This window comes from Nicotiana tomentosiformis, chromosome 2, assembly GCF_000390325.3.
Source record: "Nicotiana tomentosiformis chromosome 2, ASM39032v3, whole genome shotgun sequence".
Classification (NCBI taxonomy): Eukaryota; Viridiplantae; Streptophyta; class Magnoliopsida; order Solanales; family Solanaceae; genus Nicotiana; species Nicotiana tomentosiformis.
The window spans coordinates 79,967,495-80,038,845 of NC_090813.1; the positions used below are offsets into that span (position 1 = coordinate 79,967,495).

General features: G+C 38.9%; 7 protein-coding genes across 8 annotated transcripts; 3 read left to right on the forward strand and 4 right to left on the reverse strand.

Moving 5' to 3' along the window:
• Positions 1-11,157: 11,157 nt before the first annotated feature.
• LOC104115203 (putative G-type lectin S-receptor-like serine/threonine-protein kinase At1g61610) lies at positions 11,158-14,727 on the reverse strand. The gene is made up of 7 exons (XM_070193639.1): positions 14,655-14,727; positions 14,048-14,137; positions 12,782-13,930; positions 12,576-12,683; positions 12,055-12,263; positions 11,660-11,870; positions 11,158-11,572 (listed from the first exon to the last, which is right to left on the reverse strand). Exons 1-7 carry the CDS (start codon positions 14,725-14,727, stop codon positions 11,334-11,336), a joined length of 2,079 nt encoding a protein of 692 aa, XP_070049740.1. The 3' UTR covers positions 11,158-11,333.
• A 1,368-nt stretch (positions 14,728-16,095) lies between these two features.
• Positions 16,096-16,449, forward strand: LOC104115200 (calcium-binding protein PBP1-like). Its single transcript, XM_009625781.4, has one exon. It carries the CDS (start codon positions 16,096-16,098, stop codon positions 16,447-16,449), a length of 354 nt encoding a protein of 117 aa, XP_009624076.1.
• A 7,456-nt stretch (positions 16,450-23,905) lies between these two features.
• LOC138905134 (uncharacterized) lies at positions 23,906-26,910 on the reverse strand. Its single transcript, XM_070193640.1, has 6 exons — positions 26,742-26,910; positions 25,949-26,247; positions 25,726-25,852; positions 25,394-25,411; positions 24,913-25,290; positions 23,906-24,675 (listed from the first exon to the last, which is right to left on the reverse strand). Exons 1-6 carry the CDS (start codon positions 26,908-26,910, stop codon positions 23,906-23,908), a joined length of 1,761 nt encoding a protein of 586 aa, XP_070049741.1.
• A 945-nt stretch (positions 26,911-27,855) lies between these two features.
• LOC104115199 (thioredoxin-like fold domain-containing protein MRL7, chloroplastic) lies at positions 27,856-40,272 on the forward strand. 2 transcript variants are annotated; one of them, XM_070195641.1, is made up of 6 exons: positions 27,856-28,009; positions 28,742-29,556; positions 29,658-29,742; positions 29,826-29,937; positions 30,064-30,176; positions 39,920-40,272. In XM_070195641.1, exons 2-5 carry the CDS (start codon positions 28,811-28,813, stop codon positions 30,165-30,167), a joined length of 1,047 nt encoding a protein of 348 aa, XP_070051742.1. In that variant the 5' UTR covers positions 27,856-28,009; positions 28,742-28,810; the 3' UTR covers positions 30,168-30,176; positions 39,920-40,272. The 2 variants fall into 2 exon arrangements, with proteins under 2 accessions (XP_070051742.1, XP_009624075.1); XM_009625780.4 differs by lacking the exon at positions 39,920-40,272 and adding an exon at positions 35,296-35,588.
• Positions 31,130-35,300, reverse strand: LOC117281183 (uncharacterized). The gene has a single exon (XM_070195642.1). It carries the CDS (start codon positions 34,838-34,840, stop codon positions 33,950-33,952), a length of 891 nt encoding a protein of 296 aa, XP_070051743.1. The 5' UTR covers positions 34,841-35,300; the 3' UTR covers positions 31,130-33,949.
• On the reverse strand, positions 32,308-33,701 carry LOC104115201 (uncharacterized). Its single transcript, XM_009625782.1, has 2 exons — positions 33,053-33,701; positions 32,308-32,939 (listed from the first exon to the last, which is right to left on the reverse strand). Exons 1-2 carry the CDS (start codon positions 33,699-33,701, stop codon positions 32,308-32,310), a joined length of 1,281 nt encoding a protein of 426 aa, XP_009624077.1.
• Positions 40,273-44,764: 4,492 nt separating the features above from the next.
• Positions 44,765-47,200, forward strand: LOC104098591 (U-box domain-containing protein 8). The gene is made up of 2 exons (XM_070195643.1): positions 44,765-46,073; positions 46,962-47,200. Exon 1 carries the CDS (start codon positions 44,883-44,885, stop codon positions 45,999-46,001), a length of 1,119 nt encoding a protein of 372 aa, XP_070051744.1. The 5' UTR covers positions 44,765-44,882; the 3' UTR covers positions 46,002-46,073; positions 46,962-47,200.
• Positions 47,201-71,351: the final 24,151 nt, after the last annotated feature.

Here is a 71,351-nt window from a genome sequence, read left to right on the forward strand (position 1 = left end):
ATAGGATTTGGTACTGTTGTGATATGTGGGGTGACGAGTGCGTACAGGGGCTATTTGTTGTAAAATCCGATTTTTACTGAGTAGTAACATGTTTTCATCTTAATTGAGTTATACCAGCATGTGTAGTTATCCTGCTTAGTCTAATATCACATGTCTATGTGCTTTAATTGTTTATTTGAACTATGTGCAGCATGTCTAGTTGATTTTCCTGCTTTTCCTTGATCGTTATCAGCTTAGACTATAGAATTCTCGCTGTTAACTGTTTTATTTATCGGTTAAGCTGTGTGTTTACTTTTGATACTATGAGGAGGTACCTTGGGTGTTCTCCCTGCATATTTACTTTTGGGACTATAAGGCGGTACCTCGGGAGATCCTCTTGCACATTTACTTTTGAGACTACGAGGCGGTACCTCGTGAGTTCTCCTTGCATATTTACTTTTGGGATTACGAGGTGATACCTCGGGAGATCCCCCTGCACATTTACTTTTGAGACTACGAGGCAGTACCTCAAGAGATCTCCTCACATATTTATTTTTGGGACTACGAGACGGTATCTCGGGAGATCCCCTGTTGAGTATTTACTTTTTGGACTACGAGATTGTATCTCGGGAGCGCCCCTGTTGTCATCTCATTGTATTGTATTGTTATTTCTCTATGAATTCTTTCTGTTAATTTCTCCATTTTACTTCATTCGATTATATCATCTGTCTTATTATTATACCCTAGTAGGGCTCGGACCTGACCTCATCACTACTCTACCGAGGTTAGACTTGGCACTTACTGGGTACCATTTTGGTGCACTCATACTACTCTTCTGCAAATGTTTTGTGTGCAGCTCCAGATGCTTCTTATCAGCCCCACTATTAGCTGAGAGTGCTTGCTACTGTACTGAGACTTCAAGGTACATCTGCCACGTCTGCAGACCTCGGAGTCCCCCTCTATTCTCTCCTATGTCATTTACCTTCCGTGCTTCTTTAATTAGACTCTGGTGTATAGAGATACTAGTTTCCTTCTGTAGCTTGTAGCTTATGTGTTTCGGGTTTTAGGTATACTGTGTGGTACTAGAGTGCTGGTTATTGTACAAGCCAAACGGCATTGTTACCAGTTATTTAGTTATATGTTGCAGTTAGTTGTTAAGTTTTACTTCCATTTTGTTATTTCTGCATTTTGTTAGGCTTACCTAGTCGTACAGACTAGGCGCCATCACAACGTCTTACGGAGGGAGAGTTGGGTCGTGACTAGTTGGTATTAGAGCACTAGGTTCATAGGTGTCGTTAGTCACAAGCACGTTTAGTAGAGTCTCGCGGATTGGTATAGAGACGTGTGTATTTATCTTCGGGAGGCTATGGAACTGTTAGGAACAAAAATTACACTTCTTTGATTCCTTGTCGTGCAAAATTGTTGACTTCGAAATTCTAAACTTATGTATTTTATTCTCTCACAGATGGTAAGGACACGTACAGGAGGATCTGATGACCAGGCACTCGCGCCCCCTGCTAGAGCCGCGAGAGGTCGGGGCAGGGGTAGAGGCCAAGGACGTTTATGTAGTGCAACCAGAGCAACCGTACGAGCTACTACAGAGGAGCCCCCAGTAGCTCCAGCTGGAGGGCAGACACCTGAGGTACCTGTTGCTGCACCAACCCTCCAGCAGACTCTAGCCCAGTTTTTGAGCATGTTCAGCACCTTGGCTCAGGCTGGATTGATTCCACTTGCTCCTGCCACATCTCAGGTTGGGGAAGGAGCATAGACTCCCATTGGCGGTACTCCAGAGCAGCGGGTTCAAGTCGACTAGGTTCTAGAGATTTTACTAATGCAGCTAGTAGCTCCAGCTCAGGCCGAGGCTAGGGTAACAGTTTCTGAGGCGGAGCAGCTCATACTTGAAAGGTACAAGAAGTACCACCCCTACCTTCAGTAGATTGCTCGTCAGAGGATGACCAGGGTTTTCTGGAGGAGTGTCCCCGTATTCTCCATACTATGGGCATAGCGGAGTCGAGTGGGGTTTCTTTTACTACATTCTAGATTATAGGAGCAGCTTATCAGTGGTGTCGTACTTATGATTTGGGTAGTCCGGCTGAGGCAACTTCACTTACATGGACTCAGTTCTCGGACATGTTCTTGAGGGAGAGTCTCAGAGACGCATGGCACGCAAAGTTAGAGCAGTTGCGTCAGGGTGATATGACTGTATCAGAGTATGCAGTTTGCTTCAGTGATTTGGCCTGACATACACCAGCCTTGGTTGCCACAGTTCGAGAGAGGGTTCGTTGGTTTATTAAGGGACTTCACCCTAGTATCAAGCTTAGCATGGATCGGGAGATTAAGATGGATATTTCTTACCAACAGTTTGTGAGTATTGCTAGGAGATTGGAGGGTATGCTTTCTCGGGAGAGAGAGGAGAGGGAGGCCAAGAGGTCTCGAGAGTTTGGCACTTATAGTGTTACTCGTGCCCCAACTGCAGTTCGTCATGGAAGGGGTTATGTGGGTTGCCCCGTTCACTCATCTCTTCCAGCCGCCAGTAATATTTCGGCCCCTTCTAGGCTCCAGGAGCCTTATTATGCACCGCCAGTATCTAGTGCACCTCCTGCACGGGGTGCTTTTAGCGGTCAGTCCGACAGACCTGGCCCGAGCCAGTCACAACAGCCACACCCTCCGAGAGCTTGCTTTGAGTATAGCGACACTCACCGTATGGTGAGGGATTTCCCCAAACTTAAGAGGGGTGTACCTCTACAGACTTCTCAGCCACCGCGTGCTCCACCGGGTCCTCAGGCTATTATTTCAACACCAGCTACCTCCCCATCTGCTCAGCCAGCTCAAGGTGGAGGTCGGGGAGGTAGAGGTCGCCCTAGAGTGGGAGGCCAGGCCAGATATTATGCTTTTCCTGCTCGTACAAAGGCAGTTGTTTCTGACTCTGTCATTACAAGTATTGTTTCGGTCTATCATAGAGATGCGTCAGTTTTATTTGATCCAGGCTCCACTTATTCCTATGTGTTTTCTTATTTTGCTCTGTACTTGGGCGTAGCCCGTGATTCTTCGAGTTCTCCTGTTTATGTGTCTACACCTGTGAGAGATTCTCTTGTTGTGGATCGTGTGTATCGGTCGTGTTTAGTTGTTCTTAGTAGTTTTGAAACCAGAGGCGATTTATTATTGCTCCGCATGGTAGACTTAGATATTATTTTGGGCATGGACTGGTTGTCTCCCCATTATGTTATTCTTGATTATCACGCTAAGACCGTGATGATAGCTATGCCAGGATTACCACGATATGAGTGGAGAGGTACCTTAGAATATACTCCCGACAGAGTTATTTCATTTCTTAAAACTCAACGAATGGTTGAGAAGGGGTGTGATGCGTATCTAGCTTATGTGAGAGATGTCAGTATTTATACCCCTACAGTTGAGTCAGTCCAGTAGTGAGAGATTTTCCAGATGTATTTCCAGCTGATCTTCAGGGCATGCCGCCCGACAGAGATATTAATTTTGGCATTGATTTGTTACCGGGCACTCAGCCCATCTCTATTCCTCCATATCATATGGCTTCTCTTGAGTTGAAGGAGTAGTTATAAGAGTTGCTTGATAAGGTCTTCATTCGGCCCAAAGTGTCACCTTGGGGTGCTCCGGTCTTGTTTGTGAAGAAGAAGGATGGTTCTATGCGTATGTGCATTGATTATCGCTAGCTGAACATAGTTACAGTGAAGAACATGTATCCATTGCCTCGTATTTATGATTTATTTGATCAGTTATAGGGTGCCAGTATGTTTTTCAAGATTGAATTACGTTCAGGCTATCATCAATTGAAGATTCGGGAACCAGATATCCCGAAGACTGCTTTCAGTACTCTGTATGGTCACTACGAGTTCCTTGTGATATTTTTTGGGTTGACCAATGCCCCAGAAGCTTTTATGCATTTGATGCATAGTGTGTTCTGGCCTTATCTTGACTCATTCGTTATTGTGTTTATTGACGACATTCTGGTGTGCTCCCGGACTCGGGAGGATCATGAGCAGCACCTAAGGACTGTGCTTCAGACCTTGAGAGAAAAGAAGTTATATGCAAAAAATTTGAAGTGCGAGTTTTGGCTAGACTCAGTGACATTCTTGGGTCGTGTAGTATCGAGTGATGGGATCAAGGTGGATCCGAAGAAGGTGGAAGCAGTACAAAGTTGGCCAAGATCGTCCTCAGCTACGGAGATCCGGAGTTTTCTTGGTTTGGCGGGGTATTACCGTCGATTTGTAGAGGGTTTCTCATTTATTGCAACACCTATGACCAGGCTGACCCACAAGGCTGCTCCATTAAGATGGACAGAGGAGTGTGATGAGAGCTTTCAGAAGCTCAAGATAGCTTTGACTACAACCCAATATTGGTATTGCCTACAGGTTCAGGATTTTATATGGTATATTATGATACGTCACGGATTGTTCTCGGCACAGTGTTGATGCAGGACGGTAAGGTGATTGATATGCGTCCAGACAACTGAAGGTGCATGAAAAGAACTATCTCGTCCGCGACCTTGAGTTAGCAGCTATTGTTCAAGCCTTGAAGATTTGGCAGCACTATTTATACGGTGTCCCTTGTGAGATCTACACCGATCACCGGAGTTTGCAGTATCTGTTCAAACAGAAGGATCTTAACTTGCGTCAGCGGAGGTGGTTGGAGCTGCTTAAGGATTATGATATCACCATTTTGTACTATCCTGGGAAGGCCAATGTGGTGGCCGATGCTTTGAGTCGTCGGGCGGAGAGTTTGGGGAGCTTAGCATATCTATCGGCAGCATAGAGGCCATTGGCGTTGGATGTTCAGGCCTTAGCCAGCCAGTTTGTTAGATTGGATATTTCTGAGCTGAGTCGTGTGTTGGCTTGTGTTGTCTCTGGGCCTTCTCTTTATGATCGTATCAGGGAGCCTTAGTATGATGACCCCCATCTGTTTGTCCTTAAGGACACGGTTCAGCACGGTGATGCTAAGGAGGTCACTATTGGAGATGATGGTGCACTGAGGATGCAAGGCAGGCTATGTGTGCCCAATGTAGATGGTTTGCGTGAGTTGATTCTCTAGGAGGCTCACAGTTCGTGGTATTCCATTCATTCGGGTGCCGTGAAGATGTATCAGGACTTGAGGCAGCATTACTGGTGGAGGAGAATGAAGAAGTACATAGTGGAATATGTGGCTCGGTGTCTAAATTGCCAGCAGGTAAATTATGAGTATTGTGACCGGGTGGATTGCTTCAGAAGTTAGAGATTTCAGAGTGGAAATGGGAGAAGATCACTATGGATTTCGTTGTTGGGCTTTCACGGACTCAACAGAAGTTTGATGCAGTTTGGGTGATAGTGGATAAGTTGACCAAGTTAGCTCATTTCATTCCTGTGATGACTACCTATTCTTCCGAGCAGTTGGCTCGAGTTTATATCTGTGAGTTTGTCAGGCTTCATGGCGTGCCGGTATCTATTATCTCTGACCGGGGTACGTAGTTTACATCACAGTTCTGGAGGTCTGTAGAGTATGAGTTGGGTACTCGAGTAGAGTTGAGCACATCATTTCACCCTCAGATGGACGGACAGTCCGAGCGCACTATTAAGATATTAGATGATATGTTGTGTGCGTGTGTGATAGAGTTTGGAGGTTCGTGGGTTCAGTTCTTGCCACTTGCAGAGTTTGCCAACAATAATAGTTATCAGTCGAGCATCCAGATGGCACCGTATGAGGCTCTGTATGGTCGGCGGTGTCGGTCTCCAGTGGGTTGGTTCGAGTCGGGCGAGGCTAGGCTATTGGGCACAGACTTGGTCCAGGATGCTCTGGAGAAGGTTAAGGTGATTCAGGATCGACTTCGCACAGCCCAGTCCAGATAGAAGAGTTATGCAAATCGGAAGGTTCGCGATGTTGCATTCATGGTTGGAGAGCGGGTCCTGCTCCGGGTGTCACCCACAATGGGTGTTATGAGGTTCGGAAAGAAGGGCAAGTTGAGCCCAAGGTTTATTGTCCCATTCGAGGTGTTACGTCGTGTTGGGGAGGTTGCTTATGAGCGTGCCTTGCCTCCCAACCTAGCAGGAATTCATCTGGTATTTCATGTTTCTATGCTTCGAAAGTATCACGGCGATCCATCTCATGTGTTGGATTTCAGCTCAGTCCAATTGGACAAGGGTTTATCTTTTGTCGAGGAGCCAATGGCTATTTTGGACATGCAGGTTCAAAAGCTGAGGTCAAAGAACATTGCTTCCGTGAAGGTTCAGTAGAGGGGTCAGTCGGGCGAGGAGGCTACTTGGGAGACCAATAATGATATGCGCAACCGTTATCCTCATCTTTTCACCACTTCAGATATGTCTCTATGCTCGTTCGAGGACGAACGATTGTTTTAAGAGGGAGAGGATGTAACGACCCGGCCGATCAATTTGAGAGTAATAGCCCTGATCCCCTATTTACTGCTTTCCCTGTATCTTTTTCTGCTTATGTGACTTGCCGGGAGGTTTTATTTGTGGTTTCAGAGTAATTTGGGACACTTAATCCCTAAAGCTGAAGCTTAAGTTCTAGGATTTTGCCCGTAGTCAGAACTATGGGAAGACGACTCTGAAATGGAGTTTCGTCAGTTCCATTAGCTTCGTTGGGTAATTTTGGACTTATAAACGTATCTGGATTGTGAATTGGAGGTATATGGTTGAAATAGGCTTGAAATGGCGAAAGTTGAATTTTTGGGAAGTTTGACCGGAAGTGGACTTTTTGATATCGGGGTCGAATTTCGATTCCGAAAGTTGGAGTAGGTCCGTAATGTCAAATATGACTTGTGTGCAAAATTTGAGGTGCGAAATCGCTTGGCAGAAAGGGCCAAGTTCGAGGGTTTTATCCCATTTTCAATTTTGGGACTTTGAGAGCTTGGATTAAGGCGATAATTCAAGGGTTTTCCAGAAAGAACTTTGGGGTAATGATTCTTAACTTGTTTATGGTTATATTATACTAATCTATAGTTGATTTCATCATCTAATTAAGTAATTTGGTACGAGTGAACTCGTGGTTGATTGGGTGTTCGTATTTTGTGACTTTTACCCGATTCTGAGACGTGGGCTCGGGTCGACTTTTTAGAACAATTTTCAATTTTTTTGTTAAAGTCTTGATTTCATTAATTAGATTAGTCTATTATAGTTGTATTTATGGTATGTAATTGTGTCTGGCTAGATTTGGGCTATTCGGAGTCGGATAATCGAGGAAAGGGAATTCTTACTGATTTATTGAGCTTGGTTCGAGGTAAGTGGTTTTTCTAACCTTGTGTAGGAGAATTACCCTTAGGATTTGGTACTGTTGTGATATGTGAGTGCTATATACATGAGGTTACGAGTACGTGCACGGGCTATTTGTTGTAAAACCCGATTCTTACTGAGTAGTAACCTATTTTCATCTTAATTGAGTTATACCAGCATGTGTAGTTATCCTGCTTAGTCTAATATCGCATGTCTACGTGCTTTAACTTTTTATTTGAACTATGTGCAGCATGTCTAGTTGATTTTCATGCTTTTCCTTGATCGTTATCATCTTAGACTATAGAATTCTCGCTGTTAACTTTGTATTTATCGGTTGAGCTGCGTGTTTAATTTTGAGACTACGAGGAGGTACCTTAGGAGTTCTCCCTGCATATTTACTTTTGGGACTACGAGGCGGTACCTCGAGATATCCTCCTACACATTTACTTTTGAGTCTACGAGGCGCTACCTCGGGAAATCTCCTCGCATATTTACTTTTGGGACTACAAGGCGGTACCTCGGGAGATCCTCCTGCACATTTACTTTGGAGACTACAAGGCGGTACCTTGGGATATCTTCTCGCATATTTACTTTTGGGACTACGAGACGGTATCTCGGGAGATCCTCTGTTGAGTATTTACTTTTTGGACTACGAGACGGTATCTCGGGAGCGCCCCTGTTGTCATCTCATTGTACTATGTTGTTATTTCTCTGTGAATTCTTTCTGTTAATTTCTCTGTTTTACTTCATTCTATTATATCATCTGTCTTATTATTATATCCCAGTAGGGCCCGGACCTAATCCCATCACTACTCTACCGAGGTTAGGCTTGGCACTTACTGGGTACCATTGTGGTGTACTTATGCTACTCTTCTGCACATGTTTTGTGTGCAGATCCAGATGCTTCTTATCAGCCCCGCTATTAGCTGAGAGTGCTTGTTGTTGTACGGAGACTTCAAGGTACATCTGCAGCTTTCGCAGACCTCGAAGTCCCCCTCTATTCTATCCTATGTCATTTACCTTCTGTACTTCTTTTATTAGACTCTAGTGTATAGAGATACTAGTTTCCTTCTGTAGCTTGTGACTTATGATGTTCCGGGTTTTGGGAATATTGTGTGCTACTAGAGTGTTGGTTATTGTACAAGCCAATCGACATTGTTACCAGTTATTTAGTTATCTGTTACAGTTAGTTATTAAGTTTTACTTCCATATTTTATTTCCGTATTTTGTTAGGCTTACCTAGTCGTAGAGACTAGGTGCCGTCACGATGTCTTACGGAGGGAGAATTGGGTCGTGATAACTATATTGTTGATTGAGTTCATAGATTCTTCTAAGTAATCGAAAGAGGCTAGTTGAATCATTGATTAAATCTAGTTAGGATAATAATCGAAAGAGGTTTTCCTAAAGACCGATCCACTAATCATTCTTGCATATCTTCACAGAACTTAAATTGGTTCATATTGTGAGGTTGAAACTTAATCGAGAGAGGAGTTTCTACTAAACATTTGTACTGATAATTAAGTGAATTCGAGAGACTCGCTTGAATATTAGAAGTGAATTATCTAGAGTTAAATCCGAGACAATTATCTTGCACTTATTCCGTCAAAATCCTATTTTCTCTCATTGATAACTTCATTGCTTACCTTTGTTGTGATTGTTATTAGTCAAATAGCTGTAGATTTTAGATTATTAATTATATAAATCCCAACTGTTAATCCTCTTGGATAGCAATCTAGCTACAAACTACGATAATACTGTTTAAATTCAATCCATGTGGATACGATAATTATACTATACTATCTTTGACTAGCGAGCACAATTTAAATGCGTGTTTTGCGCTCGTCAATGGTAGTTGGAGCATTTTTGTTTGTTTTAGATGCATTTTTAAGTGAATTCTATTCTAAAATTATTTATATGAACATGTTTTGCAGTGTTGGGATTTCCTTGTGCCGATAGATATAGATTACAGACCAAAGATAGATTGGATACCAACTGTAACATCATTCGTGAGTTGAAAGAGAAGTTAACAAAGAAGCAATTTCAGATGTTTAGGAAAATATGCTTTGGATATTTTATGGATCTGCCACAAGTCATTGTGCAGATTCGAGTTATGCACCATTTACTTACTATAAGAAAGTACATCATGAGGTGAAAGATGAGATGCGGTGTGTAGTGAGCGGTTCTAGGTTGCGTTTTGATTTGGGTGAACACTTCGTATAGACGGTGCTGCTGTTGAATCCCTTTTCTGTCCTTTTGTATCCGTAGTGGAATAAGTATAGAAAGCCCATCAGAGAATAGGATGATTTCAAAATATTTTGGGACTTCATCTATGACATGGACCCAACCTGAAGACTGTTTTATGAAAAGAAAATGGGAGTCCGATGATGATGCAGTGAAGATAGTAGTTCTTTATTTTGTGAACACCTTTTTAATTTCTATGATCAAAATAACGATTATTTCACGGTCTTACATTGACTTGGTTGAGTGCGATGATTTTAATAATTATCCTTGGAGTATAGATATTTATAACGCTACAATTGAGTCATGTTCCAACAAGTTTCAATATAAGCTTTCTTTTATAGGCGCGGTAGCTCCCGTTGGCTTTGCAAATTTGGTTGTATGAATGTTGCCCAAGTTTGGATGGTTGCTTTGCTGATCACATTGGAAACAAACTTCCACTAATTCTGAATTGAGTAGTCAAAGATCATATACGGAATGAGCAAGTTGCTTTGCGAATATTTAGCTTGCAATGCGAGCATGTAATTTTCTCCTATTTTATTGCATCATTTAATATTTTGGTACAGTAGTATAGTCACAGATAGTTGTAGCAATATCCTAGAGCAATCATATACTATGTGGGTATACATGTATACCATATTGGTATCATATGGTACTAGAAATCTTTTTTGTTATTTATACTTTTATTGCATTTTTAATATTTTATTATCATTTCTATTCTAACTAGTATATATGGGGATTTAGTGGCTGAAGATTGTGTTTTTTTGTTCCATACCTGGTTGTGTTATTGCTTATGGTAGAGTGTATACTGATATTCATAGGGAAGGAGGCAAGGTTTGTATGGCAATCACGTGTTGATTCTTAGAATCTGATTATGTAATTTATGGTGCTTAGCAGCAGTCAGTGTGATATTCATATTCAGTAAATTAGATCAAGTGACAACTTATATTATTTCAGTTTAATAATTGAATTTAAAAAATGAGAAAAAAGACAAAAGGTAAATTATACTAGTTATATTAAAAACAAAGGTGAACAAATATTTACTATATCAGTTATCTTTTCTTATTGTATAAAAAAGAAGAAGAATAAAAAATAGTGAAAACAGTAAATGAAATTAGATTATGAAGAGAAAAAGAATATAAAAAGGGGAGTTAAATGAAATTGGAAAAGGAATAAGAAATAAAAAAACAAACAAAAGAAAGAAAAAAAAGAGCCAAAATTGAGTGTGAAGTTAAATTATGATGAAAATAATAATAATATGATTTGGACCAAAATAATATACAGAAAAAAAGGAGAAGAAAACGAGAAAAAAGAAAAGGAGAAAGGAAGAAAAAAGACAAGAAGCTGAGAAATAAAAAAGAAAAGGAAAAAAAAGAGGAAGTTACCCCAAAAAGCTACAATACGTAGGAAAGGTAATTAGTTTGACGGGTAGAAAAGTAAATTGGTAGGTAAGGGTAAATAGTTCTATTTTTGTGAGTAGAAGAGAAACATAACTGCATAAGGTTTCTACTTTATCTGTGAATTAAATGTCGCTCTTTGTACTTTGACCCCGATAGACGAAAAAATGTGAGACGAGATACAATTTGATTCCAGAAACCAGAACCAAAAATAGGGTAAATTTGAAGAAAATAGTATACCTTATCTAGAAAATCATTCATTTACTTATTTACAACTTGAGAATAAAAAAGAAATTCACAATTTACAAGCATGTCGAAGAGTATGCAATAGACCAGTTAGAGCATATTCAGGTGACATGGTAAGGAATTTCTTAGACCAATACTAGGCACTGCACAGAAAAAGGGGTTATAATGAGTATGCAAAGTATTGGTAAATGGTAAGGATGTGATGGAAAAATCCCTTGTAGTATTTGTTTGCTTACTATGTTCCAACAACTCGAAGAGTCTTAGCTTCATTTTGGTTTCCACTAAATATTCTAGCAGTACCAAAATCTGATATCTTGGGGTTCATATCTTCATCCAAAAGAATGTTGCTGGCTTTCAGATCACGGTGTATTATTTTCAGTCTTGAGTCCTGATGAAGATAGAGTATCCCTCTAGCTATTCCAATAATGATTTCATGCCGCTTTTTCCAATCAAGCAACGACTTCTTGCTCTCGTCTAAGTTGTTCATATCAAATTTATCCAGTAAGCACTATTTGACAGGAGGAAAGGGTTAACACAAAATCAGGTGATAAGTAATCATACCGAATATGAAATAGTCTAAACTTTTGTTTGGCATGTATTCATATATCAATATTTTCTCCTCGTCTTCTACACAGCAGCCAAGGAACCTAACAAGATTTCTGTGTTGGAGTTTTGCAATGAGAAGGGCCTCAGTTTTGAATTCACTTATACCTTGCCTTGATTGAGTTGATAGCCTTTTCACAGCTATTTGCTGCCCATCTGGTAATTGACCCTAGAAATCGCAAACTACTAATTTATCACACCTTGAAAACTCAATATGAAAAAGACGTAAATTTAAACCAGTATGCCATCTGGTCATTTCAAGAGGGGCTTTTTCCATTTTCCTTAAGCGTGAGCAGATTTTGGTGTTGCAGATATTCAGGTTGTTAATATATTCTCTCATGTAGTAGCAATACCTTAAAAACAGCCCCAAAACCTCCTTCTCCAAGCTTATTGTCGAGGGAAAAATTGTCTGTCGCAACTTTCAGGTCATGTAATTCAAAGAACTTCAGTTCAATGTCACTTTTCTTTTCTTGTCCCTTATTACTGGAATGTCCAGGTTTTGCCAGGTTAGTTGCTAACTCAGCAAGTAACATTTCCCTGAACTTTTTCTTTCTCAAAATCCCTGAAACAATCAAGGGTATAGATTAGTTTAAAAGAAGCTGAACTCGCAGTTTAAACTTTTTATCTAGTCCATTATTCTCATTGACAATGAGAATACAGTTTCCTTTCCATGATCAACTAAACCAAAGCTAAATTTTGATAGATCCCCTGCAGTTATGTCAGGTAGAATTGACTTAAGTCATTCAACCTGCAATCATTAAGAATTAGAATGTCACACGAAAATTAACCACATTCAAGAAAGATTAGGATTTGTTAATGAGCATGGAGTATGTTCATAAAGCACAGAGATGGATGCTAAAAGAAAGAGATGTACCGTTTTCCCTGAGATGTCTTCTCCATAGAAAGTAACAGCATGTACCACAGACAAATATTGCTGAAGTGATGGATGCTGCTAGTGCTACCAACAGTGGTTTCTTCTTTCCTAAACAATAAGACATATCAAGAAAGGAGGAAAATACCATTTTGTCCGGTTGAAAGGAAGCACACATTAGAACAAGATACAGCTTGGAAGCAGCTAACCTTTGTTGGAGCTCTCAAAAAGCTTAAGGTTGAACTCTACTTGACTTGAATTGTTAGGTAATCTTTTCAGATCGAACACATTGCCATTCCATAATAAGCACTGTCCACCACTGCTGTAGGCATACGCATTACATGAGCAATTGGACAAACATATATATTCACAGATCTGATCATTCCCCACTAGCATTGATTCAGATGACGCAGGAAGTTTTACATTTTGTATACGGACAAAACCTACGTTTTTGCTGCCACACTGCATTGGAGTTTTTCTCACACACCCACCAGAATAGTCATTAATATCCCAGTCTAATTTATACTTCGGCTCATAACCTTGTAAACATTCACAGGGTGGAGCAGAATTTATGTCACAAATTCCAAAAGAACCACAGATGTTTATTCGGTCACAAGAATCAGCAGGTCCAAGCAACACTAACAGCCACTTCTGATCGTCTTTGGACCAGAACCATACACGTATCAGCCCTTGAGAGTCTAGGACAATTCGAGAAATGTCAGATTCACCAAAGACATTGTAAGTAATATATTTACTATCTTTAGTTGGATCATAGCTGAAGTTGAATACACCCTTTATTTCAGCAAGAGAAGCAAACCCTCCTTCGTCCCAAGGCCCACTCCTCCAGTTTTCCACCCGGTTATCTAGTAGTACTAACTCACCATTTTGATTCTTGTCTAATTGCAAAGAGTACTTTCCTGTAACCGGATCATTCAGATTCCTCCAAGAAGTAAGTTTCTGGAGTGTGTTCTTGCTCTTATCGAATCCAATCCTTGCACCAGGAAGCCATGTATCTGTTGGATAATCAAAACTCTGCCACTTTATCTCAATGCCATTTGTCAAAACTAAATTTCCAGAGTCAAGAAGTACTGCCCTATTGCCATCTTCTTTTGAAGCTATAGATACATTAGTACTCCAAACTCTTATTTTAAGTGTATCCAATAGTTGTAGGTTTCCATCAGTCAGCTCTAGATGAGAATTATTGAATGGAGGGCGAATTGGGTTGTCCCTATTTGCTATCCAAACCACAGTTTTGGTTTTTATGTTTGAATACCATATACCAATAAAGAGCTTATCGCAATTACCTGGACAGAAGAAACCAAGTTCAAACTTCCCTAGTTTGGATACTAATGTATCTCCTGCAGAAAAGGAAAGGAAACTGCCAGGCAACAAGGCATCTGAACGAGTATTATTGCAGCTAACTAAATAAAAATAAGAGAAGTAAATCAGCCAACAATATCTTCATTCCCGAGTACCTGTTGTGAAAGAGTATTGACAAGTAAAGGGAAGAGATGAACACTCAAACAAACATTCAAGTGTCCATAAATTGACATCAATGTGCTTATCTCGTCATCTCAGAAAAAGAAAAAGAAAAGACTTTGAAAATTCTACCAAACCAGTAATACAGCCAAACATTCCCAACTAATCAACCACCATAGTCCAAATATTTGAAAATTCCACAAACGAAAATATGCAATTGATGAAAAAGTCATCAAACTGGTATTATTGCAATCCTTCCCCTGGAATATAATAATTTTGACAAACTAATAATTCCAGTCACTCGCCCCTTCCTGACACTGCTTCAGAAACATCCAAAAATGGCTGGAAATCTTGGTAATGAATTTCCTGCACAGAGTAATTTGTTAAACTACTTCTGCTTTATTCTACTATATGATCCCAAAGGAGTTCCTGTTTACAAATCTTGTCTATTGCTTTTTCCAGCAACTGCTAATCGTCAAAAGAGCAATTCTCCCATCGAATGAAATTCATATATGATAACAACAACAACAACAACAACAAACCCAGTGTAATCCCACAAGTGGGGTACGAGGAGGGTAATGTGTACGCAAACCTTACCCCTACCTTTGTGAAGCTGGAGAGGCTGTCTTTGATAGACTCTATGCTCAAGGAACAGTGAAAAGGAAGCAACCAACATTAACAACAACAGCAAAAAAAAAAAAAAACGTGTAAAAATGTTCTACTAATTTTACATGTTCTACTAATTCTTAAATTGAAAAATCTCCACTTCAACATTTAGTTCGTTGGAGATGGAGTAAAAACGAATAGTAAAGATCTAAAACCACATAGCTAAAAAGTGTGAATGCTATATGCTACTACTAGCCAATTAAGTTAGATGGTGGAATAACACAATTCTTAGGTTAATTAAACATGTTACCTGACAAGAAAATGTTGGATCTCAAATTCCATTCCCCTGATTATTTCAATGTGATCAATCAATTTAATCAAGTATGTTTAATCTCAAATTAGTTGGTATTGGTTATATCAATTCTCTGTAATATTCAAAAGATTCATCTTGGTTAGATTATTTTTACTTGGCTATCAATCTATTGCAACCATCTTCCTTTTCACGGACAACAAGCCAATTATGCCTTGCGAATTACTATTTCAGTGTGATAAAATTAAAAGTTAAAGGAAGAAAAAAACAAAATATAAGAATTCAAAAAAGAAAGACAGAGATCCAATGTGGGTAAGTGATTTTGTGGGAGTAGAAGATAATTGGAGCTGACTTTCCAAATTCATCGATTAATGGACGCCGGGAAAAGGAGACTTGATCAAATTGACGGTCCTGCTTGGCCATCGAATTGACTTTAAAAAATCATCATAATAATAATAATAATAATAATAATAATAATAATAAAAAAAATATATATATATATATAATGAAATCTGGTCATGCCTACTTTTGTTCTTCTCCAAAAAAATATTTTCTATTGAAAAAGTTATTTTCCGGTGCTAAAAGATGTTTCCCAAGGAAAATATTTTACATCAAAAAATGGGAAATAAGTCACTTTCCTTATCAATAAAACTTTTTTCTTCATAATATTTGCTTCGTGTAACATTTGGACATTATTATAATCTTTACAAATTTCATCAGAACACTCTCCAATTTGGTAATAATATTAATCTTTAATATATATTTTTTTTTTTTTTGAATTTTTCACTTACCTACCTACATTATAAACATTTTCTAATTGAAAAATTCATTAAAAAATGACTTCCATCGTCGTGCCAAACACACATCATTGGTTTCCTTGAAAATTCATTTGTAAGGCATTTTGACGAATGAAAAGACTGACCAAGTCTGAAATAGAATTTCCAAACAAGCAAAGATCCTGAAAGGCTTGAACGCAAGTTCTAAGAAATAGTTAGAGAAATTCCTCATCTGACTTAGTCTTTAAATTCACCGGAAAACTTCCTTAAGAAGATATTGCATCCATGCTATAAATATCCACTCATTAACTCTGCAACAAGCACAACGGCTAGCTTTTGTCATTGAGCTGAAATGGAAGCAGGAAAAGCAAAGATGGTGCATTTAGAATTTCAAGATTTGCTACCAATTATGGCCAGAAAGTTAGGAAGAGATGGACTGATCAACGAGCTATGCAAAGGTTTCCAAATTTTAATGGATGGTGACAAGGGAGTGATCACACTTGAGAGCCTAAAGAAGAACTCTGTGCTACTGGGGTTGCAAGATTTTAGTGAAGCTGAGTTAAAGAACATGCTTATGGAAGGAGATATGGATGGTGATGGAGCTCTTGATCAGATTGAATTTTGTATTTTGATGTTTAGATTAAGTCCTGACTTGTTAGATGTGGCTCAACAATTGTTACATAAAGCTCCTCAAAAGCATAAGTGATGTTGCAGTCTGTATCCTTTTTTTTTTCTTCTTATTTTCTGATCTTGATATGCTGATTCACATGTAATGTTTCATTTGATTTTAAAATGTGACACTTGATCTGCAACTTGAACTCGAACAAGTCCCTTTGTCTGATAGCTCATAAGCAATCAATTCGACTCCAAATTTCGAATAATGTGAAGCTATTGCATATTTACACCAAAAATTTAACCTGTGTTAGATTTTGTGTTAAGCGTCTGCCATGAATGCTTCTGTGGAAAGCTTTACACGACTGAGAGGAACAGAGAGGAAAAGAGAGGAAATGAATTTTCACTGTTATATTAAACAATGCACTGTACACAGAGTATAACCGACCTAACTACCTTCCTAATTACTTAATTAATAACTACTCAACTAACTCTTCTCCAGCTAGGATCCAGCTGTCACTCCACTCACGTGACACCTTCAACACTCCCCCTCAAGCTGTGTAATGTAAACAGATTGAACATTCCCAGCTTGGATAATAAAATTTCATGTTGTGCCGTCCCTAGTCCTTTAGTTAAGATATCAACCACCTGCAAGTTTGTGGGCACATGTTCTATGCATATAAGGCCTTCTTGAATCTTCTCTCTAATGAAATGACAATCAATCTCTATGTGTTTCGTTCGCTCATGGTATATAGGATTAGCAACAATTTGAAGTGCTGCCTTGCTATTACAAAATAGTTTCACTGGCAACTTTAGTTGCATTCCCAATTCTTCCTATAACCCAGTAAGCCATACTATTTCTGCAATTGCATTTGCCATGCTCCCATATCCAGTCTCTTCTGAGCTCCTTGGCACTGTGTTTTGCTTCTTTGATTTTCAGGAAATCAAATAGTCTCCCATCTTGACTATAAAACCACTCACTGATCTTCTTGTCATAGGGCAAGTTGCCTAATCCGCATCACAATAAACTGTAAGCTTTGATGATAGTTTGGATGAAAATAGTATTCCCAATCCAGGTGCATTCTTCATATATCTCACCACCCTTAGTGCCCCTTCCGTGTGTGATTTCTTTGGCCTATGCATGAATTGACTCAAGTTCTGTACTTTGTAGCTTATATCTGGTCGAGTCATAGTTAGATAAAGCAGCTTTCTCACTAGCCTTTGATAACCAGCAGGATCATGTAACACTTTATCAGTAGTGCATTCAGTCTCACAGCCTTGATCAAATTCTATGTTGGTAAGTCTCTAATTGAGCTCCATGGGTGTTGCAACAGGCTTGGAACCAGCCAATCCAAGATCTGCCTCTACATGTACTAACTGAACCCCCAAACAAGCCAACTGATGAATCTCTCTAGTTAGTTATCTTTTCTAGGCCTCTACATGTGCTAAGCTACCCATAGATCGGTGACTTAAGGCATCTGCTACAATATTAGCTTTCCCTGGATGGTAGAGAATGTAAACATCGTAATCTTTCAATAACTCAAGACATCGCCTCTATCGGAAATTCAACTCTTTTTGCTTGAAGATATATTGCAAGCTTTTATGATCTGTAAATACATCAACATGAACACCATATAAATAATGTCGCCATATCTTAAGTGCATAGACAACTGCAGCTAACTCGAGGTCGTGGATCGGATAATTCTTCTTGTGCTTCCTTAACTGCCTTGAAGCATACGCAATTACCTTCCCATATTGCATCAGGACACATCCTAACCCGACACTTGAGGCATCACAATACACGACATAACCCTCTGGACCCTCTGAAAGTGTTAGAACTAGCGTTGAGGTCAACCTGTTCTTAAGCTCTTAGAAACTCCGCTCACAAGCCTCCGTCCACTGAAACTTAGTTGATTTCTGCGTAAACTTCGTCAATGGTGCCAAAAGGGAAGAAAAACCCTCTATGAACCTCCGGTAGTATCCTGCTAAGCCTAGAAAGCTATGAACCTTTATCAGAGTGGTAGGTCTAGGCCAAGATTTCACGGCCTCAATCTTCTGAGTGTCTACCTTTATACCTTCATCGGATACAATATGCCCCAAGAATGCTACAGACTTCAACCAGAACTCACATTTAGAAAACTTAGCATACAACTTACAATCACGGAGGGTTTGGAGTACCGCTCATAGGTGGTTCACATGCTCATCCTCTGAACTTGAATAAACCAGAATATCATCAATAAATACTATCAAGAACAGATCTAAAAATAGCCGAAATAGGCTATTCATCAAGTCCGTAAATATTGTGGGTGCATTCGTCAACCCAAAGGACATGACAAGGAACTCGAAGTGGCCATATCGGGTCCTGAAGGTTGTCTTTGGAATATCTTCCTCCCGAACTCTGACCTGGTGGTATCCCGACCTCAAATCTATCTTTGAAAATAATCTAGCCCCATGCAACTGATCAAACATGTCATCGATCCTTGGAAGTGGATACTTATTCTTAATAGTTACCTTGTTCAACTGCCTATAATTGATATACATCCTCAGCGAGCCATCTTTCTTCCGCACAAACAGTACTGGTGCACCCCAAGGTGAGGTACTGGGCATGATGAAACCGTTCTCCAGCAAATCTTTTAACTGCTCCTTCAACTCCTTCAATTCGGCAGGTGCCATTCTATACGTAGGGATGGATATTGGTTGAGTTCCTGGAAGCAAATTGATGCTAAAATCAATCTCTAGTTCTGGAGGAATACCTGGAAGCTCATATGGAAATACATTTGCATACTCTTTGACTACGGGAATAGACTGAAGTGTAAGTATCTCAGCATCTGCATCTCTAACTCGCACAATATGATAAATGCACCCTTTTGCGATCATTTTCCTCGCCTTCAGATAGGAAATAAACCTACCTCTGGGTGTCATTGTATTACCTACCCATTCAAGGACTGTCTCATCTGGAAAATGAAATTTGGCTACCTTTGCTCGGCAATCAATTGTGGCATAGAAAGATACCAACCAGTCCATGCCCATGATAGCATCAAAATCCATCATCTCTAGCTCAACTAGGTCGGATGTGATCTGACGACTACAAACTATCACCGTACAACCTCGGTAAACCCGTCTAGCAATAATCGATTCTCTGACCAGTGTAGATACTGCAAAAGGATCACTTAGTATTTCAGGCACTATACCAAACTTACCCGCGACAAATGGGGTAATATATGATAATGTAGATCCTGGGTCTATCAAGGCATAATCATCGTGAGAGCAAATGGTCAATATACTTGTCACAACGTCTGGTGAAGACTCCTGGTCCTGTCGACCCGCTAAAGCATAGATACGATTCTGATTACCACCTGAACTGGAACCTCTACCTCTACCTCGACCTCTACTAGTCGAAGACTGAGACTCACGCCCTAAAGGATGCACAGACATAGATGATCCTTTTGCTGAACTCTCTGGTTGTGCCATACCCCCGGAATCTCTATTTGGGTAATCTCGCATCATATGTATCGGACTCCCACATGTATAACAAGCATCAGAACCTTCTCAACATTGACCCAAGTGTCCTCTACCACAGATGTCACACCGCGGCAGAAATGACCATGTCTGCCTTAAACTTCACTGTCGCTGCAAACCTGACGCCTGTGAGCTCTCACCTGGTCCTGGCTGGGTATAATGGTCATCCCTGTAACCTTGTAACTGAGGTGACGGAGGCCTAGGTGGTCATCCGAAGTACTAGGGCCTATAACTACCCTGAGACTGCTCTTGAGACCTAGGAAATCATCCTCTTACGTTGCCCTTGCTCAGTCCTCTCTGTACCCTACTACCGACGCCTACCCCTTTCTATATTTTGAGCAAATGCCTGAATCCGGGAGATATCCATACTATCATGCAATGCAGCGGTGGCACATGCCTCGATCAACTCTGGGGCTAATCCTGATATAAACCTGTGGATCCTATCTCGCATAATAGTAACTATGGATGGTGCATATCTGGCTAGTGAGTCAAAACGGAGACTATACTCTCGAACACTCATATTGCCCTACTTTAGGGCTAGAAACTGATCGACCCAAGCATGTAGGATCTCCCGCGGTAAGTACTGGTCAAGGAAGGCATCTGAAAAATTCTCCCAACTAGCTGGAGGTGCATCACGTGCCATGGACCTCTCCCATCCCTCGTACCAAAGGATGGCTATATCTTGGAGTTGAAAAGTTGCTAGCTCAACTACCTCTTTCTCTGTGGCATGCATAACCCGAAAGATCCTGTGAAGCTGATCTATGAAATCCTGCGGGTCCTCCCTCTGGTCTGTCCCCATGAACTCTAGGGGACTCAAAGCAATAAACTCTCGGACCCTTGAACTCCCAGACCCCTCTGCACTAGCTGATGCCCTAGCTTGTTGCTGGGTAGCTACCAACTGTGTCAACAAATGCACCACACTCCTCAAGTCCTGATCTGATGAAAGTGGAGGGGGAACTGGATGTGCGATATCCGTAGGAATCTCCTAAGATGGTGGAGGAGCCGGTAATGGTTGAGTAGGTGTCTCACCCTGGGCCTCAGACTGGGACCCATCTACTGAGGGTACCCTGTTGATCCCTTCACCTGTTGATGCATCTTCCTTTTGGCTAGCCATAGTCTTCCTAGTCACGGTCATCTGTGTATGTAACACCAACATGTAAGTTTAACTCAAATTTTCTATAACTCAGTTCTACATCACGATTTAGATTTGAAAGAAGGGTAACCAACTCCAAAATACCCTGTAGTTCCCTGTTTATGTAATGTAGTGCACAACACATCTATAAACAAGACCCTACTAGACACGGCTTGTAGACTCCATAGGACAGAACTGCTCTGATACCAAGTTTGTCATGCCCCGAACCTTGGAGCGAGACCGGCACTCGGTGCCTCACCTAACCTAGCATACCAAATTGCGACTAAGGGACTCTGAACATATAATGTCATAATTTGGCCATGGGGACACATTGCAAGACAATTTGAGAAGCAAAATATAAAACTGAATGGAAACTAGCGCTGACTAAACATCAATATAAAGCTGGGCCGACAAGGTCGTCATAACTACTACAGCTGACAAACCAACAAAATATACATACCACGCCTACAATACCAACATACTGTACTAACTGATAGGATATGTCTACAAGCCTCTACTGATGGATGTATTATGATCGGAATAGGGGCACGACCTACCCATAACATATATACATACATACAAAAGATGTACACAAAACCCTAGACTCGATAACTCCGAAGTTGATCTGGAGATATACTTACATGTTGATACTGACTCAACTCCTTCAATATAGTAAGTAAAATAAATGTTCGGCCCTAAAAGGCTCGGTACGTGTAACTGCTCGGCCGTAGTAGGCTCGCTCATAGGCGTTCGGCTATACTAGGCTCTGTATCTCGTCCATCCTGGGCTCGCTCATAGGCGCTCGACCATAGTAGGTTCGGTATATAACTTACCATCTGATCAGAGGTTGCCCAATAGGGGCATGCCCATCGATTATAGCTCGATGGTGGTGAAAATACTGTAATACTGTATATATATACCCTCTCCTCTCTTGACTAGAAGAAAACAATACTTAACTGAATATAAAGTCCCGATAAGGGAGAATACTGTAACTTCTGAGACTAGGATAATGTGAATAAATTCATGAATATGAACTTCTCTTTATGTCTCATTATCAAACACATGTAGCTACGAGATCATGCCAAAATGAAGGAAGGGCTTAGCCTTAACATACCTTATCACAATCTTTCCAATCACCAAGTTTAACTTGCCTCTTCGCACCTTAATATACAACAACAAATACTATCATTAAGTTACGAAAGGTACAACTATCGTACAACGAACGATAAGCTTATTTTGTATTAAAACGGGCAGCATCTCCTTTATAATCCTTACTTCCTCTAAATTCAAGATAACACCAACAACACCAAAAAATAACAATAAAAATATATATAGATTATTTTCCAACCTTATATACACCACAAAATATTACAAAACAGCCCAACACACCTCAATCTCTTCATACACAAAACGCCAACCGTAGTAGTGTCAAACAACCCGAAAATATTACGACGAACGACCAGACTACCAACCTGCATTTATGTGGTATTTATACACACCCTTCCTCCTCCAAAACTCCACAAAATAGTAGTAAAACATGCAGCCCAACAACAACACAAAACAGTCCGCTACAAGTGAATAACTCGAACTCACGGCTTCCGATTACCGTCCCATAAATTCTTACAAATATAGAACGACTTACTATGCATTTAAAGGAGAAAAAAATGGATGAAAGAGAGAAGTAAACTTACCTTATTTATTGGATAACTCAGCTCCTATCTTGGTTCTTCAAACTCTAAGTTTTTACCTCCAATTAGAACTTGAAAGGGAGAGAAAATCAATTGGGGTTTGTGGGAAATATTTGGGAGAATTTTGCAGAGCTTATGTCTGGTTATTATGCCCTATTATCAGTCAAATATACGAAGGAGATAGGACTTTAAAAAGGCCTCTTTGGACGACCCGAATTGGCCCATTTTTGGACGATCCGAACTGACCCATTTTTGGATTCTCGTTTAAGCAAGTAGGTGATAGTCTGTGCGGTCTCGCAAACACGCCCATATCTCTCTATTCCGATATCGTATTGATAAACGGTTTAATGAGTTAGAAAATAGACTCACAGATATTTAATTTGATGGGTGGAACACCCCATAACTCTACGTATATTGGGAGAAAATCATAGTTACATTTGACCCAAAGTTTTAGTAAAACTTGTGAACGTAACTTGTGATGACTTTCATCGACTTTTGTTCCACCACTCGCTTGGCTTCAAAACATAACACACGACTATCATACGACTAACATAACTCATAACGTAACCTTCTTATCATGTTAAACACCATGGTCCCACCCCAAAAGTACATGCTATAACATTTCCAACTTGTCGACTTTCGACGAAATATTATTTTTTTCAATTCCTTTAGCTCCTGAACCTTCCAACCCTCTTTGTACTTGTTATTCATGATCTTCAATATTTGTAACCTCCGAGGTAACATGATTAACTTACTTTATATATTTTCAAAGATGATCTTATTTTTTGTCCTACATTAGTTAGCTCGCGATGCAGTTTTACGTACGAAAATATATGGTGTAATAGTGGAACCATATAAGCATTTTCTATAAGGTAACCCTGAAGGAATGCATTGAAGACATACAACTGGTGCAATCTCCAACCAAACATAGCAGCTAGAGACAAGACATTTCTCACAGTAACCATCTTTACCACTGGAAAAAAAGTTTCCTGGTAATCTAATCCCTCCTGCTGGGTATAGCCCTTGGCCACTAGGTGAGTCTTGTACCTGTCTACCTCTCCTCTGGCATTGTACTAGACTTTGAACACCCATTTACACCCAATGGGCTTCTTGTCAGTAGGAAGTTCAACTAGTAACCAAGTATGGTTGTCTTGTAGGGCCTGCAGCTCTTGTTTCAAGGCTTCTACCCAGTGAGGATTGAGTAAAGCTTCCTAATAAGTATCAGGTTCTCCAATAGTGGACATGTTGCATAAAACTTTGCAGTATGAATTTGAGAGTGAAGCATAAGACGTATATGCTGACAAGGGATAAGTAGATCCTTCTGCTATATTAGATGTGGGCTTGGACACTGTATGTATGTAATCATTTAGCCAGCCAGGAGGCTTAGAAGTTCTGCAGGATTTTATTGGTCCCGTGGACACATTAGGACCAACAAGATCTGAAGCAGCACCATGAGTTGTGTCATCAAGCATAAAAGAACCAGTTCTAGTGGCAGGCACCACTATTTCATTAGCTAAGGAAATATGTAATGTGTGTCTGGTAGTATCATCGGTGTTACTAGTTGTTGAACCATCGAAAGACAAAGGACCAGGAGTACTGGAAGGACTATGGACAGTGTCAGTAGTAGATGGTGGCTCCAATAAACCTGTGACAACTTCTGCTCCAAGATCAAATGGATCATAGGAGTCATCCCAGTAGTCAACAACAACATGAGGCCTCAACTGATAATGAGAGGACTTTAAAGGAAAAACATCTTCCCTAAAAGACACATCTTTGCTCACAAAGAACAACTTTGTAGCCAGGTTATACAACTTGTAACCTTTCTGAGTACTAGAATATCCCATATGTACTGTAGGGATTGATCTACTTGCAAATTTGTCACTCTTGGCAGCTACATTTGTGGCATAGCATAAACACCCCAACACCCTTAGGTGTTGCAAGTTAGGAATCCTTCCATAGAATGCCTCAAAAGGAGATTTGGCTGCTAAAGTTATAGATGGAATCATGTTAATCAAATATGTTGCATTCTGAACACATACCCCCTAGAAGATTAGAGGTATAGATGCCTAAAATCTAAGAGCCCTTACTACTTCAAGAAGCTGTCTATACTTTCTTTCAACGACCCCATTCTGCTATGGAGTATGAACACAAGAGCTCTGGTGTACAATGCCTGCAATACTAAACAGATCTTTGCAATGTAAATTAAAGAATTATGTACCATTATCACTTCTGAAGACTTTGATTGAACCATTAAAATGGGTCTTTATTAGTTTCATAAAGTCCTTCATTACAATTGATACATCACTCTTCAACCTTAACAAGAAAATCCAAACCATTCTACTACAATCATCAACTAGTGTAAGAAAGAATCTATGACCATCATGAGTAGACACCCTGTAAGGCCCCCGGATATCTCCATGAACTAGTTCAAACACTTTACCAGCTCTACTAGTACTTTGAGGAAAGAGTAACCTAATTTGCTTGGCTAATGGACATATTGAACAGGTTCTGTCAGCAGCTGTATTGACAGTTTTACATATATCTATTTGTTGTAGTATTTTGTAAGGGACATGCCCTAGTCTCCTGTGCCATAGTCCTGTAGATAATGTCAACCTGGAAGCCAATGAGTGTGGTGCTTTATTTTGTATATTGTTTCTCTAGTAGTACAAGTCATTATGCATTTTACTAGTCCCCTTCACCTTCCCAGTGTGAAGGTCCTGCATCAGTAAGAAATCAGGATAGAAGGACATGAAGAACTGCAGCTCCCTAGTTAGTTTAGCCACTGGCAACAAGTTAAATTTAAACTCAGGTACACACATCACATCACTAATATCCCCTTGTTCTAACCTACATTTACCAACATGAGTAATTGGCAATTATTTTCCATATGGCAAATGTACTAGTGATCCCTGCTTAGGGTAATCATATAGATCAAATAACATTTCAGGAGTCGATACCATATAGTTTGTGGCTCATGTGTCCACTATCCAACTGTGACTTGTTTTACTTGCCATGAATGAACAAATAGTACCTGCCATATTAGCTGATATTTCTGGTACATTTTCTTTGTTGAGCATCTGTAGGATTTTATTGTATTGCTCAGGAGTAAAAGTGACAGTAACACCCCCTGTAGATCCTTGAGACTGTGCCTCTTGCATCTGCATAGAGTTGTGAGAACCTTACCTTTGCATATGCATATGATTGTTGCTTCCACTTGCTATACCTGCAAGAGAATTTCCAAAAACAACTCTAACCATACCTGTTTGTCCTGCATTACAATTTTCTCTAGCCTGAGCTGAGGAGCCTCCATGATGTGCAACATTTTCTCCTTGGTGTTGATGACCAGCAGTAACTCTTTGTACTGGTTTCCTTCTGCCTTTGAAGTCAGTTGGGTAACCAATGAGTTGATAATAATTTTCTTTGCTATGTCCTTTCATCTTGCAAAATTCACAATATATGCTGAAGTTCCTTTTGTTCTTATGCATTGAGCCTCCTTTAGCAGCTGAACTCCATAATGTTGTGATGTCGTACCCTTCTGCTATTGAGCTCAGTCCTGTATGTGATGTTCATGATGTACTCATTTGACTCTCATCTTCAACAATTAGAGCATAAGCCTGATTCAAGGTAGGTTCTACTGACTTCATTAAGATTTGTCTTCTAGCTTGAGCATAGGAATTATTCAGCCCACTTAAAAATTGTAGCAACCTTTGCCGTTGAAGATGATCTGTATATTCCTTCCAGTTTGTTAAAGGTACCATCGAATCATACTCAGCCTAGAGTTCCTTTAATTTCGTAAAATGCATGGATATTGAATCTGTTCCTTGAGAAATCGTAGCAATTTCTCGATGTAGCTGAAAAATCCTCATCCTATTCACCTTATCAAACCTCTTTTTTAGATATTCCCAGACTAAATGAGCATTAGAAGCATACACAATACTACTAAGTAAATCTGGTGACACCGTGTTTTGATCCACGAGAGCACTATCGCATTACATGTTTGCCAATCTTTATGTAATTCTGCCCTAAATTGATCCTTGTTACAGGTACCGGTGACGAACCCTAGCTTCCGTTTTGCCCGAAGTGCAATTCTCATCGACCTTCGCCATATCCCATAGTTCTCAGAACCTGTGAGCTGGACTGGAACTAACACGGAGCTTGGAGTATCTAAAGGATGCACAAACAAAGGATGAGTGTGATCAATTTTCTCCGCTGCCATTGTCGATACGATATTTCCAAGGGAAGGAGACGAAGGAGAAGAAGAAGGAAAAGCTTCGTTAATGTGAAATCAAAAGGAAATTCAGACGAGCGTGACTACCGTGTTAAGCTTTGATACCATGTTGAGCGTCGGCCATGAATGCTTCTGTAGAAAGCTTTACACGACTGAGAGGAACAAAGAGGGAAAGAGAGGAAATGAATTTTCACTGTTATATTGAATAATGCACTGTACACATACTTATACAGAGTATAACCGACCTAAATACCTTCCTAATTACTTAATTAATAACTACTCTAACTAACTCTTCTCCAGCTAGGATTCAGCTGTCACTCCACTCACGTGACACCTCTAGCATTTTGTAGGAACTGTTTATAAAATAAATTAACAAGAACTCACATCAGATGTAGTATTTTGCTACTGTTAAAAAAACAAATTAAACAAGAACTCACCCGTTTATTATTTCTCGTTTATTTCTGGAGCCTAGTGCAGCTTTTGGCGCAGTTTTTACTAAGTATTTATGCAATTCCTAGTATTTTTGGTTAAATCTTTTTTTTCCCCTCATACTTCACATAAAAGCTAGACGATATGCTAAAAATTGTTACTCCAATAAGTGACCATAAGTGTCTATTTACATAATCAAGAAGGAATTAATTTTATTTTTCTAAAATTTGTCCTTATTTACATATTCCAACGTGTCTAAGTAACAATTAATTAAGGTTAGTTTAGTGAATGCATCTTTTTTCTCTAGGAGTTCGTATTTCCTTAATGGGTGTGCCAAAGGTAAAATGATCACATATTGTGGACCGGAGGGAGCAATATTTAATTGGGACCAAAAGTGATCACTTTTATCAAATTTAGATGACCAATTTGAATCTACCCAAAGATAAGGGGCTAGTTTGTCATATTCTCTCCTGAATAGCTCCTTTTTTTTCTTTCAAAGAGAGCAAGTCGATAGTGGTTCTTCTTCTTCCTTTGCTCTCCCCTCTTCTCGAACTCATACGGTGCTATTTCGATGAAGTGACTAAACTTATTTCTTATAAGATTAAAGCAAGTAGGAACTGGACAATAGAATCCTCAGATTAAGATTATTCTTTCTCAGGTAGTCCCTTTGTCTTTCTAGACTTTTAGCAGTATTTTGGTAGGTAATATTGTAACAAGGTGCTTGGTATATACTATTACAAACTTTGGTTCTCTGATTGATTAAGCTCTAATTGCTGCTGGTTCTTGCCATTGTTGTCGTCATGAAGTTATATACTTAATTAAAGTACTCTGGATTACAATGCAATTTCGAGAATAGTCTGATGAATTGTGCACACCACATGTTTGATTCTTTGCTTGTTAGACTATCAATCTCTCGCGTACGCGTATTCTTTGCTTGTTAGACTTTCAATCTCTACGCGTACGCGTACAGGTACACCACTGGTTCAGGTAATAAATGTTCTTAAAGGTTCATTCAGCCCTTCTCCCGGTCATTCCCTTTCCCTTTTCTGTTTATAGCGTTTTGATGATCATGCTCTTAATTTCTTCTATGAATAAAGAGATTGAAACTTCAAAAGAGTTAGTACTATACTCAACATCAATACTATGACTTCTACACCTTGTTTTACTAGCTTCCCCGAATGTAGCTATAGCACAATAGTTGCCAATATTAACTTTGAATGTAATGCTAGTCTCCTTTCTTCTTTTTCCATCTATCTTTTAATTAGTATGTGCATAATACTATGTTGTGGATGTTCGAGTCTTTAGTCTTAAATGTTTTCAATATTGTGTTTTGTACACTAAAAGAGTTTAATAAATTTGTGTTCTTAATTTTGATTGGTGTTATCAACAGGTTTCTTATTTAGGAGTTATCCTTCATAGAGTTTTTAATCCTCCCAGCAGAGTATTTAAGTGAGAGAAAATGGTCATCCATTCTGCATTGAGTCTCAACTTTTGTGCACTTTCATCATTCTCTGTTCCCAAAGCGGGGCAACAGGGTAGTTCTTGCTCTTCTGCTAACTACCTATTACCGTCTCCTTTGAAACGTCTGACTTGCTTTGCCACTTCAAGAAAGTCCAAAGAGGAACATGTGCCTGATCCTAAGCATAACTCTGGTTCAAGGCCTAGGAAAGCTACAAGGTCCAGCGAAAGCAAAGTTTCTCTTAATGAAGACAAAGATCCCGTCGAGATCTTCCCTGCAACAATCCCTAAAAAGCCAAGACGTGGCCGCAGGAGCGAAGCAGCTGCAGTTGAGGATTTTGTTCGTGATTCATTAGAAAAGACATTTGCTTCTATCCGGGAGCAGAACTCTGAAATAATAAAAGATACCGAGAATATCCTCAAAGATAGGGTTGATGATGACACTGATTCTGATCAAAGTAGTGAAGATGAAGATGATAGTAGCAGGGATATGAAAGAAAAGAAAATGATCGTTGAGGAGGAGGATCCAGATTGGCCTCTAGATGCAGATGTTGGATGGGGAATAAGAGCATCAGAGTATTTTGACAAGCATCCAATAAAAAATGTAGTAGGAGAAAATGGAGTTGAGATCGATTGGGAGGGGGAGATTGATGATTGTTGGGTGAAGGAAATCAATTGCCTAGAGTGGGAGAGCTTTGCTTTTCATCCCAGCCCCCTCATTGTTCTTGTTTTCGAGAGATACAATCGGCAAGTGAATCTTGTTTTATTTACTAGTTGTAGTTCTTAGAGATACAATTGGCAATATGCAAATCTTCTGTGTTCTTTGAAACGTTTTCATAATGGCACAGGGCTAGTGACAATTGGAAAGCTCTTAAGGAGCTAGAGAAAGCAGCCAAGGTGTACTGGAGTAACAAAGAGCGCTTGCCTCCTCGGGTTTGTGAAACATAATCACTTATCCTGACATTGTCCATTAGTGAACACTCTTAACTTACCATCCTCCTAATTACTTGGTGTAGACTGTGAAGATTGACATAAATATTGAGAGGGATCTAGCCTATGCTCTTAAAGTTAAAGAATGTCCGCAAATATTGTTCTTACGAGGAAATAGGATACTCTACAGGGAAACAGGTACTTCTTATATATTCCCTCGCTAGTTTGATATAGTAATTGTAATCTTTTCAGCTGAAATTTCACCATGCGTCATTGTTCCGTGGAAAGATTGCTTTCTTTGACACTTTGGGTAAATCTGTGCAGACATTCGAATGGCTGATGACCTGGTTCAAATGATAGCATATTTTTACTACAATGCAAAAAAACCTTCCTGCATTAATGATGCAGCTTTATCTCAGCGGAAGTAGTCAGCAGAGGTACTCCTACTAACTTGTTTAGACTTTCATTATAATTTAATAGATCAATGTTATTTAAACATTCTTCTATGCGCAACTCAGATTAAGTTGGCAGAAGGATAGTCAAAGAGGCAGGAGAATTGGATCCCCGTGTAACTGGGATCAATTGTTTTTTTTTTTTTTTGGTAACCATTGTGAATTACCATTGACAAACCAAATCAATTACAAATAAAGAGCACCTAATTCCACATAGCAGAATTTAGGCCTCCAACAAAAAAAACAACCAGAACGCTAGTTACGCAGAAGCTTATATACTAATCCTCTACATCTCCTAGCTCTACGAGATGTTCTATATGATTCTAGTCTAACCACTACATCCTTTTTAATCTGTGACACTATCTCTGATCTATGTACATTTATTCCTTTGAACAATTTCCAATTCCTAGCTTTCCAAGTGTGGTGTAGTAGAGCCCCCCATATTGCTGTCATCAGCTCTTTTTTGAGTCGCGGCCATTGCTTCCGTTTGAAACTTTCTAAAACTTGCTTAAAATCACATGCCCGAACCTGTATTCCTGTCCATTGCACCAACTCTTGTTTGACATTCTGAAACCAATCACATTCACCAAACAAATGCGTATTTGTTTCCATCACCTGTGCATCACAGAGACAGCAGTACATATTTTCGACTGGTATCTGCAACTTAAGCAGTCTCTCCCTAGTAAGCAACCTTCCATGAATTGCTAACCACATTATGAATCTATGCCTTGGTTGTGCCATAGCAGTCCATACAAGTTCAGCTATTCTCATCCTAGAGTGACTGCCAATTATATCCAAATAGCTCCTTGTAATCGAATACTCACCGTTAACTGTAAGCACATATCTTCCTTGTACATACCATTCCTGCATTCTTTCTTTTAGGGAGTTGAGTTTCTTCCAATACCAATTACAATCCATCGGTGGTTTATGTTCCCAGAAATTAGTTTCTGTCTTCATATAAATGCTATATACCCATTTGACCCATAACGATTCCTTATTTACTTGCAATTGCCAGATTAGTTTGCCTACAGATGCAATGTTCCATTCCTTGCACCCCTTGATATTTAAACCTCCCAATTTCTTAGGTTGGCAGATCTTTTCCCACGATAACAAAGCCACCCTTTTTTTCTTGTCAACTGATCCTCCCCATAAGTATTCCCTACAGATCTTATCCACCTCCTTCAGTACACTTTGAGGTAGAATGAACACTGAACTCCAAAAACTTTGTATGGAAAATAGCACTGCTTCTATCACCTGAAGTCTCCCAGTATAGGATAGTTGTCTGGAATAGGTGACTTTAACTCATGTGTGTAATCTTCTCCACTAGTTGATGACAATCCATTTTATTCCATTTCTTGGATGAGAGTGGCAGCCCCAAGTATTTCATAGGCAAAGCACCCAATACAAATCCTGTTCTTTGAAGTAGCTGCTCCTTAGTGTTATCATCTATTCCAGCCAAGAAGATGCTGGATTTATCCATATTTGCAATCAATCCAGTAGTGGCACTAAAATGATTTAGTGCCTCCATGAGGCGATTTACTGAACTCACATTACCTTTGCAGAAAAGCATCAGATCATCTGCAAAACTAATATGTGTAAGTTTGGTTGGCTTGCACATAGGATGATATCCAAAATCAGGTAATCTGCTTGCTATCTTCAATATCCTTGAGAGATATTCCATCACAAGAACAAACAAAAGAGGAGACATAGGATCTCCTTGTCGCAGACCTCTCATTCCTTCAAAAAAAACCATGGCTTTCTCCATTTATTTTAACAGAGAACTTGTAGATGAAACACATGTCATGATTAAGTATCTGAACTTTCTTGGAAATCCAAATCCCTCCAAAGCTTCATTAAGAAACTCCCAATTAACCATGTCATATGCCTTTCGGAGATCAATCTTCAGCAAGCACCTTGGTGAAGTTTTCCTATTGTAATGTCTTAATAAATCGTGACATATCAAGACATTGTGCATCATTGATCTGCCTTCAACAAAAGCTGATTGATTCTCTGCTACCAAGTACTTAATTGCCTTCTTGAGTCTGATGCAGATCACTTTAGAAATACACTTATAGATTACATTGCAACAAGAAATTGGTCGAAAATGGCTTGCACATTAAGGAACCTCTATCTTGGGAATAAGGGCTATATTTGTACTATTAATCTGCTTCAAAAGTTGGCCATTCTGAAAAAATTCAAGTACTGCTTCTGTGACTTCTATTCCAATAATGTTCCACGCATCTCGAAAGAATCCACTACCATATCCATCAGGCCCGGGACTTTTATTCCTGTCAATATTAAATAAAGCCTTTTTCACATCCTTATCAGTATAAGGTTGCAACAACTCCATATGTTGATCAATAGTAAGTGTTGTTCCTTCCTGTAGTACTCTATTGTTTACTCGTGTTTTTGAATCATCTCTCCTCCCCAATAGATCTTCATAATACTCGACAAATATTCTAGCAATGTCGTCAGGCTTATTCTGCCATCCTCCTGCTCTATCCTTTAGCTGAGTAATGGAGTGCTTCAATTTCCTATGTTTGATCACAGAGTAGAAGTACTGTGTATTGTCATCACCCAACTTTATCCATACGGCTTTGCTTCTCTGTTGTAGATATATTTCTGCTAAGTATGAGGATTTCCTGAACCTATGATATATTCCGAGTTCATACTGTTGTAGAGCCCTGTTAGTAGGATCTCTCTGCAATTGTTGTTGAGCCTCCTTCAGTATCTTCCTATCCTCATTAGCTTCATTTACAATATTGCTAAAGCAGTCTGAATTAAGCAGCTGAGTTTCTTCTTTAAGGATTTCAATTCTTTCACCACTTTGAACATTTTACACCCTTCAAATGATGTATTACACCCCTCTCTTACTAGCTCCACAAACTGAGGGTGGTGTGACCATGTGTTGCAGTATTGGAAGGATCTTTTCCTCCTAGGATTCTCTTCTGCTAGTGAGACTTTTATAGAGCAGTGGTCACTTATGCCTTCCGGCAAAAGAATGGCTCTACAGGTAGGCATATTGTCCAGCCACATATCATTTATAAAAACCCAATCTATTTTGGAGAAGATTCTCTGATCAACACCTTTATCATTCCAGGAATACCTATTGCCTAGCATAGGCAATTCAATCAAGCCAGCATCAAACACACAGTTATTGAAATCCACATCCTCAGTCCAGGAAACAGGAAACCCTCCAATTCTATCCTCATCATGGAGCACAGCATTAAAATCTCCCGGTATCATCCAAGGTTGCATACTTCTTCTACTCTGATTCATCATAGTGTCCCATAAACCTCTCATTTCTTCTCTTGTGTTATGGGCATACACAAAAGAGACATCAAAAGTCAACTGGTGAGGTATATAGAGAGCCTCACATGTAACTATTTGATCAGTCATAGCAATAAGTTTGATTTTGTACAAATCATCTCTCCGTAGAACCACTATCCTTCCATTGTAGTGGCAGTCCAAATTTGAGATGAACTGCCATCCACCAAACAGCTTCCCCATTACTTGATCTATTCTATCCCTCTTTAATCTCCTTTTGCTTATTAGGGGCATTTAAGCCCCTTATATTCCAACTAAGTAAGTTAACCATCCCCTAAATGGGGCAATGGTTGGCCTCCCACATTCTTCTCCTTCTTCATACCTTCTACGTTCTCTGTCTCTCCCCTTTGCAAAACTTCATAAGCATTCGACCTCTCAATCTGTGTCTTGTCCTGTAGTGGATTAGCCCTACCAATTTTCATCGGAGTTACTCAACTGGAACTACTAGTAGTACTTGTGTGCCTTTCCTCGCCTTGAACAGTTTTTGTTTTACCTTTGTCCATCCTTTTATCTGATCTTATCTCTGCAAGCTGGTTATCCACCTTATCATCTTTGTTTGTTTGCTTCCCTTTCTGTTCTTGTTGTGTTGCTAGCGTTACTGGATGTTTCTTCCTACATATACTTTCTGAATGACCATACTTTGAGCAATGTGTGCACAATGTTGGTTTCCAATCATAGCTAACTCTTTGTTCTACCAATTGTCCCTTTTCATTCCGGAACAACACCACTTCAGGTAGTTTTGAGTCCATCTCCACTTCAACTAGCAGCCTTGCAAAATTCAAACCATTCTTCCTTTCAGTATTTTGGTCCACCATTAATGGTTTCCCAACTAGACTACCAATCTTGCTCAAGCCTTTAGGGCTCCAGTATTTAAAATCGAACCCTGGAAATTTTATCCAAATCGGAACCGTAAGCAACTCCTCCCTGGTGAACTCTAGATCAGGACTCCATGCCTTCACTATAAAAGGTTTATTATCAAAGTGATAAATCCCTCCTTGTATGACCTCATTCTTACCAATTTCAGAATCAAATCGCACAAGTGTGACTCCATTCTTCAACATTGATATCTTATTAATACCATGTTTTGCCCAAAGTCTCTGAATATACCCCTGTATTACTGCAAATGGAGGATGTGCCCCTAACACATAGCATACATCAGCATTTTTCCAGAATTCAATTTCAGAGCTTATGTCATCTAGCTCAATTTCAACAATTGGAGACTCACCATGAGTTTTGGGAGCAACATATTCCAATTTGAATCTTGCATTAGAAATTTTTGACAAATCGAAGTCCTCCCACACAGATTTCTTTTGTTTTTGCATTGCTAATTCTTCCTCAACTTCATCCGCCCATGATTTCCTTCCTTTACTTGCTGATTCCGCATAGCTGCTGCTTCGTGGTGGTTGTGCGACTTCATTCCAGATCTGTTGAGCTTCTACCTGTTTTTGCTTAGCATTTTCATTTGGTTGCACCACTGTTTCACTGATTTTTGCCCTAATTTGAGGAGTAGTAGCCTCTTTCTCTCTTACTTCACTACCTCTTTTCCCCCGCTGAGCATTGCTTTGCAATTGCAAGCTTGCTTTGCAATTGCAAGCTTGCTTGAGCCATTAGTGCTTTCTGAGATGGTTTGCGTGCTCTCTTCCCCATGGACGGCGCAGGTTTGCTAATATGCGCCCAGAGAGAAACATGCCATCGAGCAGAAAGTTCTTTTAGCTTCAAACTTTTCTTTTTCAATTGGTCGTTTTGTTCACTGGAATATCTGAGTATACAATTGCAGACAGAACCTTGGAGGAATGACTGGTCGAAACGTCATGATGTTATTATCTGCCTGATGCCTCTAGCTGCTGATGTAACTTGCAAGTGGAAGGTTGAAGAAAAAGGTTATATTCTATGCAGAGCTTAAAGTAGCCTATGCTCCATACAATATAGAAGAGGATAGTTGGAAAGAGAAGTTTCAGTTGCCATGATCTTACTTTAGTTTTATTTGCTTGTTTACATGTCATACTAGCCTAAGATGTCTATAAAATACTTTATACGAATTACAAAAGTTCATGTCATCTTCTGCTACTTGTATCTACTCTTTCTTGACCCTGCAAGCTACAACTAAATTAGGTTATGGAACCCTTCCATTCATAGTAACCCAGTGAAATACGAATGGATAGTATATATTGGTACCTTGCTTTATTCCATCCTAAAATAGAAAGTGCAGATCAGATAAAGAAGGCAGTATGTTCCTTGGGCTTTTTCTGTTAGGTTAGAAGAAATACTGGAGTGCTTTCTTTTCAAAAGTTTGGGTTATCACATTATCAGGAATATGCCTTGATTAAGAAATGTTATATCACTCAACATCAAACCTAACTAGGAGCATTTGCAGATAATAAATACAGTTAACAAAACCTGAACGCTGAATGGACCCAACAAACAAACTTTCACCTAAATAACCACTTAAAACTTTTTTATTACTTTCTTAGGAGTGAGGTAACCAGAATCAAAGTAGTGTAAAATATTGGATGTCAGCACCTCACAGGTGAATATGATTTTATAAAGAGAGGATTTGAGTTCCAAAAGTGTAATGCGATTCTCGCCCCCAAAGTGTAGGCTACCGGTAGATGAAATTAGTAAAAATTATGAGATATTAGGGTTCAGAGAAAAAAAAATATTATGTGATTTCTTTTAATCTACGTCGACTTTGGTGGGCAAAGTCCTTTGGAGTGTAGCAGATACTCAATGTGATAATACGCAAGCTGGCAAAGAACATATTATATGATGGACAAAGAAGACAATGCGATTGAACAATAATTTTTTAACATTTATCAATTTGGGATCATAGGAATATACTGCACAACGATCCAGAACTTGGCAACTATGAGAGGTTTTCACGTAGGCTTAATTTCGTCATAACAGAACAATTACAATTTATAAGGGCCCCATTTTCCTACCTATGTAATTTTCAATTTTCTTCCAACATCCATTCATTCATTCTTGTCTTTTTTTCTTTTATTATGCTATAGCCATCGTAAAAGGCGTCCGTTACCCTTTTTATATATTTGGAAAATACGCCTATAAAGTCGCATTATCAAGTCAGAAAGAAATTAGTCTCTATTTAGAAATTCAATTGACCATTACTACTCCCAAGTGTTGGTCTAATAAAAGCATTTTTTAGATAAGCAAGAAGTATATTAGTAAAAGAATTAATGTCCCATATGCGCATTATTCCAACATAACTCCAATTATCAGTTTCCTAACTTGATAAAGACTACGTCTAGAAACATAACATGATCTACTATTTGTAATTATGTTACCAATCAACAAAAAAGAGATAATTTTTCCCTCAAGACCGTCAATAACTGATGACAATGCTGACTACTACTACTATCGGTAGGGGTATACATGGACCGAGTTGGTTCGATTTTATCAAAATCAAATCAAACCAACTATATCGGCTTGGATTGGTCCGGTTTTGTCGGGTTTTTCGGATGTTTGTTACTTAAATATTATTCTTATCTTACTTTGTTAAATTTTTTAATAAGTAAAAATATAAAAAATTGACAAACATATTATTTATTAAAATATTCTTATAGGAGAATTTTCTTAGTAATACATAATAGTTATTTTTTTAGTCTCCTGACAATAATTTTTCGTTGATGTACATTTTTCGTTGATGTACATTTTCAAGGTTAGCCGAATTTAATAATTAAAGATAAAAATCGATATGATTCCTAAATAACAATAATCACTTCACATTCGAAAAAGATATAAGAATTTAATAGATCTTAACATATGATATGAATACGGAAGAACAAAGAGATTGACGCATTTCAATAACATCTTATAAGAAAGTGATCATACAACCCTTTATTTAAGATTAACAAATATGGAACACTTCATATTCTATTAAATATTATATCCCGCAAGAGAATTTTAAATATTTCTAGATATTTTTAAAGAAAATTCTATACAAAATCTTAAAAGTATATATAAAAATTATATATTTATATGTCGGTTTGGTTTGACATATAAATAGTGGGTTGCTCTAGTGGTAAGCACCCTCCACTTCCAACCAAGAGGTTGTGAGTTCGAGTCACCCCAAGAGCAATGTGGGGAGTTCTTGGAGGGAGGGAGCCGAGGGTCTATCGTAAACAGCCTCTCTATCCCAAGGTAGAGGTAAGGTCTGCGTACACACTACCCTCCCCAGACCCCACTAGTGGGATTATTCTGGCTGCATACAGGATGGTTATAGTCTAGTGTACGGAGAAAACTCTGTCAAAAAAAATTTCAAAGTCTCTAAAAGTAAACATTCGATGACGAATGTTCCCAGGGGGGATAATGTTACACCCTATATTTTCGTACGTAAAACTGCATCGTGAGCAAACTAATGTAGGACCCAAAAATGAGATCATCTTTGAATATATATAAAGCAAGTTAATCATGTTACCTCAGAAGTTACAAATATTGAAGATCATGAACAACAAGTACAAAGAGGGTTGGAAGGTTCAGAAGCTAAAGGAATTGAAGAAAATAATATTTTGTCGAAAGCCGACAAGTTGGGAATGTTATAGCATGTACTTTTGGGGTGAGACCAGTGTGTTTAACATGATAAGTAGGTTATGTTATGAGTTATGTTATTCGTATGATAGTCGTGTGTTATGTTTTGAAGTCAAGCGAGTGGTGGAACAAAAGTCGATGAAAGTCATCACAAGTTACATTCATAAGTTTTATTGAAACTTTGGGTCAAACGTAACTGCAATTTTATCCCAATATACTTATCTATGGGGTGTTCCACCCATCAAATTAAAGATCTATGAGTCTATTTTCCAATGCATTAAACCGTTTGTCAATACGATATCGGAGTACAGAGATATGAGCGTTTTTGATAGACTGCGCAGACTGTCACCTACTTGCTTAAACGAAAATCCAAAATTGGGCCAGTTCGAGTAGTCTAAAACTGGGCCAGTTCGGGTCGTTCAAAGAGGCCTTTTTAAAGGCCTATCCCCTTCATATATTAGGATGATAATAGGTCAAAATAATCGGACCTTAATCTCTGCAAAAATCCTCCCAAATATTTTCCACAAACCCCAATTGATTTTCTCTCCCTTTCAAGTTCTAATTGGAGGTAAAGCCTAGAGTTTGAAGAACCAAAATAGGAGCTGAGTTATCCAACAAATAAGGTAAGTTTACTGCTCTCTTTCATCCATTCTTTACTGTTGTAGATGCATCGTAAGTTGTTCTATATTAGTAAGAACTCACAGGATGGTGATCGGAAGCCGTGAGTTCGAGTTATTCACTTATAGCGGACTGTTTTGTGGATTGTTTTGTGGACTGTTTGGTGTTGTTGTTGGGCTACGTGATTTACTATTGTTTTGTGGAGTTTTGAAGGAGGAAGGGTGTGGAGAAATATCACATAAATGTAGGATGTTGGTCTGGTCGTTCATCATAATATTTTCGGGTTGTTAACACTACTACGGTGGTCGTTTTGTGTATGAAGGGATTGGGGTGTGTTGGGCTGTTTTGTAGTATTGTGTGGTATACATAAGGTTGGGAAATAATGTAAATATATTTTTATTATTGTTTTTGGTGTTGTTGGTGTTATATTGAATTTGGAGGAAGTAAGGATTATAGGGGAGATGTTGTCCGTTTTAATACACAATAAGCATATTGCTCGTTGTGCGATAGTTGTACCTTTTATAACTTAATGATAGTATTATTATCGTTGTTGTAGATTAAGGTGAGAAGATGGGAGTTCAACTTGGGATTGGAAAGATTGTGATAAGATATGTTAAGGCTAAGCCCTTCCTTCATTTTGGCATGATCCCGTAACTACATATGTTTGATAACGAGACAAAAAGAGAAGTTCGTATTTATGAATTTATTAACATTATCCTAGTTTCAGAAGTTATAGTATTCTCCCATATCGGGACTTTATATTCAGTTAAGTATTATTTTCTTCCAGTCAAGTGAGCAGAGGGTCTATATATCTATATAGTATTACAGTATTTTCACCACCATCGAGCTATAATTGATGGGCAGGCCCCTATTGGGCAACCTCTGATCAGATGGTAAGTTATATATACCGAGCCTACTGTGGCCGAGCGCCTATGAGCGAGCCTAGGATGGGCGATATATAGAGCCTAGTATGGACGAGCGCCTATGAGCGAGCTTACTATGGCCGAGCAGTTACACGTACCGAGCCTTATAGGGCCGGACATTTATTTTACTTACTATATTGAAGGAGTTGAGTCAGTATCAGCAGGTAAGTATATCTCCAGATCATCTTTGACTCCCAGTTACTTCCAGTTATTATATTATTAGTTCAGTTTTAGTTATGTTATTGCCTTACATACTCGGTATATTATTTCGTACTGACGTCCCTTTTCTGGGGACGCTGCATTTCATACATGCAGGTTCAAATAGACAGACGGGTAGACCTCCTCAGTAGGTGTTTTCAGAGTTCAGCCTGATCGGTAAGCTCCACATCCTTCGGAGTTATCAGGTCTAGGTTTTCGTGTACATCTTCTATATGTGTGTATGTATGTATATATGTTATGGGTAGGTCGGGGCCTTGTTCCGATCACAATATATCCATCAGTAGAGGCTTGTAGACCTATCCTGATGGTTAGTGCAATATGTTGGCTTGTAGGCCTAGTATGTATATTTTGGTGGTATGTCAGTTGTAGTAGTTATGACGGCCTTGTCGGCCCAACTTTATATTGATGTTTAGTCAACGCTAGTTTCCATTCAGTTTTATATTTTGCTTCGCAAATTGTCTTGCAAAGTGGTTCTATGGCCAAATTATGACATTATATGTTCAGAGTCACTTAGTCGCAATTTGGTACGCTAGGTTAGGTGAGGCACCGAGTGCCGGTCTCCCTCCCAGGTTCGGGTTGTGACAGTTGTTGTTGGTTTGGTTCGAGTTTTTTTACTCAATACCAAACCAAATCAAAACAAACCTATTCGATTTTTTAATCGGTTTGGTTTGACTTTTCTGTTTGATGCGATTTTCCGGTTTGGTTTGTACACCCCTAACTACCGGTATGGGGAAGACACACACTCGACTACCTACTAACCTTTTACCCTAATAAATAGATTAGAAAAATAATTAAGTTTGGTTTGATTCGATATCGAGTAAGAAAAAATCGAACCAAATTGGCATATAAATATATAATTTATATATATATACTTCTACAACTCTATATAAAAAATTTATTTTAAAAAAATCAATAAATATTTGTGATCATCTCATGATCGGTTGAATTTTAAGTATTTAATAGAACTATAACGTGTATTTATTTTTATTTATTTTAAATAATGTTTGATCCTAACGTGTTTCCTTACTTTTTATTAATTGTTATTGAAATGCGTTAATCTCTTTATTCTCCGTTCACATTCACATGTTAATATCTATTAAACTCTTATATCTTTTTCGAATTTGAAATGGTATTTTTTCGGTATTTTAAAATTAAATAAAGAATATCATTATTTAAGTTTTAAATTGACTCCTGTGTGTAACTATTAAAATTTGATTAAGTTTACATCAGTAAAATATTAATGTTAGACTAACAAAGTAAGTATCACGTGTTACAAAAAACTATCCCACAAAAATATTTTAATAGATCATATGTTTTTCAATTTGTTAAAATTCTTATTAAACATATATTGACTTATTATAACTTTATTTATAACTCTAATAAAGTAAAATTAAAATAATATTTATGTGACAAAAAATACCGTAAAAATTTGACAAAAATCGAAACGACCAAACCGATATAATTGGTTTAGTTTGATTCCAATAAAATTGAGAACCGAATCAAAGCACCTCATGTATGCATACCCCTGAATTTTCCTTTTGTATTCTTGAGCCGAGGGTCTTTCGGAAATAACTTCTCTACTCCTTTGGGGTAAGGGTAAGGTCCGCGTACACATTACCCTCCCCATACTCCATTAGTGAATTTTTACTGGATTGTTGTTGTTCGCTGTTGTATATGTGAATTTAATATTTAGAGTTAGTTGATATAATTTGGTGTAATCATATTAGAGAAGTATGATATTACTTTTTTTAATATATTTTTATACATAATTCGAGTAACAATCTCTTTACCTCTCCAGGTAGGGGTAAGGTCTGTAACTCTACATACATAGGGGCGGACGTAGAGTATCGGATACGGGTTCGGGCGAACTCAATATCTTTTGTTCAAACCATGTATTTGTCTTAGGAAATTTATTAAATATATAAAACGTATTAATTTAGAACCCAGTAATTTGAAAGGAATATAATCTCGAATCCATAAGGTTCAAATCTTGATTCCGCCTTTATACATATACAATATTCTCTCTAGACCCTATTTGTAATATTATATTGAATATATTATTATTATTGTTGTTGTATATATAACTCGAATAAAAATAATAAATTCATCTTAACCCACATAATTCGATTTAATCTGCCTTTGGCCATTTTGTCCTTAGCTGCACCGCCATCTTTAAGCCAGTCCCAACAACCTTCTGGCGAAATTGTCAAAAGAAGAAAAACATGAGATAATGTTGGGGCCTGGGACGGACCAAATTATGATTTAAAGATGATTTTATTTTAAACTTATAAGCACGCGAGTTATTTATCAAATACATAAATAAGTTAAAAATATATTTATAAATCATTTTGATCAGCTTTATCAATCTCAATATTTATCTAATTGTCAATATTTATTTATCAATTCCATAGAATTTTCTTATACCAATTAAGAGCCTATTAATGTCCAAAAGTATATTATCATAAATTCCTGTGTGCTATTACACCAAAATTTCGTCCAAAGAATTTTGTCTTAAATTCGGGAGGATTAAAAGTACTTTTCTCGCCGCAGGATCACGAAATTCACGTGGTCAAGAAACATCAACTTTTATTGACGTGTTTTTGTGATATTGGACTATAATAATTGTACGTTTATTTTCTTCTTTTTTATTTTGCATATACTTTATGTGAGTTGACTTATAACAGTTGCACCACTGGGGTAAATCAGTAAATGCATATGGTTTTCATAACGGTTAGACTTTCTCGTGACGACAGACAGCGATATTTTTAATTTGGGGACGTTAAGGTGGGTACTATGTTTTACTTCCAAAAGTACCCCTTTTAATTAAACTGTGGTTTTCGTATTGTTAATTATTGGAAAAGATTTAAGAAAATTGTGTTAAAGATAAGATTCAATTTCCCTTTTTTTTAGGGGCAAAGTGACAGACAAATGCTTTTGAACCATTTAGCTGATTATTTCCAAACGGCAAAATCACACTTCTCAGTTCTCTGTCATTCTCCAGCAGGTTATATGATAGGATTTCCTAATTACATTTCACACCTTCACATTCTAAGTTTTTGTGTTTGACTAAAATATTTACTTGACATATTAGTTATCTTTGTCGTATCTGGTTGGCCAAACTTCTAAAATAAGATTATTTTAAAAAGTATCTTTTTCATAAGTACTTTTTAAAAAATACTTTTAGTGATAAACAGATAAATAATTTATGTTTGACTAATTAATTTTAAAAGTACTTTTGAGTAGTAATTAGTGTTTGACAAACTTTTAAAAACTGTTTCTAAGTGTATTTTGCTCAAAAGTGTTTCTCACAAAAGTATTTTTGAAGAGAAACTACTTTTTTTGCTTCTAAAAAACTACTGTTTCTACTTAAAAGCACCTTTTGCACTTTTTCTCATTCTAAAGCTTGGCCAAACACGTTAATTTTTTTAAAAAATATACTTTTGGCCCAAAAATAAAATTGGCCAAACAGACTATAAGAAAACACGACTCTAATAGTTTATTATAAGAAAACACGACTCTAAAAGGAGATTACTTAATTTTTACGAAAAGAATCTTGTGGATTGATGATATAAAAATCATCGAATTAGATGATGAAGACTCGAAGTTAAGAAGTGGAAGTAAAGAGTGAAGCGAACAACACTAACCAAGCAACTTTAGTAACACATTACAGTCTAATTTGTTTTTACGTAAAACAATCTCATATTCTTTTGTTTAAGTTTCCTCTCCTAGTTATGTATCTTTTCTAGGGCTGCTTATCGGGCGGATTGAGCGGTTAATTACTCTTAACGGTTTGGCTTAACGGTTATCGGCTTTTAAATGTATTAATCCGCTAGCCACCCGATAAGATATCGGGCGGATTGGTAACGGTTTAGCTCTTATCGGGCGGTTATTGGGCGGTTTATCGGCCTAATTCAATCTATATTGCATTCATTAATTGTTTGTTGACCGCCTAGCATACAAATTCAGAATAGGAAATTACACATCGAATCCATACATACATGTCTGTTAACGCCTACATAAGAATGATGTAGTGTGTCATGTATTGTAGAGTGAAAAAAGTTGTGGCACAACACTATTGTTCTTCTATTAAACATAGACAGCAGGCATTAGTTTTAAAAAGGCAAAAGCAGAGGTGAACCATAGACAACAGCTTAAAAAATCTTGTTGTAGGGTGGGAGAATAAGCTAAGCTAAGCCAAGCCTGGGATCTTCTGATGCATAGTACGTAAAGGTTCTGATTATTTAGGAATAAGGCGTTAGAACTTAGAGATGGAGTACTGGAAGAAGTGGAAGGGTTTTTGATATATATATATATATATATATGGATAAAAATGAATTTTATATATATATATATGGAAGAAATGGAAGGGTTTTTGATATTTAATATATATATATATATATATATATACTTTCTTAACGGGTTAACGGATTATCCGTTAAGAAAATTGAATAATCCGCCACCAAACCGATAAGCCGTTAATAAAAAAAATTCAATCCGTTCCCCGTCCGTTAAGCCGTTAACCCGATACCAATAAGCCATTAAGCTTCGGTTTCGGTTCGGTTTTGAACACCCCTAATCTTTTCTATGCAATCAATCATTCAATATAATTGAAAAAAAAATCATTTAAGATATTAATGAAGCCAATTTATGTATAAAAAAAAAAGAAGGTGTTTATTTATTTTATGAAGTAACCGAACAGTTTTGACCAAAACTCAGTGCAAATTTTGAAACAAACACCATTATTAGTTAGAAAAGCAAAAAGGAGCAACAAATGAAAGAAAATTCATTTCCAAAAAGGGGGGAAAAGTCATTTCACATACAGATGCACAGTGTCACAAGCTGAGCTCCTCTACCTCATATTTGCACCTCACAAGTGTAACCCCTTTCCTTAGACCTAAACCTCATAAACCCCTCCCCCCTCCCCTCCTCCCAACCCAAACACACACACCTTCTATATCTATAGATAGATACACGTATATAGAAAGAGAAAGAGAGAACCTAGAGAGATAAAACAGAAACCCCAGTCCCCAGAGAAAAATAAACAAAACAAAAATAGAAAATGGCAACTCCAAACCAGTTTCCCGACGACTTTCGGTGCCCGATTTCGCTCGAGATTATGTCCGACCCGGTTATTCTCTCTTCGGGTCACACCTTCGACCGTTCCTCAATCCAACGTTGGCTTGACTCCGGTCACCGTACTTGCCCGATCACCAAACTCCCAATTTCCGACCCGGTTTTTCTCATCCCTAATCACGCCCTCCGCAGTCTCATTTCCAATTATACCCTCGTCTCTTTCCCGAAACCACTCTCTTACCCTGACCCACAATCCCTTATTCAAACCCTCATAGCTTCCTCTTCTTCCCCTTTAGATTCTAAGCTCAACACGCTCGACCAACTCAGTAAACTCTCCAAGCGTGACTCTGCGATTCGTCGAAAACTCATTGAGTCAGGTGCCGTTTCTGCTGTTCTTAACTGTGTCAACTCGGATGATGACTCGGCCGGTGGGTTACAAGAAAAGGCGCTTCATTTACTGTTGAATTTGAGCCTGGATGATGATAACAAAGTGGGGTTGGTGGCTGAAGGGGTGGTGGGGAAAGTAGTGGCAGCGTTACGGGGCGGCGCTGGCGACTCCAGGGCGGTGGCCGCCACGGTTCTGACGAGTTTAGCGGTGGTGGAAGTGAATAAAGCGACAATTGGGGCGTACCCAGATGCGATTCTTGGATTAATTTCACTTCTTTGGGGTGGTAATGTTAGAGAGAGAAAAGAAGCTGCTACGGCTCTGTATACGTTATGTTCCTTTCCAGATAATCGGGTTCGGGTTGTGGAGAACCGGGCCGTTCCAATACTGATTCAGAATGCTAATTCGGGACTTGAGAGAGCTGTTGAGGTATTGGGCTTATTAGCAAGGTGTAAAGAGGGTCGTCAAGAGATGATGAAATTTGGTGGGTTAATTGACGTGTTGATTAAAATCTTGAAAAATGGATCTTCAAGAGCTGTGCAGTACGCTTTGTTGACTGTAAATTTGTTGTGTAGTTACAGTGAAAGAATGTGTGTGGTGGCTGTAAGAGAAGGGTTTTTTGAGATTTGTGTTGGGTTATTGGAAGATGATAATGAGAAGGTCAGAAGGCATGCTAATAGCTTGATTAAGGTCTTGCAAGGCAAAAGATTAAGTCTTTGATTAAAAGATGTGAATTTTGAAAGTGTTGATTTTGATGAATTATGGAACTAAGCTTTGGAGGGGAGGGTAAAGGTGAGTTTTGGGTTGTCTCAGAATTAATTTTTGTTGTCGAATAGTGTTTCTTTGTACAAAAAGATTAGAATTTTAGGGCCAAAAAATGTGTATCTCTCTCTCTTTTCTCTCTTGGATCTTATATTTTCAAATAAAGAAGGAAAATAAAATCAATGGGTCTCTCATTGTCTTGCTCTCTGTCTCTCTCATATTTTCTTCACTTCTGTTAATGTAGAATTAAAAATCCATTCTTCCGGCTAAAGGTTTACTATATTCTACTAAAAATAAATTCAGTTGTTGCTACAGTCAGTATCCTCGGTAGTAGGATGATCAATGAGAATCTATATTACTATATAGCTGCTCATAGCAGTATACTATAATACAATAGTGTCCTAATAATACAATAGTGTATAGTGGAGTAATGCAATAGTGTCCTAGATATTATGTGGTGCTGGTAAAGACTAATTAAGCATAATTTTGGAAGGGTGGTGAATAAAGGAAAGATTTGCTCTGGCTATTTTTATCTGCAACAGTATGTGCACATTGGTACACTTGCTAAAGATTTACTGTTATTTTTGATTTGAGGTTCTTCTCTTGTTTTTTACTCCCTCCTTCCCAGTTATGTGGTATGCTTGACTCTGCACTTAATTTAAGAAAGAAAAGAAAGATTTTTGAATATTTTGGTCTAAAATAAATCATAGATATTTATAAGGCAGTAAATCAATTCATCAAGGGTAAAATAAATTTTTTAAAGATAAATCCTTTTTAGATAAGGAAAGATAATATTTTTTTAATTTAAAAAGAGTGTCGCATAAATTTAGATTGTGACGGAATGAGTACTATTTTCTTTCACTTCTTCCTTTATTTGCTTTATAACTCAAATCTATTCATTCCTTTTTTCTTGGATAGGGTCGATCCATCTTCTAGTGAACTTGATTTTGGGATTTCCGCGCAACATATTAAGATACGTCTCACCTCTACTCCCTCTGTATCATTTTTCATTATTGCATTTGATGTCATCTTTTTTTCTCGTAGCCTCCAAATTGTTTAAAGGAATCATTTTGAATGATGCGTCGCCGGCACGATGGCCGTGCGATCCGTCGAGTTATCATGAATCATCGCAGCAACGGGCAGAGCCCGCGTCGACCTTTTATCTAATAAATGCATCCCTTCCAGAAGTCGGGGTTTGTTGCACGTATTAGCTCTAGAATTACTACGGTTATCCGAGTAGTAGATACCATCAAACAAACTATAACTGATTTAATGAGCCATTCGCAGTTTCACAGTCTGAATTTGTTCATACTTACTGTTACGCGGCGCCTTCCTGAAGTTCCTTGGAAGGGCGACGTAAGGCTAGGCAACCGATGTCAGTACGGTTGCTGTCCGCCAACTGAGGTCCCCTCCGTACGCTAGACTAGATTGTCAGTGCCGTACGGGAAAACCAATGTCATGAGCAATTGAAAGAGAGCAGAAAAGAGAATTGAGAATGAAAGAAAGCTTGATTGCATTGAATGAAAGCTATTACAGAAAACAAGACGGTGTCGGGGGGGAGAGACACCAGTACAGAGAATTGTTTGCTTGCTTGAAAGTTTTGATTGCTTGGTCCCCCTTAATAATGCTTAAAAAAAATAAACTAAAGTTACATGACTAGACCTATGAAAGCTGGAAAATCACACTTAAAGAAAATGCAGCAAAACTACTCTATATTTACAATGAAAAGGACTTAGTCTTCTACAAAGCAGCAACAAGTCCATTGGCAGCAACTTTGTCTTTAGCATCAGGGTCTGCGCGCGCGGCGCTGTTGGCTTCTGCCTGTGGCTGGGCACTGGCGATGGCTATCGGTGGGGCGACAGAGGCACATGCGCGCTTGTCACTTGGAGCTGCCGAGACCACGGGGCCGACCGTGGCGACGGGCGTTGGGAGGCTGGCCAGGACGCCATAGGGCGAATCCAAGGGGTCATGGGGCATGGTTGGAAAGCCGCCCATGACATTCTCCCCCACCTGAGTTGGCGACGTCCTCGACGCCTTCCTTGCAAGGTAATCATCAATCAGGCTCTTGTAGGCTTTGAGGTTTGTTCCCCTCTCCCAAGTATTCTCCTCTGCATCACATCCCTGCCATTTTACCAAGAACTCCTGGTGATCTTTTCTTGAGGCGTGAATCACTCGATCATCAAGAATAGCTTCAGCACGCCTTTTCCCGGTTGAATTGGGGCCTCGAATACTTGGTATTGTGAGTTGGCTTCGTGAAGGATCCTCCATATCTTCCCGAAAAGGTTTCAGGAGACTGACATGGAAAACAGGATGGATTTTCCACCAAGCTGGGGTATCCACCCGGTATGCAACTTTCCCAATGCGCCTTTCAATGGACAAGGGTCCAATATATTTTTGCAATAGGCGAGGGTCATGGACCCCTGCAAACAAGTACCGCTTTGGGATTTTGACCATCACTTTGTCTCCCACCTGATATTCCACAAAGCGGCGATTCTGATCAGCATGCCTCTTCATCCGCTTTTGGGCTTTGACAAGATAGCTCCGCACTATCTCCAAATTTTGCTTCCATTCTTTAGAGAAGCTAGCAGCCCGAGGAGATTTTGACATGTTTGGTGCATTCACTGTGTGTGGGAGTAGCGGTTGCTGTCCGGTAACAATTTCAAAAGCGCTTTTGTTGGTACTTGAGCTCTTTTGTGAATTGAAACACAGTTGAGCAGCATCCATAAGCTTCACCCAATTCTTCTGCGATCCGGTCACAAAGTGCCGGAGATATTCCTCTAGCATGCCATTGAATCGCTCCGTCTGGCCATCAGATTGCGGATGAAAACTTGAGCTATGACTCAATTTTGACCCGAGGCACTTAAAGAGTTGGGTCCAAAAATTGCTAGTGAAGCGTGAGTCGCGATCACTAACAATGTCTTTAGGTAAGCCCCAATATTTGACGACATGAGAGAAGAATAGTCGAGCTGTATCTTCTGCTGATATATATTGTGGGGCTGCTATAAAGGTAGCATACTTGGAAAACCGATCCACCACAACCAAGATAGTTGTGAGATCTCCGACCTTGGGCAATCCGGTGATGAAGTCCAGGGAAACGCTTTCCCAAGGTCTTTTTGGTACAGCTAGTGGTTCCAAGAGCCCTGCCTGCGTCAAGCGGTCTGACTTATCTTTCTGGCATACTAGACAAGTCTTCACATATTGAGCGACGTCATCGACCATTTGAGGCCAATAATATGCACGGCGAAGTAATGCCATGGTGCGTTCCTCGCCGGGATGACTGGCCCACAAAGTATCCTGGCATTCTGCAAGAAGAGTCCGTCGCAGATCTCCTCCTTTAGGGACATAAAGTCGGTTCCCTTTCACCTTCAGGAACCCATCTTCGATGTAGAACTGGCGAGTCTTGCCCTGTCCTACCAAATCAACCAAATACTGTGCAGCAGGATCCTTGATGAGTAGATCCTGTATCTGGTCTTTGATGGTGGTGGTTACTTCGCTTCCCTTTAGGGCGGCGAGTACACACATCGATGCTAGATCGGCCCTCCGACTGAGTGCATCAGCAACATGATTGGTCTTTCCACTTCGGTACTCCAGGTTGAAGTGAAATTCTGCTAGGAGTTCCTGCCACCTAGCCTGTCGTCCATTCAACTTTAGCTGGGTCATAAAATGGCTAACGGCTGTGTTGTCTGTCTTGACCACGAATGGGGTTCCTAGTAGATAATGCCTCCAAAGGCGTAAGCAATGGACAACAGCCAATAACTCTTTCTCATGGGCGGCATAGCGCCGCTCTGCATCCTTCAGTTTCCGGCTCTCGTACGCTACGGGATGCCCTTCTTGTAGCAATACTCCACCAAGTGCATAGTCGGAGGCATCCGTTTCCACTTCGAATGGCTTGGCCAAGTCAGGGAGGGCCAAGACTGGGCTACTAGACATAGCCATTTTCAATGCGTCGAAGGCCTCTGCCCTCTTGGGGCCCCAATCCCACTGGGTGGCCTTCTTGAGAAGTTCTGTCAGCGGCACTGCAATGAGAGAGTAACCTTTCACAAACCGCCGATAGAAATTGCATAGGCCAAGGAACGACCTCAAGGCATGTATATCCTTAGGAGGCGGCCATTCTGTAATGGCATGAATCTTCTGCTGGTCCATCTTGATCCTTCCTTACTCGATGACATGTCCGAGGAAGTCAATTTGTTTCTGAGCAAATGAGCACTTGGATAGCTTCGCATATAATTCGTGCTCCCGCAATCGGGCTAGGACCTTCCGCAAATGTTCCAGATGTTCTTCTAGTGTCTGGCTATATACCACAATGTCATCCAAATAAATCACGACAAATTCATCAATGTATTCCCGAAAGACTTGGTTCATCAGGGTGCAAAATGTGGCTGGCGCGTTAGTCAGGCCAAAGGGCATCACCAGGAAGTCGTACGACCCATATCTTGTCACACAGGTCGTCTTGTGCTCATCGCCATCTGCAATCCGAACTTGCCAATAACCTGTCCTCAGGTCTATCTTGGTGAATACCGTCGCACCACCCAGTCTATCAAACAAGTCTGCCATTAGCGGAATAGGGTACTTGTTTTTCACGGTGATTTTGTTTAGAGCCCGGTAATCCACGCAGAGTCGTAAACTACCATCATGTTTCTTTTGGAATAGCACAGGGGACCCGTATGGGGACTTGGAGGGCACAATGATCCCTGTGTCTAGCATTTCCGTCAATTGTCTCCGAAGCTCGGTGAGTTCGGGTTGTGACATTCTGTATGGCGCCCGGGCAGGTGGCTTCGCACCCGGCACCAACTCAATCTCATGGTCCACAGTTCGCCTAGGCGGAAGACGCTTTGGCATGTCTTGTGGCATGATGTCTTCGAATTCCAGAAGTAACTCCTTCACGGGTGTAGGAATGGGACCCGAGGAACGTTCTATTTCTTCCATGCAGAGGGTAGCCAGGAACGTGGGTTCATGTCTTTTTATCCCATTCTTCAACTGCAAGGCCGAGATGTTCTCGGCTGCCATCTTCATGGGAATGCACGGAATAATGCAGTGCTTGGCCCCATTTTCCCCCATCATCAGCAGCATGTCTGCATACGGTGCGGGCATGGTATTGGTCTGTCTCAGAAATTCCAACCCCACTATTAACTCAAAGTCATTTATGATCACTACACGCAGGTTGAACTTTCCTTCATACGGGCCAAGCTTCACTGGTACTTCTTTGGCTATTCCACCCACTGGTTGAGGTGGTGAGTTAATAGCCTTCACACGGCCTTTGCCCTTTCCTACAACTAATCCAAGACGCTCCACCTGAGTCGCGGCTAAGTAGTTGTGGGTGGCACCCGTGTCTATCATTGCCCGAATAGGCTTACCATTTACCTTCATGTCAACGAACATTAGGGTCCTCTCCTGATGAGGAGGAGTCCTCAAATTCGCCTTCTTATTTCCTTTCCTGGCAATTGGACAGGGGTCCTTCTTCTTGCGGATACCTGCACTGGTTCCCGCTAAGGGCTCAGAAATGGAGCCAACAATTGCATTGAATGCACCTACTGGCTCAGTCTGGTCCGCATCATCGTCGTCGTCATCCGTCCCATCTTCAAAAGATTGATGGGCGTTCATCTGTGCCTGTGGACATTCATTATTCCAATGTGGTCCGCCGCAATGACGACATCCTGAGGGGGGCTTCCTCCCCCGATCATTGTTGTTAGATGCAGCACTAGTACTGCCAAAAGAGGGAGCTTTGGATTTGGGTGCACTCCGGTCTCCTCCACTTCTGCTAGGGCCACCAGTGTTTGGTTGGCCCCCTTTGTATCCCCCTCGGACAGGCTGTTGGGGCCTATCCTTCCGGGCTTCCACTTGGTAATCCCCAAGGCACTCTGCTGCTTGGATTGCCTTAGGCAACGTGTCTACCCTTTGTCTTTGCAACTCCATCCGGGCATAGGGCTTCAACCCTTCCATGAAGGTGAAGAGTTTGTCTTTGTCCCCCATGTCACGGATGTTCAGCATGAGCGCGGAGAACTCCCGCACGTAATCTCGCACTGATTTGGTCTGGCGGAGCTCCCGCAACTTTCTCCTGGCATTGTACTCAACATTTTCGGGGAAGAACTGTAGGCGTATGGCTTCCTTCAGTTCCGCCCATGTCTCGAGGGCATCTTCACCAACCTTGATGGCTTCGTACTTCACCCGCCACCAGAGTTTGGCATCGCCCTGAAGATACATGGCAGCAATTGCTACTTTCTTGGCTTCTTCTAGGCTTCCCACGGCATCGAAGTATTGCTCGATGTCGAAAATGAAGTTTTCCACTTCTTTGGCATTCCGAGCTCCACTGTATGGCTTTGGCTCAGGAATTTTCAGCTTTTGTGCCATGGGGGCGAGGTTCACACCACCCCCAAACTGGTTTCCGCCTCCTCGAAGTAGGCCTTGTAAAGCAGCATTGACAACATTGAGCTGGCCTGTCAAGTTGTCTATGGTTTGTTGCATGGCAGTCACCCTGTCTGCCTCTTGTTCCCTGTTGGCTAAATCCTCGGCACGCTCCTGCTGGAAGGACCTCAAATTTACCAAAAATTTCAGCTGCCTCTGTGGCTGCTGTTTGTCGGTCTCCTTCAGAGTCGCGACTGATGTTTTCTATGTCAACTTCGGCCTGGATGAATCTGCGGTCCAGGTCGTCCAACCTTTGCACTAGGCTGGTCTTTAGATCGGCCACCGTTTCCACGATGGGCCGTAATGAGTCAATCGTTCCCTCAAGGGTCGCGATGCGATCCCCGTAATTCACCATGGTCAGAAATGGTGGTAATTGTAACGTAATCCCTCGTCCGATGTCGAGCCTAGGCTCTGATACCAACTGTTACGCGGCGCCTTCCTGAAGTTCCTTGGAAGGGCGACGTAAGGCTAAGCAACCGATGTCAGTACGGTTGCTGTCCGCCAACTGAGGTCCCCTCCGTACGCTAGACTAGATTGTCAGTGCCGTACGGGAAAACCAATGTCATGAGCAATTGAAAGAGAGCAGAAAAGAGAATTGAGAATGAAAGAAAGCTTGATTGCATTGAATGAAAGCTATTACAGAAAACAAGACGGTGTCGGGGGGGAGAGACACCAGTACAGAGAATTGTTTGCTTGCTTGAAAGTTTTGATTGCTTGGTCCCCCTTAATAATGCTTAAAAAAATAAACCAAAGTTACATGACTAGACCTATGAAAGCTGGAAAATCACACTTAAAGAAAATGCAGCAAAACTACTCTATATTTACAATGAAAAGGACTTAGTCTTCTACAAAGCAGCAACAAGTCCATTGGCAACAACTTTGTCTTTAGCATCAGGGTCTGCGCGCGCGGCGCTGTTGGCTTCTGCCTGTGGCTGGGCACTGGCGATGGCTATCGGTGGGGCGACAGAGGCACATGCGCGCTTGTCACTTGGAGCTGCCGAGACCACGGGGCCGACCGTGGCGACGGGCGTTGGGAGGCTGGCCAGGACGCCACGGGGCGCGTCCAAGGGGTCATGGGGCATGGTTGGAAAGCCGCCCATGACAGTAGTTATGCTCGAGCAACTTCCTTAGATAGCCATTGCAGAAACAGACTGAAATATGGCTGATTGTGAAATTTGCAGAACACGGATTTCTCATGGTATATTCTCTCGGGAGAGCAAAATATCACTAAACGTTCTTCAAAAAATAATAAATGCACATCTTGTACTGTTTTTTATGGGGGGGTTGTTGTCGTGGAATTATGATTATGTTATACACAAAAAAATTATAAAACATAGAATGGTGTGTTGAAAGCGACCAAATTGTTTTATCCTTTGGTGGTCCGGGGATTACATTCATTGTGGATTGGATGAACCTAGATACCTATCCTTTAAATTAATTTCGGGATTTGAATATAACTATCAGAGTTGGAAAACCTTAGGTGACCAGCCCCGCACGCTTTGCAGATGGATACTTAGATTCCTATACTTGTTGAATTAAATACAGCAGAATTACAATCCCCGGAATATAAGGGAGAAATAAGCCATCAAATTATTGAAAATATTTTATTTGTACAAAATTAATAATAATGTCTTATATATAGCTTTTGTCACTTAACTTTGGTTCAGTGGTATATATTTTCATTTTAATTTATAATTTCAAGATTAAGTTATTCGATTTGCAGTAAACATTGAATGGAGCTAAGTAATTTTGACAAAGCTCCCTGTATTTGATTATTATTATTATTATTATTGGTGACAAAGACCGTCTCTTTCCTTACTTTCTCTTTCTTCTTAATTCAAACTTTTTAGTAATTCAATTTTGAAGATTTTGTTCAGTTCTTCTATATGTGAACAATTTGATTTCCAAGGAAATTTTCAATTCAACGTCGCTTATAGATACCTTTTGCGGTCTTCCCTAAGAAAGTGCCAAGGCTATATATTTTCTGATATTTTTTTATTTTTGTTTTTTTACTTCTTCTCATTCACCATGTCTTCCCGAAAAGAAAATTCAGAAGCTAGTGGCCGTAGGTTACATCCCTTTAGGAGAACCTTATATCATGGGCCTGGGCTTTATATTATGGGCTTGGCATGTTTGCAGGCCTAGGAACCAGCCCACCATGGTAATCTAAAGAGAAATCTATATTTTAGCTGCTTTAAACAATAATAACCGGTAAAATATTTATTTATTTTTATATATGTGTATTATATACATACAATATACATTTGTCATACACTTTAGGGCCTTACGAATACAATTAGTTTCAGCCGACCGACTTATTTTGTATTTTGTCCTAATCTGAATATGGACCAGCAGTTAACTTGAGACAGATATTTGTTTCAAAGGAGAGTTTCATTAATCTTTTGGAAAATTATTTTTAGCAACACTCGATTTTTTTAACTATTCAATGAAACGTATTTATACATGCATTAATAATTATTTTCTAAATTATGATTAGTTAATACATTTGTGCACTTTAATTTATCACGCAGCAAAAATAAATTAATATAGGTTGGTGTAATCTTGGAGTGCGAGTATACTTTTACCTATTTATTGTCTCAAACGAAGATAACGACATTTTATGTTGTGGGAAACAGAAATGATCCTAAGGTTACGAGTGAGTGTGATAGTCTAGATTGAATTATATAGTGGGGGGAGTGACCTGACCACTAAAATAAGAAAATAGGAAGCGAAAGTGAGTAACCTTTTATAAGTGATGACTCATGTTTGATGGACCCTAGTTGGAGCCAAAAAAGTTGACTAAGATGATGAGCTTAATCAAATGCCAAAATTATTTATTTATTTATGCTTATAGAACAACATGTCCTAGTGGTAAATTCAAAAGAAGAATTAAGGAAGGTGACATGATGTAACCCTCGTAAAAGCCAACATTCAACTGAAAAGTGGGACGAATTGAATGTCATGATTGTCAAAGATCGATATTCAGTGTGTTTCTCCATCCTCTTTGGTATTTGGCCGACACATCTTGTGTTATTTAGTATATATATATATAATAATTAGTAGTACTTCTGAAACAAGCAATGCTATTACGGACCAAATGATTTGAAGCTCATGCATGCAAGACGACATCCTTGTACCACAATTCACTGCTCCTCCGATGGCTGATCCAATCACGGATTTGCAGGTTTGTTAGAATCCACTATTTCCGAGTTGATTTTTGAGTCCATGAAATAAGTATAAGTAGAGTGTGAAATACATTTCGGAATAAACTCTTAATTTAAAACTCACAATGTCTAAATTATGAATTCACTATTACTTTTGGGGTTATCTTATTGCGATTGACTAAGAGCATGTTTGGCCAAGCTTGTGAAATATCAAAAGTACTATTTTTGTCGGAAGAAACATTTTTTCAGAAATTTGATATGTTTGGCTAAAATACAAAAGTGTGTTTGAGCGGCGGTAGAAATATTTTTTTTGCTTTTGATAAGAAGCTACAAATTAAGCGAATTTTAATTTATGAAGGATCTCTTCTTTTATATAGGATTTATGAAGCAAATTTTTAAATATACTGAATGATTTTATTTTGATATATTTGAATCATCAAGTAAACGATAAGTAATACCAAATACCCAATATTATTGTTTTGGATAACTATATTAATTTTATATTGATTACAATCTTTAATATATATTTTAACTTTATGTTTTATATTCTAACTAAATAAAAATAAAAAGTATTTGAATTCTTTTATAAGTATTTAAATTTATTTCTCTCTTTTAAATAATATTAATTGTAAGCTGAACATTTATTGTCTTTTCGTAATTTACACTTAAAAAAGTAATTTAGATTGGTCAAACACAATTTGTTTATCAAAAAATACAAAAAATATTTCTCAAATGAATTGCTAAACACAAATTATACTCTCCAAAATTACTTTTTTTTAAAAAGCACTTCTGAGCAAAAATATTTTTCAAAATAAACACTTCTTGGCGGCTTGGCCAAACATACTCTAAATTGAACATAAAAAGAGCCTATTTTGGGATGCTCAAGATGAATTCCTTTTTTAATATTTTCAACATCATGCTTATGAGGTGGATATAAGGTTTTGGATGAACGACATAGTTTACTTAGATTTGAAAACATGGACATATAAAATAACAAGAATTTTAAAGGAGTAAATCAGGGTCTTCATTAACAACCTGCAGATACGCTTCACTAATAATTAATGCAGATCGAATACTTTTTCTGAAAATAATCTTATACGCTTGCTAGGTTCATTATATTGGGCTATCCGATGAGCATGACATATACTTGAAGTACAGTAAGAAGAAACATACATGATTGACCTACATAACACCAAGACCATCTCCTCTTAAATTTTTTGGAATAGAAAGTCTTAATTCTAATAGTAAAGGTGTACTCCTCGTCGCAATTGATGTGACTAAGGCAGTTGAAACAGCTTGGTATACAAAAATAAGTTAAAAGCATTACGAGCCTAATGAAAATTTAGGCCTAAGGGCCGACCAAAAAGAAAGAGACATGTCCACAATATATAGAAGATTTAATCCTGACTATAATGATTGATTAGCAATAATGCATGTTTATTAAATGCATATTCTATTGTGATATCATGAAAGAGCAGAACAAAAAGATCAGGCTGTTAAATATGAGTTTTAATGATAGAAAAAAAATAATATATCAAGTGAAGGATCATAAGGGATAAAACAAAGAAATCAAGATTCTCTATCACTCAAGTATGGACTAAGGAATCAATCTGTCAACGGAAGCAAAGGAAAGGAAAAGTATCAATGAATAGCTATGAAAAAGGAAGAAGCAGCGAAAATCCGGAAGAAGAATCAATGAATGATTTGAAAAAGGAAGAAGCAACAAAAATCCGGAAGAAGAATCAATCAATGATTTGATAGATGATTGACAGAAGCTAGTATAGGAAGGACCCAAAATCAAAGGAAAACAAGACTGTGAAGCTCTACAATGAAGATCGTTAAAGCCCGAAATCAGAGGATCCATTATCAATCACTCAGGTAACGAAAATATCTGCCCAACAGAAGAAAATCTTGTCAAGGCCACAAGTCAAGGAAGATCAACAAAAACCTCACCTTATTCTTGAAAAAAATCAATTTGCGATTCCGTTCAAGGATCAATTCCCTTGGGTTTGTAATCTCTCATGACTCGCGTCAATCAAGAGTCAAGAAGGCCTCACGAAGTACATATATATCGGTTCCAGGCTTGAAGCAGACATACTTTGAACGAACCATTATCACTCTTTTTGTTCTACTCCAAACAAGCATTGTATTTCTTTTTAGATTTGCTGTGTAATTAGTGAGAGAGGAAAAAGAGATAAATACTGGTGGGGCATTGTATCAATAAGGAAAAAGTGACATAGAGACTAAGATGTTGGTGTAAAGCTACATCAACTATCTTATACTCGAGAAACCTCAATATTGAAAGAGAGCACCCTTGCAACCCAAGAGGACTAGACGTAGGATTCACATTGAATCCGAACCAGTATAAAAATCTTGGTGTCTTTATTTCTTGCACTTTATTTCCGCATTATTATTATTCTGTTCTTATCTCTAGTCGACTAATTGGTAAACTAGTCAACTACTTAGAGTTTTGAAAATAGAAGGTGGGTCGCCCTGCTTAATCGGTGGCTGAGTCTGAGTGTACTCCTCCAGAGTAGTCTTATAGCGGCCCTTTATTTAGAAGATAGAAAATTATTAACGCTATAATATTAGTATAAATATTAATTTTAATTTATAGTAGTTGTGAAACTTATATAGGTAGTCTCCCCCGGTCCTCGACCTATCTACTTGGATCCATTGGTGCCTTCTTCTTCCGGATGTGAGTCTCCATGAAGAACTCATCATGAGTTAGCTTCCTCCCATATTTTTTTCCTACAAATATAATTAAACATTTTAACTAAATTGAAATAAATATAGTTTGATAAAAATAGATTTAAATATTTTAAGGAATTACCAGTAGTCTCCTTACAGTCCCCATGCCCCTTGCACCCACACAGTACAAGGAGCCACCCTTCTCAAATGCTCGGGCCTTCTTTCCTTGTTCATTCTTCTTCTCGAAATCCTCAGTGACCCACTACCTCAGTAGATCCTCCAATAAATGCAATAGAACCTATGAATGCTTCTTCTTTTTCTTCTGAGTAGAACATAAGGCATCGACTAGTTTCTTACGGCATTTGAACTCAAAATTTGTAAGAATTGCACACTTAGCCTGCAAATGGAGTTTGTAACTTTAGATGAATATATTGTTAATATAACGCTTAAATAGATAAGAATTATATTAAAACTATAAATTGGTTGAAAATTTGCTCCACGAGTCATACAACCGGCCAAGAGCTTCAGTGATTATTTTTGTAGTATCATGACTAGGTATGAACCTACAATATAGCAATTATATTAAATAAGCAAGACTATTATAATTAAGGAAAAATAAATCTTACCCATTGCTCTGAGGCCTGATGATCATCCTATGATAACGACCATACCGCACTACATCTGGATCATCATCCGCATGTGTATCTAAAGCGTACATAGAAGGAGAGGCATCTGGCTCAGCGCTACTATCCCGAATGCGAAGTCCTGAAATGCTAGGAGATGCACTCTGCGGAGAGGGAGACGGGGTCACTGGTTAAGATGGTTGAGATCTAGACCCTTGCGATGTAGCAACAACAACACAATAACATATACTCGGTCAAATCACACGATTGAGAATTATATATATATATATATATATATATATATATATATATATATATATATAGAATTACGTTTAACGTCCCTTTATGACTTTCCCGATCGGCGCCTCGGGTCGGTAGCTGGGCTCTAGGGTATTTCTACCAAGACTACTATAGATTCGAGCCCAAAGAAGGAAAAGAACGGACTAAAGCGAGGAGTTCATTAGCCATACATAGTTAAGGTGGATGGGGGGTCAACCTCTTTCATGACCCATGGCCCCAGTGTGTCACTTGGTTAGCATTTGTAGAGCAAAATAAGTAGGGCTGATTTTTTGATAGGGAAAGAGACTTGGGAGGGGGAGTTGGCTGTAATTGAGACACGTTTTTCGGATGGACGATATGGATTTTTTTCGAGATAGTTAATCACTTTTTTAACTGTGAGAGGATGGATGTAATCCCACCCCGCTCCCGATCAAAAAGAGCATGCGAGACTTCGAAGGGACATTCACACTTTAATTCGTGAGCAACTTCACGAGAACATTGTGAAAGGGAGAAATGGCGGCTGCCCGTGCACTTTTCAAAAATGACGAAAATATAGTCGAGTGCTGCGAAGGCAAAAATATCTTACGAACTTACGATTTCCGCGGAGACGGATACGGAAACCCTCCGCAGATGGGTGGAGAATAAAAGGGGGACCTTTATCTCCTAAAGCTACTCATTAGGGAATATATATATACTATATTTAGGATGTTAAATATATATAGATTCTTAATAACAATAATCTATAAGTGGTTGACTATTTTGACCATTAATATCGACCGAAATCGGTCGGTAACTTCATAATTATTTTAAAAATAATTTTATTGTTATGAAAAAAAATAATTGACCCTGAGCGGAAAAAAATAAATTAAGATTTCCGACCGATATTGGTCGGTATTCTTTAAATTTTTTAGTTAAACTTTTTTGGGTAGATAATATGCAAGTCTGACCAGGTTTTGGTCAAAGATTAACCATTTTCCGACCGACATCGGTCAGAATTTTCAAATGTGATAGATAAAGTAGGTTTTCTTTATTGTGGGATCACATTTTCCAACCGATGGTGGTCGGTATATTTATGTGAAATTTGTTATTTGACTTTTGCAGCCAATTTACTTATTTTTTGACCTATTTCGGTTTGTTTCTTCTTCCGACCGATTTCGGTCGGTATGCTATGGACGATTTTTGGCAGTTTTCTAGTAGTGTGATAACATTATTAGGTCATCGATGCATCACTTATTTGGGTTCCTAATTTACAACTTTCATCCAAAATGTAAAGTTTAAGGCTAAGGCTATATATAGCAATGAAAATAGACTTGTCAAGTATGAAATTCTTAACCATGTTTAGTCTGATCAAGTTCATGTTTGAAATTCTAACCTACGTATCATAAATTGAACCCTTTCTGGTTGTAATAATTGAAAATGACCCATTGATGCATGGTGCTATACGAAATTCAACAAAATGGATTTGCAAAGATATACGTGGAAATCAACTTATGATTTAGAAGTCATCGTCAAATTTGGCAAGTTTCAGTCTTTTCTATTTGTGATCGGTATATAATAACTTGTCCTACAAAAGAATAACAGAGTTGTCAAGGTCATGTTATTTTCAAGTAGTTCTCCTTCATTGCAACAAAGTCATTTCTTGATCTTCTGATTTCTTTTTTAATTACTACACTTTACAGAGTTTAGAAACTTAATTGAAGGCGACTCACAAAGCTAATTAATAAACAAACTTCACGGAAACGCATGTAGAGAAACTAAAGTAATAGATATAATCGTGAAAGTTATTACGTAAATTACCCTTTATGTCAATGTTACCAATTCCCACAACATTAATTAAGTGAAGTGAAAACGTTATTGTATATAGGTTTTTTAAGTCACAATGTAAATATAAAAAAAGAAGAAGTTGCATTGCCGTGAAATCAATCCAAATATTGAACTGTTTGCGCTACTCCTTGGTATTCATTTTGAGATAAAGGGAATAATTATCTTGTAATTCTTTGAGAATGAAGAAAATTAGTACTCAATATATTAATTTTGTAATAATGAATATTGAATAGCTTAGGCTTTGTAATTTGCTTAATACGAAGTATGAAATAAACTATACTCTGATCATACATGATACGTGCATACCTAATTAGTATAGCTAGAGTTAAATGCTACAATGTATTCTTTAGTAAACGGTATAGAAAGGGATGGTGGCTACGTCAATAATATGTCATTTGACATAAAATGGACGTCATGGTAATGCAGAAAAATTGTGCTGAATAAAACTAGAATTTTGTAACCTGCAGAGGAATTTGACAAAAATGGTCTGAAGTCGTCGTCGTCGTAGCCATTTTTATAAATTTGCATCCATGTTACGTCTCTCCTCTTTATGGAAATTCAATTACGATTTCTCTTGTTTTTTGCTTATTTAGGAGTAATAGTATATATCATCACTCATGCGCACATAATGATTTAATTTTGAGAATTTATTTTTGGACTTTGCTGCCTTAAATTATAGATTTGTTTCTTTCTGAAGTTTCAAAACGGTACTAGCTAGAAGTAGTCCTGTGCAAGTTACAGTTTCTGAAATTTGACTGGTTTCATAGCTAAGGACATTAATTTAATGCTATACGTTGGAAACCAATAAGAAGGTTTTTTTTTTTTTTTTTTTTAACTCACCTTGACGGTGGAGGTTTAGGCATAACCCCAAACCTGTATATTAGCATCCAAAATGAGAACACACGAAGAATGAGACATAAAACCTTACCTCTCCATCTACATCAAGTAAGTTAGGCATGCCTAACTTTATATATGTTTTTAATGATAAAATTATACATGTTATCTCCACATCATGTACTGTAACATCTCCAAGAACAAAGAGAGATCCTAGTGCAAAGAAAACTAGGTTAAAGAAGTTAAATTTCCAAAAGAATTGGGAGACTTACAAGAAATTTCCTTTCCTTTGTCTCTTGATCCTAAAATTAGGTATCTGGAATTGATCCATCCTTGAGCAACCTCTAGCATCCCTTGGAAGGTCTTTCCAGTTATAGAAAAAAACAGCATCTCCATTTTGCATGTTACTTGCAGCTTTAGCGAGACCATCTGCTATAGAGTTTGCTTCTCTGTAGCAATGTTGGATTTTGTATTGGTGAATTTGCAAACTATCCTTAATCTCCTCCACCCATTGAGACAATTCCCAAAGAATTTCATTCTTGTTAGTTATCATATTTACCACCAACAGTGAGTCTAACTCCAAAATGATGTTACAATAACCTTGTTGATTGCACCAGTTAACCGTAAATAAAGCAGCCTGTATCTCTGCTTGATTATTAGTGCAGAAATGGAGCTTTTTAGAAAAAGCCATAATTAAGTCTCAATTTCCATCCCTTACAATGCATCTTACACCTGATGTTTGATTTCCTGAACTACTGCTCCCATTTTTATTAACTTTAATCCAGCTACTTGGAGGTTTCTCCCATATGAGTGGTTTAATAGTTAAAGAAGGTCTTCTACTGTCCAGTTCCTTGCAAAGAGTATACCAGTTCCATTTCAAATCAATTTGTGCTCCAACTTTCTTCAAGTGTATCTTTAGATGGAAGAGAATTTCACTGCATATTCTCTCCATAGTTGGATATCCTCTGCCATATCTTGCTCCACATCTAGCTTTTCATATTTTCCAGCAGATGTAAACTGGTGCTATGTGATACAAAGTCTTGAAATAAAAATTTGAGGTTGTCTGATTCTTCCATGTGAGTGTTCTTATATAGAGGCTTTGGGGATTTGAATGAAAACCTAAAGCCTTGGAGAAGAAAGTCCATACTGCTCTAGCTTTGGGACTAGTATTGAAAACATGTTCAATAGTCTCTTCCTGTGGCTGTCTGCAGCAAGAACACTTAGAATCCAAACGTTTCCCAAATCTTAAGATAATTTCATCAGCTGGAATTTTTTTCTTCCAGATCCTCCACATTGAGAATGAGATTTTGAAAGGTATGTGTTTAATCCAAGTGTCTTTCCACATTTGATGATGTCCACTTCTTTGTCTTAGAAGATCAAAGGCAAGAGAAAAAACTATCAGTAGACAATCTCCATATTGCTCTATCCTGTCCTTGAGTATTTCCAATTTTGATTTCTCTGATGTGTTGAACCATGTTGGTAGGAGCCAATAATTCAAGGAGTTTAATATTCCATGCTCTTTCTGTAATACAATCTTCCACCAAAAGATTGCCAGAGTTTTGAATATGTAGCAATTGTGCTAATTGACCCATGCCACTCCAATTGTCCCACCAAAGGGAGATGTTTCCTTGTTGGACTTTCCACAAGATATGAGGCTCCACCCTATTTCTAATCTCCATCAGCTCCCTCCAACAACTAGAATTAGCACATTATTTTTTCTTGGCTACCGGATATTTTCTTTGGCAATATTTATTGATCATGAATTTGGACCATAGATTATTATGAGTCCTCAATCTCCACCACCTTTTAGCAGTAAAGGTCTTGGCTATATCCTTCAATCTTCTGAAACCAGCGCCTCCCTCTGTAGTTGGGAAACACAGCTTGTTCCAAGCACTCCAATGATACTTTTTATTGGAGTCATTATACCCCCAAAAGAAATTTGAAAATTACTTTTCCAATTGTTTTAGAATAGCTTTTGGAGGAGAAATTGCAGCCATTATATGCAAAGACTGGGATTGTAATACATGTTTAATCAGTGTAGCCCTTCCTCCCACGGATAATAGCCTACCCTGCTACCCCTGAATTTTGTGCAGAAGTCTAGTAGCCATGTCTGCAAAGAAACTAATCTTCTTCCTTCCACAATATATAGGACAACCAAGATATTTGAAAGGAAAGTGGTGGTGCTTGTAACCCATCACTCTCTGAATTTTATCCCTTATAGATTGAGAGGTGTGAGTATGGGTGAGAAAGAAACTTTTTTCCTTGCTAATTTTCTAGCCCGAGGCATGTTCATATTGTTGCAACTTTTTCATAATCATGTTCATTGACCTCTTTTGACAAGAGGAAAAGATGACTATATCACCAGCATAGCAAAGATGGTTAACTTGAGGACCTTTCTTACTCATAGAAAAACCCACATAACCTTCTTTTTCATGTAGGCAATTAAGAGAACTTGAAAGAGCTTCAGCGGCTATGACAAAGAGAGATGGTGAGAGTGGATCACCCTGTTTCAGGCCCCTAGTTGAGTGAAAAAAACTGTGTCTAGAGCCATTGATTAGAATAGAGTACCAAACATCTGCCACTAGCTTGTATATAATGTTAATGAAGTATTCTGAAAATCCCAACTTTCTCACGGTGGCTGTTATAAAATTCCATGATATCTTATCATAGGCCTTTGTCATATATAATTTGATCACTATATTGCCTCCCGTATTCCTTTTGCTAATATCCCTGACGATTTTCTGAGTTAACAGGATGTTCTTAGTTATTAGTCTGCCTTTCATAAAACCTGATTGGTTTTCTGAAATGATTTTAGGAAGCATAGTGGATAATTTGATGGTGACAATTTCTGATACTATTTTGTTGGAGAAATTACTTAGACTGATAGGTCTAAGCTGGGAAAAAGAACTAGGGGCTTCTACTTTTGGAATTAGTACCAAGCAGGTGCTGGTATAAAACTTAGTCATTCTTTTGCCCCTAAAGAAATCTTGAACCATATTTGCAACATCTACAACTATTATGCTCCAACAAGATTGATAAAAATGCCCATTAAACCCATTCGGGCCAGCTGCACTGTTAGGATATAGAGCCATGACTGCATCTTTTACTTCTTCATCAGATGGCAAAGCAACCAGGAAAGTATTATCTCCTGCAGTAATATGACTCTGAAGCTTGTTCAAAATCTTGTAGTCAGTACTTTGGATAAGTTGGGTAAATAGGTTGCTGAAGTACTGAACAACAGCTTCAGAGATATGTTTATTCCCCTGGACCCAATTACATTCTTCATTTTTTATTCTGTGCAGATAAGATCTTTTTTTCCTCTGCCTGATAGTCCTGTGGAAGTATGTAGTGTTATTATCTTCTTCAAACTCCCATTTCACTCTAGCTTTCTGCTTAAGAGATTGTTCTGCATTTTCATCCAACTAATTTCCTCAGCATAAAGGTTGTGCAAATTAGTTCTGTTGACATAGCTATTATCCGCCCCATCAGTTGCTTCCATAGCTTCAATCTTTTCTTCTAATTCTTTGGTCTTATCAAACACATTTCCTATTGTGTTTCTAGACCAGTAACTGAGGGAATTAGCGAGCCTCTTTAGTTTCTGTTGCAGAATCCACATAGGATTAACTATCACCTCTTCATCCCATGAATCTTTCACAATCTTCTGAAAATCTTTCTGCTCGGTCCAGAAGCTCAAAAATTTAAAATACTTGACGGGAGGAACATCTTCTATAGAGCATGTCATAAGGAGCATGTTGTGGTCAGAGCCTGTTCTAGGCAGATGTCTTACATTGATTAATGGAAAGGTGGCAGACCATTCATCATTATAAAAGACTCTGTCTAGTCTCTCTCTAATCCTCTTCATCTTCCTTCTGTTATTTGTCCATATAAAGTCATTACCAGAATACCCAACATCCAACATACCACATTCATTCATACAATTGAGGAAATCTAAGCTCTTCCTCAGCCTGTGATCCCCCTCTTTCTCTGTGGCATTCACAATACAGTTAAAATCTCCAAAAATTGACCATGACCCTTGAAATTGACTATTCATCTGTTCCAAACTTTCCCATAATTTCTTCCTTCTTCTTGATTTAGATTTTTCATACACTATAGTTACCCAACAAACTTCAAGAGAGATAATATGTTGGATAGATAAAGTAAGATGCTGCTTATGATTGAAAATCTCTGTACAAGTGTAACTAGAGTCCCAAAAGCACCACATCTTTCCATTGAAGTTTGTCAAAGCTCCATGCATTCCTAGCTTCCTTTTATAATTCTCCAACTGTGAATTATGTAAGAAAAGCTCTTGTAAAGCAACAAAGCTGACTTTGTGCCTTTTTTTGAGTTTGATTAATCTGTCAAAAGCACCTTTTGACTCTACCCCCCTAATATTGGAATATTCACCAAGAGGTTGCTTAATCAACTTCATTGCCAGACAATTCCAATATCATAACACCACATCAAAAGGTGATCACACAATCACTAGTGAGTTTTTCATATTTGAATCAGAGATTCAATATCATCAATGTATCCTTCTAATACATTGAAAAATCCACACATAGAATACTAATTCATAGTATTTCCCAAGTAAAATATAAAATCATCTCAAATGAAATGGAACTTGACTTCCATTCAAGTACCTTTTGAAATATCTTTCAACACATATAAGAATTTATTTTCTTTTGATATCTTCCATGTTCAAATATCAAAATAAAATTTTCTGAACGTAGAAACAATTTTAACTTCTACTGAAATATCTCAAATTAATATAAAACATGCCATAATTCAATAATTTCTTCATCCAAATTACTACGAGACCCAAATCAAGATAACTTTTCAGAGCCAGAACTACAATATATTTTTGATCTTCCAATATAATTTTTCACCACAAAAAATCTCAATTTTGTAAGGCCTCATTATAATTTTAACAAACAATATTTCCTAAGTATTTCCTTCTTAGGACCATGATATATAACTCTGGACACCACGGACCCCCACATTTTCAAAAATTTAAGGTTACAGAGATAATCATTTCACAACTCATAAAGAGTTCTACTCTATAAATAACATGCTAATAATATGGCTTCACCCTGAAGATTATTCTTCTATTTAGCTATATCTTTAAATTCAAAAGAATATACATAGACACACCACTAATTTTGATGTTTTCTAATGTGACCATTAAGCATTCGTCGACTATTAACATATATATGATAATTATGCTAAAACAAATTAGGCAAATAGAACTTACCTCACAAAAAAATATATTTCATGTCATAACTTTTCATGGTGGTAGACAGATTGACAGGTCGAGGTAGAAAAATCGAAGGCTCAATTCGTTTTCTTGTCATTGCACTCCAAAAAAATGAGGAGACTATCTGTATATGGATAAAATCGGGCACACCCGATTTTACTGTTTGACCGAGACCAGGAAACTGTATCTGAGGACGGCCTCGTAACGGAGCATACTAAAATACGAGGACAAGGTACTGAGTTCAGAACTGAGGTACCTGTCGAGATCGAGGCTAGTAGCGATCGAAACCAAATGAGACAGACATCGAGCAAGATCGAAGATAGCATAATAACGGAAAGGCAAGATATCCGTGACTGGTCGAAGGACACGACATAAATCTCGGTGACTGGTCGAGTATCATGGCGTAAATCTCGGAACGGATTAAATCAGAAATGATTAATTAGCTAATCATGGGATTTCCTTCTGTAATTAGAACTATACCATAAGTGGGATTCCTCTACTATATAAAGGGGGGCCCTAATCATTTGTAGACCACGGTTCACAGAGATCAAAGCAATATAATTCTCTTTCTCATTTATACGATTGTTCATCAGCTTGTTATATTTTAATTGTTCTTGCATCAACCAGTTCAAGGGTATCTAGACTCGAGGGCTGAGTTCCATTCTAACACTGGTTTGCTTTACTTTATAGTTTATTTCTGTTATTAATCCTCATATATATCAATTGGTATTAAGTAAAATCACGTGTTCTTAGAGCCATACTATAAATTTAATTGTTATCTAATTTTAAGGGTAAATAATTTGGCGCCCACCGTGGGGCCAAGGATAATATTGATTGCTTAATACTGATTCCGATAACACACATTGCTTTATACTTATACTCGTAAGAAACTTTGTTTTCAGGATAAACATGTCAAACTCACAAGCAGCGCCTACACATGGTGACAACAATCCTCAGATTTCACGGGGAAACTGACAACATAGCCGCCACAGGAATCGAGGTGCCTCAAGCCGACCTCGAGGGATCACCAATTGCAAATCCCGTCGATGTCAGTACACATGTCGCCCAAAATGCAAATTTGGGCTTTGAGCCCGAAGGGAAGTTCGATTAGGTGGTCGAGGTACGCAGGGCAGAGAAGATGGTAGAGTTAGCCTCCAATTGGTATTCAAAGTGTTACAGGCTCAACAGGCCGCTATAGCACAACTACAAAATCAACACCGAACAACGAGTAGGATCAAACCAGAAGTCGTTCAAAGGACCGAGCCTGTGCTGGTAAGGTCGAATGCCAACGAGTCGGGGACTGACCCTGCCATTATGAAAATGTTCGAGGAGCTCAATGGATTGAATCGGGAGAAAAGAAAATCGAGACAAATGACAAGAAAGTAGAGACATACAACTCCCGGGTTGACCAAATACCAGGGGACACCGTCGATTCTAAAGGGTATGGATTCAAAGAAATTTTTACAAAAGCCTTTCCTTCCAAGTGCAGCACCGAAACCCATTCCGAAAAAATTCTGAATGCCAGAAATTCCTAAGTACAATGGGACCACCGACCCTAATGAGCATGTCACTTCTTATACATGCGCCATAAAAGGGAATGACTTGGAAGACGATGAGATTGAGTCTGTTTTACTGAAGAAATTTGGAGAAACCTTGTCGAAAGTAGCAATGATATGGTACCACAATTTGCCGCCTAATTCCATCAATTCCTTCGCCATGCTTGCAGACTCCTTCATAAAGGCATATGCCAGAGCGATAAAGGTTGCAACTAGGTAGTCAGACTTCTTCAAGGTGAAACAAAAAGACAACAAAATGTTAAGGGAATTCGTATCTCAGTTCCAGATGGAACACATGGAACTACCAGCGGTCACAGATGATTGGGCTGTTCAAGCCTTTACTTAGGGTTTGAACGAACGAAGTTCAATGGCATCACGACAGCTAAAACAAAAATTAATTGAATATCCAGCAGTAACCTGGGTCGATGTACATAATCGGTACCAGTCAAAGATCAGGGTCGAGGATGATCAATTGGGAGACCCCTTCCGGTTCCGTTTATCCAAACATGACCGTCGGCAGAACTCAAAGGGATATCGACAGAGAACCCCGATCAAAAAGAGATCGGTATCAACCATACAACGCAGATCATAGAAACAACGGCCCAGGAAGCAATCCCATCCGAAATGATCGAAGGAACGATCGAGGACAGAGCTCTCGAAGACTCATGAGCAAAAGTGGCTTCGATAAACATACAGATCCTACAAAAGCACCACGATTATCAGAATACAACTTTAGCATCGACGCATCAGATTATGTGTCAGCCATTGGGAGAATTAAAGATACTAGATGGCCCAGACCCCTACAAACTGATCCATCATAAAGAAACCCCAATCAAATATGCAAATACCATGGTACACATGGTCATAGAACCGAAAACTGCAGAGAACTAAGGGAGGAGGTGGCCCGTCTATTCAACGAGGGTCACCTTCGAGAATTCTTGAGCGACCGAGCTAAGAACCATTTTAGAGACACGGATGTAAACAGGAAAAATGAGCAAGAAGAACCACAGCACGTGATTCACATGATCGTTGGCGGGGTCGATATTCCACAAGGGCCCGTGTTCAAATGCATTAAAGTATCAATCACCAGGAAAAAATGAACTCGAGACTATGTGACAGATGGCACTTTATCATTTAATGATGAGGAAGCAGAAGGGATCTCACAACCCCACAATGATGCTTTACTCTATCCTTATGAATAAAATTCAGGTTAAACGTGTTTTAATTGATCCAGGAAGCTCGACCAATATTATTCGATCGAGGGTTGTGGAGCAGCTCGACCTACAAGATCATATCGTACCCGTAACTCGGATTCTCAATGGCTTCAACATGGCAAGTGAAACAACTAAAGGTGAAATTACCCTACTAATAAATATAGCCAGAACTATTCAAGAAACAAGGTTCCATGTGATCGAGGGCGATATGAGATACAACGCACTACTTATAAGACCCTGGATTCATAACATGAGGGCGGTCCCCTCAACCCTTCACCAAATGCTGAAGTTCCCAATACCGGATGGGGTAAAAATGGTGTATGGGGAACAATATGCTGCAAAAGAGATGTTCACGATTGACGAAGTAATACCGGTATCGGCGCTTTTGTCAACAAAGGGATCGGAGTCCAAAGAAAAATAGGAAGCTAAATAGCAACCATAACCACAAGCCTCAACTCAGTCGGAGAAGCAGGGAACGGACGAGGACAATGACTACTGGATTCCTCGATCCTTCATAATCCCCGAGGATTCCGACGCCACCAAATCGACTGTCGAGGAACTGGAGCAAGTCATACTAATTGAGTATCTACCCGATCGAAAGGTATACTTGGGTACGGGGTTAACCTCCAAGCTTAGGGAAAAATTCATTAGATTTCTTATCGATAATATGGATTGTTATTCTTGGTCCCACCTAGATATGACAGGGATCCATCCGGAGATCACTACACATCGACTGAGCTTGGACCCGAAGTTCCACCCTGTAAAACAAAAGTGAAGGCCTCAGTCCGAGGTAAAACATGCATTCATCAAGGACGAGGTAACCAAACTTCTCAAAATAGGATTCATTCGGGAGCTAAAATATCCCGAATGGTTAGCAAATGTAGTCGTAGTCCCTAAAAAGGGAAATAAACTTAGAATGTGCGTAGACTATAAAGATTTAAACAAAGCATGTCCTAAAGACTCTTTCCCTCTGGAGAATATCGATCGCATGATCGATGCCACGGCCGGCCACGAGATCCTTAGTTTTCTCGATGCCTACTCCGGGTACAATCAAATACAAATGAACACGGAAGATCAGGAAAAGACTTCGTTCATCACTAAGTACGGTACCTATTATTATAATGTAATGCCGTTTGGACTAAAAAATGCTGGTGCCACTTATCAATGCTTAGTAAATCGAATGTTCGAAGAACAAATATGTAAGTCAATAGAGGTTTATATTAACGATATGCTAGTTAAGTCCCTGCGAGTAGAGGACTATCTGACACATTTGCAGGAGACCTTCGATATACTAAGGAAATACAACATGAAGCTCAACCTGAAGAAATGTGCATTCGGGGTCGGCTCGGGCAAGTTCCTCGGCTTTATGGTATCAAATCGGGGAATCTAAATCAACCCCGATAAGATCAAGGGAATCGAAGACATCATGGTCGTGGAAAATGTTAAGTCTGTACAAATATTAACAGG

What these genes read in the sequence shown, in the direction of transcription:
- LOC104115203 (XM_070193639.1), bottom strand. Translation starts at nt 14,727, where the DNA reads ATGTTGGTTGCTTCCTTTTCACTGTTCCTTGAGCATAGAGTCTATCAA. An exon ending in TTTTGAGAGCTCCAACAAAG is followed by an intron (nt 12,684 to 12,781) that starts GTTAGCTGCTTC and finishes CTTATTGTTTAG; the next exon opens with GAAAGAAGAAACCACTGTTG. An exon ending in GTTTTGGGGCTGTTTTTAAG is followed by an intron (nt 11,871 to 12,054) that starts GTATTGCTACTA and finishes TGCGATTTCTAG; the next exon opens with GGTCAATTACCAGATGGGCA.
- LOC104115200 (XM_009625781.4), top strand. Translation starts at nt 16,096, where the DNA reads ATGGAAGCAGGAAAAGCAAAGATGGTGCATTTAGAATTTCAAGATTTG.
- LOC138905134 (XM_070193640.1), bottom strand. Translation starts at nt 26,910, where the DNA reads ATGGCAGCGGAGAAAATTGATCACACTCATCCTTTGTTTGTGCATCCT. An exon ending in GAAGCTAGGGTTCGTCACCG is followed by an intron (nt 26,248 to 26,741) that starts GTACCTGTAACA and finishes CATCACATACAG; the next exon opens with GACTGAGCTCAATAGCAGAA. An exon ending in ATGCAGGACAAACAGGTATG is followed by an intron (nt 25,853 to 25,948) that starts GTTAGAGTTGTT and finishes AACTCTATGCAG; the next exon opens with ATGCAAGAGGCACAGTCTCA.
- LOC104115199 (XM_070195641.1), top strand. Translation starts at nt 28,811, where the DNA reads ATGGTCATCCATTCTGCATTGAGTCTCAACTTTTGTGCACTTTCATCA. An exon ending in AAGAGCGCTTGCCTCCTCGG is followed by an intron (nt 29,743 to 29,825) that starts GTTTGTGAAACA and finishes TACTTGGTGTAG; the next exon opens with ACTGTGAAGATTGACATAAA. An exon ending in GATACTCTACAGGGAAACAG is followed by an intron (nt 29,938 to 30,063) that starts GTACTTCTTATA and finishes AAATCTGTGCAG; the next exon opens with ACATTCGAATGGCTGATGAC.
- LOC104115201 (XM_009625782.1), bottom strand. Translation starts at nt 33,701, where the DNA reads ATGGGGAAGCTGTTTGGTGGATGGCAGTTCATCTCAAATTTGGACTGC. An exon ending in GGAGCTAGTAAGAGAGGGGT is followed by an intron (nt 32,940 to 33,052) that starts GTAATACATCAT and finishes TTGTAAATGAAG; the next exon opens with CTAATGAGGATAGGAAGATA.
- LOC117281183 (XM_070195642.1), bottom strand. Translation starts at nt 34,840, where the DNA reads ATGCAAAAACAAAAGAAATCTGTGTGGGAGGACTTCGATTTGTCAAAA.
- LOC104098591 (XM_070195643.1), top strand. Translation starts at nt 44,883, where the DNA reads ATGGCAACTCCAAACCAGTTTCCCGACGACTTTCGGTGCCCGATTTCG.